General features: G+C 45.9%; 1 protein-coding gene across 1 annotated transcript; it reads left to right on the top strand.

The window, feature by feature from the left end:
• Positions 1-11,566: 11,566 nt before the first annotated feature.
• Positions 11,567-66,077, top strand: Slc35f2 (solute carrier family 35 member F2). The gene is made up of 8 exons (XM_075965885.1): positions 11,567-12,032; positions 43,062-43,237; positions 46,119-46,246; positions 49,462-49,621; positions 50,689-50,845; positions 51,852-51,904; positions 53,147-53,301; positions 64,732-66,077. The coding sequence occupies exons 1-8, from the start codon at positions 11,923-11,925 to the stop codon at positions 64,918-64,920; spliced, it is 1,128 nt and encodes a 375-aa protein (XP_075822000.1). The 5' UTR covers positions 11,567-11,922; the 3' UTR covers positions 64,921-66,077.
• The last annotated feature ends 5,532 nt before the right edge of the window (positions 66,078-71,609 follow it).

The raw sequence follows: 71,609 nt of genomic DNA, 5'->3' as shown, positions 1-71,609 counted from the left end.
AGAGGACCCATATTCAATTAATTCCCAGCATCCACATGGAGGTTCACACTCTCTGTAGTTCCAGGGCATCCAGCGCCCTCTCGTGTCCTATTCAGGCAGTGCATGAAAGCAAAACATCCATATGCGTAAAATAAAACAGAAAGAAGAAGAGGAAGGAAGGAAGGAGAAAAGGAAGGAAGGAAGAAAGAAAAAAGTGGAGCCCTATGGTTTGTCCCAAAAGGAATCTTACAGAATTTGACTTAAAGGCTATTATGTGTAGTTAGAGATTCCCACCATTTGAATTTTATTTTACTTTGAGGAAGTACTTAAGCATGGCAAGGTTTTTTTGTTTGTCTGTTTTTGTTTTTGTTTTTCAAGTCAGGGTTTCTCTGCATAGCCCCCGACTGTCCTGGAACTTGCTTTATAGACTAGGCTAGCCTAGAAATCAGAGACCCACTTGCCTCTCCCTTCTGCGCTCTGGTACTAAAGATGTGTGCCACCGTTGCCTGACTTCCTTTTTCCCCTTTGGTTTCTCTTCCCTCCCCCTTAAAGTTTAGTAAGGAGAAACCTCTGGATTCTAGCCTGGTCTTTCTCTCAAGAGCTCTCTTGGAGGCCAGCCGTCCCTTCTGGGAAGGCACCCACTTCAGTTTCATAAAAACCCTTTTGAAGTGGCCCAGCTTTCCCAATAGCTGTAGAGTCGCTGTTTTCAAGAAGGAAGGAATTAGCATCTCTCTGTCTGTTAGCGTAACTGCTTTACCTGTAAGCACGTGATTTGGTTATGGATGTCTTTTTCCATATCTATCTATCTATCTATCTATCTATCTATCTATCTATCTATCTACCTATCATCTATTTATCCATCTAGCTATTATCTATCTATCTGTCTATCTATCTATCTATCTATCCTCTCTCTCTCTCTCTCTCTCTCTCTCTCTCTCTGAAAGTTGGTTTACTCAGGCTAAAAAGGACCTTTGTGGGAAATGAGGAACATGCTGGACTACTACTCCATTTGACTGAAGTGGCCACATCTTCCTGCCCTTACAGAAATGTAGACTTTAACAAGGTATCACTTGTGGACCTCCAAGTTCTCAGGGGAGTTCCTCAGACCTTTTTAAATGTTTGTTTGTTTTTATTTTGTTTTTGTTTTAAATCTGACCCAAAAGTCAGGTACAGGTGCCCCTGGCCTTATCTTGCATTGCTGTGGTTTGGCCCAGTCAAGAATTTGTGGAGATCATTTTGATATCACACAGCAGAGGCGCCTCCCTAATTCCTGGAAGGCATCTTTATCATCAGCATCTATTTTATTAAAGTCCTGAAGGCAATTTCTCCATTCTGCCAAGTGAAACCACTCCTCGCCTTGCTTCCCAAAGCCAATAATTGAATCAGTTGGTCAGAAAACTCAGGTTCATATGTCCACAGGGTGATCTGAAATTCTTTAGCAGAACCTAGAGGGTCTTAATATGCGTCAGGGACCCCCATAACCAAAGACTTTAACTCACATTTTGTTCAGGGAGTTTAAACAGTATATGGGTCCTCCCTCCCCCTGAGTTATATCTAAAAGGAGCCATATTTTTTCTTTCAACCAATATTTGATTTATTACACACTGAAACTTAGAAATCTGAATAATATAATCAAAGTATGTAATGTATGTGAAATTATGAAAGAATAAAATATTTTTGTCTGCAAAATTTTTTTTTAGTAAAGGATTTTATTCCCCTTGGGAACAGGGAAAAAAGTCGTAAAGGGGAAGGAAGCTGGATTTCTTCAGAGAGAGGAGTCAGGAGAAGAAGGGGATGGGTGGGAACAGAAGGTTGGGGGAGAGTTAAGTTCTTCAACACCTGTCTTTAGTTTGAAAACAATTTATTAAAGCACAATTAATAAAAATCAGAGACAGAAATTGGGGTTCACCCTGAAGGTCAGAAAAGCAAAACACCCAGCCACTGTCTCTTACCTCCAACTGTCTCTTAGTCCCAAATGGCGATCCTGCCTCCAGGAATCTCAGAAGGAGCCTAAGAGCTGTCTCCTCTTATTTTATAATCCTCTCTAGTTCTGGGATTAAGGGTGTGCACTACCACCTGGTTTCTATAGCAAGCTAGTGTGCCTGGTTTGTAAGGCTGGCCAGTGTGGCTGTTTTACTTTTCTGATCCTCAGGCAAGTTTTATTTATTAAAATGAAGATGAAATGCCACTACAACTTATAACGTTTTTATTAACCTCCTGTCCTTCAGAATCTGTCTTTGATGCTGAGAGTTTCTAAAAGTCCCTTATTCATTGTCCCTACGTTGTCTACTTGGCATTGGCTCAAAACACCCAAGACCAAGTTCTCAGCACAAAGATGATTTATTTGCTCCAGAGAGACAGAGGGCAGGGAGTAAGAGACAAAAACAGGAGATAGAGGATGAGGGAGAAGGGGAAGGGAACAAGGGAGAGGGGAAGCAGTTTTTTGTTCTTGGGGAGGAGGGTCACGGCTGCCTCTAGATTGAGAGGAGACAGTCTCTACCCATAAGCAAACGACAATTTATAAAAGGAAACAGGAAACCTATGTGTTTGATTTTAACTGGGCATGCTCATTAGGGCAGCCTAAAGGGGGCTTTTGATTGTTGAACTGAAATACTTTGATAGCTGTACCTTGGTAGTCAGCCTCATGAGGCAGAAGCAGCCAAATAAGGGGACAGTGGCTAGCTTTAGGAATGTAATCCCAGGTTTTTAGCAAGGCAGAGAGAATTGAGGGAGAAGGGCAAGGCCTGCCAGAGCCGGGTTTGCCATGTTCAGGTTGGCTAGGATCCCTTCGTTCATTTTCTGTAAATTATCAATCTTATAATTTCTTCTCTTAAAATGCTTCTAAATTCCAATTAAAGTATGTTGCCCATTCATGACTTTTGCCTTATTGCCAGTTTTTTTTCAAGACAGGGTTTCTCTGTGGTTTTGGAGCCTGTCCTGGAACTAGCTCTTGTAGACCAGGCTGGTCTCGAACTCACAGAGATATGTCTGCCTCTGCCTCCCGAGTGCTGGGATTAAAGGCGTGCGCCACCACTGCCCGGCTTTATTGCCAGTTTTGTACATAAAAAATATCTATCAGTTTTGGAACAGCAAATGCTCCATGACGAAGAAACTGTAAAGCTAAGTTATCGTTGGTTAGATCTCCCCATTTTCCCAAATATTTGCAAGTTGAATGTCCATAATTATTATATCTGAAGCTGCCTGGAGCACTGATGGTCATTTATCTCCTAACAGTTCCTCCCTTTTGGAGGCCTTGTTACTCTTTTTCTTGCTCCTGAAAAGTTGTAAGCCTCCCTAGGGGACTTGTGTCTTGGAGTAGGTTTATATGCTGCTTTTGGGATGGACTTTCTTAGCTTTTACCCCTGCCCCCGACTGGGTCTCAGGTTTATCCTGAGAGTTTATGGAAATGTGTGGGTTCTCAAGACAATGGGTGATCAAACCTTTATGTCTGTCTTCTCCAGGCACGCTAATGTTCCTTCTGACCCAGGAACAGGGCATATTTGTTTGGTTTCCCTATGACGTCATTACATGTGGGGGGAGTTCTTCCGCATACCTCCTCCCTTCGTGTTGGAGGGAACAATGCCTCTTAGCTTAAGTTTTTTTTCTTTCTTTTTTTTTTTTTTTTGGTTTTTTTCGAGACAGGGTTTCTCTGTGGCTTTGGAGCCTGTCCTGGAACTAGCTCTGTAGACCAGGCTGGTCTCGAACTCACAGAGATCCGCCTGCCTCTGCCTCCCGAGTGCTGGGATTAAAGGCGTGTGCCACCACTGCCTGGCCTTAGCTTAAGTTTTTTAATGATCAAGCACTCAAAAAATTATTTTTAAGGATTTATTTATTTTTATTTTACACGTATGAATGCTTTGCTTGCATGTCTGTGTACCACATGTGTGCTTTGTGTCTGCAGAGTCTGGAAGATTTACAGATGATGGCTGGGAACCTCCATGTAGGGGCTGAGAACTGCAGCTGGGTCATCTCTCCAGCCCCACTCAGAAAATGCTTAAAAGCAGCAAGGCTGCAATATGCAGGAGGAGCCCCAGGAAAGTGTTGAACTGGGTACTGAGCGAGTATCAAGAGGCAAAGGCCAACTAGGTAATAAACCAAAGGTTCTCAAGGCAAACAACATCAGGACAAACCAGACCAGAACCCAAAATACCTTCAGAGATCTTAAGAAAACCAATCTGAAAACAAACCAATCAGAAACCAAAATACTTCTGAAGCAAATACCTTGAAAACAAAACAAAACAAAAAATACTCAAAGTATCCAAAAAAAAAAAAAAAACAAAACCGCAGGTAAGAATATAGCAAGAAGGTCTGAGCCCCAAGGAAAAGCTCACTGGTTTCCTTTTCCTTTTTGAGATGGTCTCTCCTACATAGCCCTGGCTGTCCTCTCTGTGTAGATCAGGCTGGCCTTGAAGTCACAGCAGTCTGCCTGCCTCTGCCCCCCATGTGCTGGTGAATCGGTGCTGGATGGTAGGCCACAAAGGATCCCTGTCCTGATACCTGGTGCCAAGCCAGTTGATTCCTTCAGTGAAAAGTGGATTGTTCCTGGGCTTGTTGATGAAAGAAACTGATCTCACCCCAAAGGAATGAAAAAGATGGTTTATTCTGGATCCAAATATGAGTGACCAGTGGCCTGGGAACACAGACTTAGGTCTTCCCAAACAGTGTTCCAATAGGGCAGTGACGTCACGAGCTATTCATAGTAAGAGAACAAAGAAAGCCATGCATCAAGTCATTTTCCTAACGCATTGGTGGGCACATCTGGTAGGTGGGTTACAGCAAAGCAGAGAAAACTGCTGGAGGCTTTAGATGCAGTCGGACAGCACACTTAGCTCTTTGATTGGTGGACAGTATGGGGTCTGTCCATGCATTCCAGAGGATTTCTATCTGTTCCTCACGGGATGCTAAATCTGACACAGGGATGAGCAAGGAAGGAATGGCTACGTAGGGGGCTAAAGCTAGCCCAAGATAAATCGTAATTAGGCCACAAAGCTGCAACATTCTATCCTCTCAATCAGCTCATGAGCCTTTGCAAATGCAGCTCACTCCAGGGGTGACATCACAGAACCCTCTGCACAACCTCTGGGCAGCTCACTCCAGGGGTGACATCACAGAACCATCACAGAACCCTCTGCACAACCTCTGGGCAGCTCACTCCCAGGGTGACATCACAGAACCCTCACAGAACCCTCTGCACAACCTCTGGGCAGCTCACTCCCAGGGTGACATCACAGAACCATCAGAGAACCCTCTGCACAAACCTCTGGGCAGCTCACTCCCAGGGTGACATCACAGAACCATCAGAGAACCCTCTGCACAAACCTCTGGGCAGCTCACTCCCAGGGTGACATCACAGAACCATCAGAGAACCCTCTGCACAAACCTCTGGGCAGCTCACTCCCAGGGTGACATCACAGAACCATCAGAGAACCCTCTGCACAAACCTCTGGGCAGCTCACTCCCAGGGTGACATCACAGAACCCTCTGCACAACCTCTGGGCAGCTCACTCCCGGGGGTGACATCACAGAACCCTCTGCACAAACCTCTGGGCAGCTCAAAATGTTCAGGAGATCCCGGGCAAGCTCAGTTGGTGAGCCCCCTTCCCCAGCAGGTTTTACACATTTTACAAAGCCTGGGAAGAACCTTCAGGAAAGAATCTTCTCAAATCCCCCATTCTCAGAGAGGTGACATTTTGTTTATGTCCCGAGTTCCTTTTCCCTCCTGGAGAGAACTCTTCAACTGGGTGGAAACTGCTCTGTGACCATGGTACAGTGAGATCCCGTCTTAAAGGATCTCACCATACTTTAATGCTGCCCGAGGTCCTGGCTCATTGCCCAGCACAATAAACATTATGATTTAGAGAAAGGACTTTCTGGTGGTCTTTTGTTAGGGGGCGCTGGCTATGTACCTTGCCTTCACTGATACTCGCCTGGGGCTGAGGGGAATGGCTGCCAAGCAAGCTGACCAAAGGCCTTGAAGGACAAGCAGACCAGGATGTGAGGAGATCCAGATCAATCCACAGAGGTGACATGCAGAGCCCCTAAACAAGACAGATGGCAGAGTTGCAGGGTACGTACTAGATGTTCTGTCCTTACCTCCTATTCCTCCTGCCTCCAGCTACATTCTCTCTGCGAAGGCCGGAGACAGTTCCAGCCCATACCATCCCCAAACGCCTGACCCACAGAAACCACAAGACATAAAAAATGATTGTTTGAGACCACAGGGATTTAGGCTGATTTAATACATATAGCAGATAATATTAGGTGCATGGAAGGTGTTTAGTAAGTGGTAGTGGCTTTTTTGGTTGTTATTTGAACTTCTAAAAAGTGAGGTTATTATATGAAAAAAATCCCCAACTACTATTTTTTCCCTCAGTAAATTTCCTTTGACAAAAACTTGTGGATTGGTGCCCACAGATCAGTTCAATATGTTTTCATCCTGATACCAAAATAACGCAGGCTGATCAATACCCCTCAGTCAGGGATGGGTGCGTTGTGGAGCGAGGCTTGGAAGGGCTGCTTTCTGGGGAGGACTCTGTGTATGGAGAATGTATACAGTGTAACTTTACAGCCACATGTCCAGGTCGCCTGTATTTCCTGGTGACAGCTGACCAACTGAAAATGCTTCAATGGAATGTTTTCAAATTTCAAAATTAGTCATATGCCCAGAAGAACACAAGACGAAGACAGATAGGAATCTCTCTTCTTTCATCAACTCTGCACACTCCTGGTTGCGCCCCTGACTTAACCACTCTCAGTAACCTGGCCAGGCCCTTCCACCTTAGCCCTCTCCTTCCTTTACCGCAGGGTCTAGCTCTGCAGCTCTTGCTGGCCTGGAACTCACTAGCAGGCCAGGTTATACTTAGACTCTACCTCATCTTCCAAGTGCTGGGATTACAGGCTCGCTGTACACAGAGTGGCTTCAGTTTTTGGTTTTCGTTTTTTTGCTGTTTTGTTTCCCTTTTTGAGCTGGAGGCTCACTATAGTGCACAGGCTGGACTCCAACTCCTGGTGAGAGGCAACCTCCTGCACAGTAGTCCAAGTGTTGGTTACAAAGATTCTCAAGCATCCCCAGCTGCCTTCCTCTCCTGGTCATGAAAACAGTGTAAATATGTGTATAGTGCGCATGTAGACACACAGACGTGTAGTGACTTTGCTGGTGACTGTCCTTAATGGGACCATGCTGCACAGGTGCCCGGCAGGCGTTGGTTTCACTTGACAGCAGATTTTGATCTTTATAAAGTAGCCTATGCCTTCCCTGGCTGCTGTCACAAGCTGTCATCAATTTGTGGCTTCAAGTAGGGCAAATTTATTTATTTCTTCGGTTTTCTGGAGGCCAGAGGTTCCAGATCAGTTTTCCCTTATCACAATCAAGCCTGAAGTTGTCAAGGCTGTTTCTTCAGGAGGCTCCAAGCTTGTGACAGCTACCTGTGTGTGTGACTTGTGTGTATACTTCCCTCCTTCTTTAAAGTATGTCACCCTTGGTCCCCTTATGTAATTTCTCCTGATGAGAATCTCCCTGTTTCCCTCTGTGAGGGACACATCCCCCCCCCCCCCCCCCCAGTTCCCTCTGTGAGGACACTTCCTTTATGGCCCACTAGATAATCCAGGATCGCTTCCCCATTTCAGGGCATAGACTGTAATCAGAACTATAAAGTCCCTTTTGCTGCTTCAGACCATTGTCAGTTCTACAGATCCAGTCCATCTTTGGAGGTGGGGGCATCATCCAGTCTGATGCATTAGAACTTCTTTTTAAAAGATCTTTTTTATTTATGTATGTATATGTTCTTTTTTTTTTTTTGGCATGCGTGTCTGTGTGCTCTCTGCCTTGGATCTCCTGGGACTGTAGTTACAGATGGTTGTGAACTGACTTGTGGGTGCTGGAAATCAAACTCAGGTCCTTTGAATTCAACCACTGAATTCATCTCCCCAGCCTAAAATATTTTTTTTGTTTGTTTGTTTTGTTTGTTTTTCGAGACAGGGTTTCTCTGTGTAGCCCTGGCTCTCCTGGAACTTGTTTTGTAGACCAGGCTGGCCTTGAGTTTGTAGATCCACCTGCCTCTGCCTCCTCAGTGCTGGGATTAAAGGCGTGCGCCACCACCGCCCAGCTTCTGCCTTGGTCTCTTAAATCCTGGGGTTATAGGCCTGAACCACCAAGCCTGTCTTACATTTGCTTGTTTCTAACACATTTTCCGTAGTTCAGGCTGACCTCAAACTTCCTATGTGGTAAGGATGACCTTAAACTTTCTACACGGTTTGGATGACCTTGAACTTTTGCTCCTCTGTTCTCGTCACCAAATTCTGGGGTTACAGATGTAAACTGCCATGTCCAGCTTAATTAATTCATATTCTCTCTCTCTCTGTACATTATTTGATTTTGGGGTATTTTTCTTTCTTTAAATTAAAAAAAATTTCTCCTCTGCTCACTACTCCCTCCCCTACACTGTTTTTAGGTGTTTTTTAGGGGTCAGGGGTTGGTGCTGCAGATAGACTCTAGAAATCCTAGGCACGGTCAGCTCATTTAAGTATCTGCCTCATTTTAAAGTTCTGTGTACTGATACTGCCCACACCTTTCTCTGCGGTCACACATAAAACAAAGAAGTCTAATATCTGGACAGACTTCGGGGAGGGGAGAATCTTTACAAGATCTACTTGGTGGGGAGGCAGTTCCAGGCCTCGAGGGAGCTGGCTGAGAAGGGCAGCTTGATTAACAGTGGACAGAGAAGGTTTTACCTTGAAGTGGCCTGTTCTTAGCAGGGGCTCTTTCGGGAAGGCTGACAAGCTGGCTCAAGGTGGTGAAAGTTCAGAGGCCTGGGGCTAGGAGACAAACTTGAGTTAAAGCTAGGTGTGGTGATAACTGTGTAATTACAGCACGTGGGAGGCTGAGGCAGGAGGATCAAGATTCCTAGGCCAGCCTCTGTGACATAGATACTCTATTTCTAAATAGAGTCAGCAGTCAGGCAGTAAATCCAGCACTCAGGAGGCAGAGAAAGGTTGAGATCTGAGTTCGAGGCCAGCCTGGTAGAGAGAGTTCCAGGACAGTCAGGGATACACAGAGAAACCTTGTCTCGAAAACAAAAACAACAAAAAACAAACACACACACACACACAAACAAACAAAAAAATCAAACCAGTCAGCCAACTAAACAAAAACCGTCTCATCAATTAATTAATTAAAATTTTGTTAACAAGTACCTTGCTCTGGTTACTCTTGGGCATCGGTGGTTCAGTCTGTCATTTATGAAGGAAGGATGGGAATCTGAAAGGTCATTGGATCTTATACAATCACACGGGGAAGCTACTTCTTTGTACTGCCATTTACAAAAACGTAGATGAGTACAGGGTTCAGGTGACATTCCATGTTGTAGTCGTTTTTTCTTCTTTTCTTTCAGTTTCTCTGTGTAGCTCTCTGGCTGTCTTAGAGCTTGCTGTGATAACCAGGCTAATAGCAGCTCAGAGAGATTCACCTGCCTCTGCCTCCCAGGTTCTAGGTTAAAGGCCTAGGCATTCCACATTGTCAGTGTGCAGAGTCCAGTGGGACGCTGTTCTTTAGTCCTTCCCCCACCCCACCCCACCCGAGACAGGCTCTCCTGTGTCCTGTTGAACATGACCTTCAAGTTCTTATTCTGCCTCTACTTCCCCAGTGCTGGGATTACAGGCAAGTGTCGCCACTCCTGGTTTACTTCAATACAGGAGATTGAACCCAGGCCCTCTCTGCCAACTGAGCCACATCCCAAGCCCCCACATGTGCTTCTGATGTTCTCAGAAGGCTCATCAAACTGTTTTTTTTTCAAGTGCTTATAAAGAAATTTTGATTAAGTACTTTTGACGTTGGGAAAAATAGCCACGTATGGTGGCCCACGCCTTTAGTCCCAGCGCTTGGGAGGCAGAAGCAGGTGAATTGCTGTGGGTTCGAGGGTGAGTTCCAGGACAGCTGGGATGGTTTAGAGAGACCCCGTATCAAAATAAAACAAATACACAAAACAACAAAATGAATAAAGAAAATTAGAAGCCTGGCAGTGGTGGCGCACGCCTTTAATCCCAGCACTTGGGAGGCAGAGGCAGGAGGATCTCTGTGAGTTCGAGGCCAGCCTGGTCTACAAAGGGAGTTCCAGGACAGGCTCCAAAGCTACAGAGAAACCCTGTCTCGAAAAACCAAAAAAAAAAAAAAAAAAAGAAAATTAAAAAAATATTTCAGCAATCATTTTAGCTAGGCATGATGGTACATGCCCCAGCCCTTGGGAGCACTGCCTTAAATTGGAGGCCAGCCTGGGCTACATAGTTGAGTTTCAAATCAGCTTGGTCTATGGAGTGAGATTTTGTCTTAAAAATACAAAAACAAACAAAATAATCATATTTAAACTTTGCCGCATTTGTAGTTGGTAAAGCAGAGGCTCTTTTAGCTACAGTTTTCAAAATCTATTACCTTTTGTACATCAACAATTTTTTTGCATTGATTTGTGTGTTTTTGTGTACTGCTGCCTGGATGTGGGGTTCAACTTGCCCGAGTCCATTCTCTCCACTCACCATGTCGGTTTTAGGAATGAAACACAGACTGAAGCCTGCTTTACCAGCCGAGCCACACCCCCACACTCGGCTCACCCCTCGGTGTTTATTTATTTGAGGCAAGATCTCCCTTTAGTTTAGGCTGATCCAGAACCACACTGTTCTAGGCTAGCGTCCAGCTCAAGGGATGCTCCTACTTCAACTGCCTAGGTCCTAGGAACTGCGACTGAAGACATGAGTTACCAGATGGTTTAAAACCCGGTTCTTCTTAGTGTCTCTTACAGAACTGCCTGCTCTTTTGCATCCATAGTCTTCTAGAATTTACTGTTGACTGTGTTCCTTTATTCAGGAAAGGTGGAGGCTGGGGAGGAACTGAAGAGGTGGGGATGGGTCTCAACACCTTTTCTCCCTGTCTCGAAAAAGAAAAAAAAAACAAAACACCTTTTCTTTCATCTTCTTGGTCTCTTTCAGGAAAAAAGTGCTTGATCAGCACTACAGACTTCTTTCTGTTAGCGAGAACCAGGAAATTCCCCACCCCACCTTTTATTTTATTCCCTCTTGTCCCTTCTGGGACCATTCAAGCATCAGAAGGTGAGCCCGGACCAAGGCCAGGACGGTGCTGAGTATGACAAGGCAACCCAACACACCCGCCAGACAGATAGGCTTCGCCCACGCCACAAAGACACACTTCCCAGATCTTTGTTTTGCGAGGAAAAGAACTGTAGCTTTTCTTCAGTTCTTTCAAGGAGTGGGAGGGAGAGCAGGACACAGGCGCGGGGTCAGTCGGTCCTTTCAGTTAGCAAAGTTCAGGCTGGCACCTACTCGCTGCGTGAGACACGCTAGGAGCCAGCCAAAATAACCTCTTAAGGCATCACCTAGTTTGCTGATTTCAAACAAGGAACTATAAAATCCTTAAATGTGCCGGGTGTGGTAGTGCTGGCCTGTGAATCCCAGCCCTCTGGAAGCAGGAAGAGTGTTGCGAGATCGAGATTAGCCTCAGCTACGTGAGGAGTTCCAGAATAGTCAGGGCTACAGAGTGAGGTCAAACAAACTAGCCAAATCAACTCCACCCACCCGGATTGGAGGGGGGGGGGGAGAAGCCCAACCCCCAATCTCTTAAATTTACACTGTGTCCTACCCAGCACCGACACTAGCTGAGAAAACAAACCTGCCTTTTCTCTCCCCAACTCCCCCCGCCCCCCAGCTTCCCAGCTTCCCTGAGGTGCCAGGTGATGATCTATAAAAGCATCCTCTGGCCCTAAGGGCTTGACAGTTAATGATTTGTCGCACGAGCCGGGGACGCGAGCGCGCGAGCGAGCGCAGCAGGAGAGCAAGGCAAGGCGCGAGCAGAGACCGCGCTGTCCTCACAGGCGCCGCCTCCTGTCTTCCGGGCCGGGGCACTTCTCGGGATTCCTGGCACGAGAGGCTCGTAGGGACCCCATGGAGGCCGAATCGCCAGCGAGCGCAGGGGTCACGGAGCCCCAGGCGTTGGGCTCCGTGGCCACGATCGGCAGCCACCTGAGCAGGATCCGAAGCAAACTCTTCACCTGGTGAGTGCAGCGCGGGGCGGGCCCGGGTGGCGGGACCCGCGCACACGTGTCTGTGGGGGCGGCGGCGCCCCGACTTGGGTTCGGAGCGCTCCTCACTCGCACCCGGAAGGTCTCGAGACGTTTCAACTGGGTGCTCCCATACCGTGGCACACCCTTAGAAACCGCGGCGATGGTTTTCAGAGGATGTGCAAGGGGATTCATCCAGCTGGCACTGTGAGATCGGTCCCCGCGCCCCCGCGGCAGGGTGGGTGTCCCCGTGGACGCAGTGGAGAGGGCTGCCCACCCTGTCGCGTGGCAGGTGAAGTGCTGCCCTTCCTGGCGCGGCGCCCGCATTCTTTCAGCCTCCAACCGGAGTTCACTCAAGTGAGCAAGCTGGGTTAAGTTTTGTGCTGTGGTAAACCGGACGGAGGCTGCGTCTACCCTGTTTTGGGGCCTGAGCGAGGTGACGTGACCACCTCCGGAGCGACGGTCCAGGGAAGCAGGTGGCTGATGTCACTGTGCTCCGTGGGGCCCTAGGTAGGGAGGGATGTTCTTAAAGACTTGGCAGCGACTCTGGGGAAAGCTTTCTGTGGTCGCTGGACGACTTGCGTTCTGAAGACACATAGAGGCTAACATCCAAATAATGAAATCCATTTACCGAGCATTCACTCCGTGCCAGGCACTGCGCTTAGCCATTTATGTGGACAATAGCACCGCATCTCCTTCACTTTAGGATATGGCGCTATTGTTAGACCCACTTTCTAGGTAGGGAAACACAAGGCTAAGCCGTTCGTTCACCTGGGGATTATGAGAGAGCCAGGGTTACAGGCATATGTCACTATCCACCCTGAGCAATGAATTTCGGGAAAGATTTTGAAAGCTACACCCTTGAAAAGGCATCTCACTTTCAGAGCTGGTCAATAAATGTGTATACATGCATTTTTTTTGTCACAAATAAGCATAGTTTTAAAATAGATGCGCATGTTCAAAGGAGTAGATTGGCCCCCAATCGACCATTCTCTTCCAGCTGTGTAATGTCCTGGTATTTTAGCAGTGATTTCTTAGCGGGGAGATGTTACCGTGACATAACTAAGGGAACAGACTTTGAATTCAAATCTTAGTGAGCGGGCCTTGCTTGGACAAGTCACCCAGTTCTTGTGTGCTATTTGAAGAGCGTGGCGGTATAGCAGCGCAGTGTGAGAGAGAGTTCATGCTTAGCTGGGTTCAGTTCTCAACAAGAGAAAAAAAAATGGGGGTGGGTTGGAAAGGCTCCTGCCACCAAGCCTGATTACCTGAGTTCAATACCCAGAACATACACGATGGAAGGAGCTTCAAGTTCCCCTAACTATCCTCTGATCTCTCTACACGTGTGCTGTGGCATGTAGACCACACATATAAACATACATAGGCTGTAAATAAATAAATAATGCAATAATGCAAGAAAAGATTACTAGCAGTCTTCGCCATCACTTCCCCCCGCCTGCTTAGCCTGCAGGGCTATGAGAGGATTCGCTGGTTGACCACACAGCAGTGGGAAGAGAGAGCCCTTTTCAGTGTCCTGCATGGGCTAGTTGTCACCATCAGCGCTCTCCATTCCTCGGTAATGGGAACAGGTGGTTACTGGGAAGATGCCAGTGACCCTAAGGCTGGGGTAGATAATCTAGCAGATCTCAGCTCAGCAAGAAGTACCAAGAACTAGCAAGCGTGATTTTTCTCTTCGTAGCATAGTGTTTTCAGATAGTATGTTTTATGATCAGAAGAGTCTAGGAGCCCCATGGGATTTTTTTCCTTCTCTGAGGTTTATTTTGCACCCCCCTGAGGCCTTTTACTCTCTTGTGTGATGGTGGTTTGTGGGTGTTTTACACTTCTGGTGGATGGGCCTGCATTACAGCAGGCCTTGCTCTTCTCCCTTGTGCATTTTGCACAGTCCTTAGCTCAAGGATGAATGAATGAATGAATGAATGAATGAATGAATGAATGAATAGCTGAGAGATGACAAAGTTCTTTTATTCCTACTTTTCTTTGGTCATAAACCATTTCTTCTTCTTATCCAGAATTGCATGCTAGGAAAGGAAGTTTAGCTCAGCAGTATGGTGCTGGAGTCATGGCAGAGCCCACGAACAACATTTGCTCATCTTCTGCTTTTAGCCACCCACACTCTTTTTTTCACTCGGTGTCTCTCTGTTGTCTTCAAGCTGGTCACTTACTCTTGTGTTTAAATGATCCTCTTGCCCGAACCCCTGAGTACCTGGAACTACAAGGTGTATGTATCTGGTTTCCATGACAAAGTTCATTAGGCCTCCTATTAATTAACTACACTCCAAATGCCTCCCTGTGTTGATGTTTATTCTGAGGGTCATGGCCTGCAATTTTCCTTCTTTGTTATTGCTGTTTTTTGGTGTGTCAAGTAGGCCACGCTGATTTTCAAGTTGCTGCATCATCTGTAGCTGGTCTTGAACTCCTAAAATTCTTGTCCAGGGAACTGTGGGGTGTGGAGAAAAGACAGGACACAGGGAGATAGCTTATAGTTTCATAGAGTTTTTTTTCAAGACCATAGAGTTTTTTAAATTTTGTTTTGTTTTTCCTTTTCTGTTCTTTTCACCAAGAATACCACTTTTGACATGTGGGTACTAAATACAGGAAAAAGTTAATGGCCTGAAGCGGATTGCTTTCTTTATCTGAAGCGTATATTCTAGGTGACCCCAACTCTTGACATCTCTCTCTCCCTTAGGGTACAGACATTTTTCTTTGGGGTTGATGACTAGCTGATTATGGTGGTACCTAACTGTAGTCCCCAGCACTCAGAAAGTGGGAGGGAATGTTTAAAGGCATGCTGGGAGTTCAAGGCCAACCATAGTGACCCCTTGTCTCAAAGACAGAGGAGAGGGAAACGTCTCGAATCCTTGGAGTACTCATCCCACAAGTTCAATGGCACTAATTGTCTGAAGCATTCAGGGTAACAGCCCCAGAATATCCCCCAACAGGTTCTGTCGCAGAACCTGACTTTGTTTTTCCTAAACGCGGTTTCTTTACATAGCCCTAGCTGTCCTTGAACTTGCTTTTGCCCTATGAAACAGACTGGCCTTGAGCTCAGAGGTCTACCTGCCTCTGCCTCCCAAGTGCTGGAATTAAAGGCATGCACCGCCACCACCCTCACCTTGAACCTGACTTTTGTTGTTTATGGCTCTCGAGTCAAATGAAATATTCTAACAAAAAGCTTGGATTTCCAGAAGTGCCAGAGACACTTAGTATTTTTACACTCTCAGGCAGTTTACCGTCTGACAAGGCCTTAATTTATTCATATATTTCAAAATGCATATTCTGTATGATTGTCAACTTTCTATCTCTAGCAGAAAACTTAATTATTTCATGTGCTTATCTTTTTCCTTAACCAATGAAGGGTAAAGTTTTGAGACAGAACTTTCTATTGTATTCTTTTTGTATTTTTGTAATGCCATGCCGGTCAGGTTTCTTTTTTTCATTCAATACACCTTAGCTATCTATATCCAGGTCCAGGCCCTGTTTAATTCCTGTTTCCAAGAAGGTTCATAATCAAATTATAGTAAAGGAATCATGGTAAGTGCCAGAGGAGTAAGTCCAAAGTTCAGTGGTGGTGCTGGGCTACGGTAGTGAAGAGAGCTGCCTTCCAAAGTTCAGGGTTGGCACAGAGGAGAGCAGAGAACAGGCCTGCCAGGGTGAGGGGCAGCTGAGAAGCTTGAGGTTTTCTTCCTACCAGGTGAGAGAGGTAGCAAGATTGGAAGGGCTAGAGAGGGTTTTACTTAAAGGACTGGAAGGAGCTTAGTGTGTGGAGGGCACGGACTGGAGGAGGCTGAGCCGTAGTCGCCCATCAGCCTACAAGCGAGCTCTTTATTTCTGTCCGTGTATAGGACAGTCCACAGGAGGGGAGCACGCCTTGTCCCCACCTATCAGTCCACAGGAGGGGAGCACTCCTTGTCCCCACCCATCAGTCCACAGGAGGGGAGCACTCCTTGTCCCCACCCATCAGTCCACAGGAGGGGAGCACTCCTTGTCCCCACCCATCAGTCCACAGGAGGGGAGCACTCCTTGTCCCCACCCATCAGTCCACAGGAGGGGAGCACTCCTTGTCCCCACCCATCAGTCCACAGGAGGGGAGCACTCCTTGTCCCCACCCATCAGTCCACAGGAGGGGAGCACTCCTTGTCACCATCCATCAGTCCACAGGAGGGGAGCACTCCTTGTCCCCACCCATCAGTCCACAGGAGGGGAGCACTCCTTGTCCCCACCCATCAGTCACAGGAAGGGAGCACTCCTTGTCTCCACCCATCAGTCCACAGGAGGGGAGCACTCCTTGTCCCCACCCATCAGTCACAGGAAGGGAGCACTCCTTGTCTCCACCCATCAGTCCACAGGAGGGGAGCACTCCTTGTCCCCACCCATCAGTCACAGGAAGGGAGCACTCCTTGTCTCCACCCATCAGTCCACAGGAGGGGAGCACTCCTTGTCCCCACCCATCAGTCACAGGAAGGGAGCACTCCTTGTCTCCACCCATCAGTCCACAGGAGGGGAGCACTCCTTGTCACCATCCATCAGTCCACAGGAGGGGAGCACTCCTTGTCCCCACCCATCAGTCCACAGGAGGGGAGCACTCCTTGTCCCCACCCATCAGTCACAGGAAGGGAGCACTCCTTGTCTCCACCCATCAGTCCACAGGAGGGGAGCACTCCTTGTCCCCACCCATCAGTCACAGGAAGGGAGCACTCCTTGTCTCCACCCATCAGTCCACAGGAGGGGAGCACTCCTTGTCCCCACCCATCAGTCACAGGAAGGGAGCACTCCTTGTCTCCACCCATCAGTCCACAGGAGGGGAGCACTCCTTGTCCCCACCCATCAGTCACAGGAAGGGAGCACTCCTTGTCTCCACCCATCAGTCCACAGGAGGGGAGCACTCCTTGTCACCATCAGTCCACAGGAGGGGAGCACTCCTTGTCCCCACCCACCAGTCCACAGGAAGGGAGCACTCCTTGTCACCATCAGTCCACACGAAGGGAGCACTCCTTGTCTCCACCCATCAGTCCACAGGAGGGGAGCACTCCTTGTCACCATCCATCAGTCCACAGGAGGTATCACTCCTTGATACTGTTCACCATCTATAGGAACATCAGGTGAAGGGTGTTTTGTCTAGATGTATGTCTGTGCACCACATGCCTGCTTGGTGCCTAAGGAGGTCAGATGACATTAGATCACCTTGGACTGGAGTTACAGTTGTGACCCCATGTGGGTGCTAGGGACCGAACCCCTGTCTTCTGGAAGAGCAGTCTTTTAATTGCTGATTCATCTCTCTAGCCCTACGAAGGGTGTTGTTATATAGCATTGTTTAAGGAAGTTATATGAAATGGGAGCTTTTCGTATGCTTTGTGCTGTGAGGACCTGGGAAGTCCTTTATTCTAGCAGTCTCCGTAAATTCTCCCAGCCACCTTCTATTACACAATTAATTACTGTCTGCTTCTAGACTCAGGAGGCAGGAGAAAAGCCAAGTTTTGTTCACTGTTATATACTTTATTCTAGCACACTTTGAACTGGATGATTCCTCATTGCGGGCAGCTGTGCATCCTGGCCTCTGTCCAACAGATGCCGGCACAACACACATCCAATATGACAACCAAAAATGTCTCCGGACATGGTTGCATGTTTGTTTTTAACTGCCTCAGATATGTGGGCTTCATGGCTTCCCGTTTCCACACTCAGAGCACAGCTCTGTACTGAGCGTTCATTCTCCTGCCAACCCTGGGCCACAGCACACAGTTGAGGGCTTTGCTGGGTGCTGCTCCCATCTGACCTGTGTCGTCACTTCCTGGGCACTGCACAGAGTCAGAGGACATGCAGGGATTGCCTCTGTGTGGCACAGGGGAGAGGAGAGGGTAGAACTTAAAGGTTCTCTTCCAGCAGGCCCTCCACTGGCCTCTGTCCACGCTACCCAGGATGTAGTGCCTTCCCCAGAATAGTTCTCGACAACCTCTGGGTTTGTCCTGCTTCTCTTTGCTCCTTTCCCAGACTAATTTGAAAGTAGAGAGGATGGATGGGTGGCTGCCAGAGCTTGTTCTTCATCTTCACATTGTTTCTAGACTATTCCTAGAGCCCATCTCCCCTTCAGTCCTTCAGTCCTGACTTCAGCGTCCACCTTTACCACCTCTCATCTGGACTCTTGTGGCTTCCATCCAGGGTGTCACACAGTCAGAGAGGTGTCAGATCAAACAGAAGGGCAGCAACAGCTGTCATCAAACGAGAATTCCCTGCTTGCATTTCACCAGTCCTGTGATACACCTCCACAGTTTGGTTTCTCATTTGACGGATCGGATGAGTAACTCGCTTGGGTCACATAGCTGGCGAGCCGCAGAGAGAGAGAGAGTTGTGGCTGATTCCAAAGTGAACCTGCTTTACTAGTTCGGAAGCCTCACCACGTCGTATCTTCAGCCCAGGCTGTAGGATGCCGCCCTTCACCTGCACCGACCGTGTACGAACTGAGACGTATCTTGGGGGTCCCTGGAGGTTCCCCAGAGGTTACCCTGGGGAGCGAGTGAAGAATGGGACCTGGTGAGTTTCTCAGATGGTCTCTGGCATCCATAGACACATTGCTATTGCTGTTTTGTATAACTGGGATTTTATGCAAGACGTCCAGATTATTAATAGCAGCCGTCCAGGCTGGGCGGCTTGGAGAAGGCAGGAAGTCATTTCTTGTCGCTGGAGAGTGGGGTGTCTGAGGCTGAGGCTCCTGCAGACTTGGTGTCTGGTGTAGGCATATCTACTGCCTCACAGACAGCCTTCTCACAGCGCCCTTATGTGGCAGAGGGTTAGAGAGCACTCTCTTCTGTGTGCCAATCCCGGGCATAGAGAAAAACCTTGTTCCAGTTACCTTCTCTATTGTGAAAAACACTGGGCTCCTAAGCAACCTGGGGAGGAACGGGTTTGCTTTTATCTGTTATGCAGGGAAACCAAGGAAGGAACTCAAGTCAGGGACTGAAGCAGAGATCAGGGAGGAGCATTGCTTACTGGCTTACTCCCTGTGGCTCCATTCAGCTGGTTTTCTTGTATAACTCAGGACCTCCCCAGGGATGCCACCGGCAGGGGTGGTTTGGCTTTCTCATGTCAATCATTAATCAAGAAAATGCCCCCCCCCCCAGACTTGCCTATAGGTTAGTTTGATGGAGGCAGTTCCTCAGTTGACGTTCCATGTTTCCTTCTTCTCTGGTTACTTGTTTATATCAAATTGACAAAAATAACCAGCACACATTCTCACGAGCTAAGCATCTCCCAAAGCTGTGCCTCCAAATACAGTCAGCTTGGGGATGAGATCCCAATACAAGAACTTGGGGAGGGTAACAATGTTTAGTCTATCGTCTGTGTTTGTAGAAAGCTACAGCTAACACAAGCCTGAGAGCCACTGCTCGCCCAATAGAGGTCACATGACTACATGTCTCTCTCCTGACAGCCTCCCTCCTCCCTTCTTCATTTCTCTCTTCTTCCTTTTTACCTGTTCATGATAGTTGATTTCGGTTTTAAAAATGATGCTGAAATGCCCATAGTTTGACCTTTTCCTTTTTAGCTACTTCTGTGTGTGCTTTTTGCAGACAACAGAGGCAGGTGTCATTAGACAGTGTAGCCTTCACCACTGTCCTCTTGCAGAATGCGTTCCTAATTCCAAACAAACCACAAAAACAAACAAACCAGACTATTCCCTGCCTTCTCGGCCCTGGCAGCACCCGCCCCTGTCTTCGATCTTCATACCTTCTTTTCTTTTTCCTTTCCTCCTTTCCCGCTTCCCTTCCTTGCCTTTAAAAATATCTGTGTATTCATTATATCCATCTGTGTATATGTGGGTATGCTCATGCTGCAGGAGTATAGGAGTCATTCTCTTCTTCCGCCATGCGGGCTCTGGGGATTGAACTCAGGTCATCAGGCTTGGCAGTAAGGACCTTTACCTGCTCTGCCATATGGCCAATCTCTGTCTACTTCGTCTGTGAATCTGACTTCTCTAGAAGCTGTCTGGTGATGGCCTGGACTCATACTGTATTTGTCTCTGTGGGAGTACAAAGTCTCTGTCATCTGCACACTTCCCACTCCTGGTTCACCTACCGCTTCAGCGATAGAGACATCTGTGCTTCCCTTGTGACCCCTAGCCTTTTTTTCTGGGGCTTCCTCCTTACTGCTTGCTGCCTTCTTCTTGTGGAGGCTTAAAGAATGGATGTGTGTGCCAGGCGGTGGTGGCACACGCCTTTATCCCAGCCCTCGGGAGGCAGAGGCAGGTGGATCTCCGTGAGTTCGAGGCCAGCCTGGTCTACAAGAGCTAGTGCCAGGACAGGCTCCAAAGCTACAGAAAAACCAAAAAACAAAAAAAAGAGTGGATGTGCGGCTCTTTCCAACCTGCCCCCCCCATCTCTGTTGGAGGCCCCTCTTTAACTGTATGATATGTCCCCAACCCGCACTGCGCTTACTGTTGAACTTGACAATAATTACCACTAGCCCTGGAACATGCCTTAGGGCAGAGGCTGTAGTTCATCTTGGAAGCTCCTGTAGTACTTTGGCCTTGGCACAAATCCAAAATGGTAGCAGTTCTTCCCATTCTGGAGATGGGACAGTTCTGTGGAAACACTTAAAAAAAACCCCAACAACAACCAATTTTTAAAAAATGGAATATCTTATTATCTTATACATGTAAATAATGCTGGCTGATTATATGCACCACCAACTCCCCCGAGAAAGTCCCTGCACCTCCCGTCCCCCTTGTATCCTCTCTGGTTTTGTTGTTAATGACTCTGCGCCTGATGACTGCTTGCTGAGCTTATAGATGTATTGAGTTTATGGGTGCAACAGCCATATCATGACTCAAAGAGAGAATTTCACATACTCTTCTCCATCCTCCAGTCCCTACGTTTTCCCACCTCTTTCCTGAGCCTGAAGGATGAGGAGGGGTTGCTAGAGATGTCCCATTTAGGGACAATAGACACTTATTCTTAGCACTTGGCTAGTGACGAGTCTCCATGTTAACTGCTGACCACTGCAGAGAGAAGTTTTTGTGGCCAAAGTTGAGGAAAATGCTCATCTATAAGTGTAAGCATGAATATTTAGAAAGCAGTGCTGTTTAGCAAAATGACAGGAATAGGTTCCTCTTGGGCCTTGTGACCTCCCCAGAGCTATGGGCTTTTGACCAAGCTTATATATAGTACCAGACATGAATTCCTTCCCGTGAAGCCGGTCTCAAATTCAATCTAAAAGCCATTGCTTGCCCCCATGCCATTCATGCCATTATTACATCACCGGACACGTCTTACCTTTCAGGGTGGTATTGTAGCATAGAGGGTTGGCTGTATGGGTCCCATTGGTGTTTTCAGGTCACTTACAGCTTGGTTCCTCTGTCTTGCACTTAAAGTGTATTGTCTCAGTGCTAGAGTCTTCCCACCTGGTTCTAGCAGCTAACCAAGAGCAATGGCAGTAGCCTGGGTTGTTTTGGGGGCCTGTGGGACCTCCCTGACCTCAAAGGGAGCTATCCCATACCTGGTACTGGAATTTTCATTTAATAACCCATATTCTGGGAGAATCATGGTGGTCCATGTGTGGTCCCCTCCTTTCCTTTTTCTATTTATTTATTTATTTTGGTTTTTTGAGACAGGGTTTCTCTGTAGCTTTGGAGCCTGTCCTGGCAATTGCTCTGTAGTCCAGGCTGGCCTCGAACTCCCAGAGATCCTCCTGCCTCTGCCTCCCGAGTGCTGGGATTAAAGGCGTGCACCACCACCGCCCTGCTCCCCTCTTTTTATTTGATGTGGTAAATAAGATGTCAGAGCGAGAACTGGAGTAAGAGTAGGTGCTTTCTGAAGGGCAGCTTTCAGAGATGTTTAGAAGGTGGCTACGTGGGCAGACGATGTGAGTCGCCAAGCCTGGAAACTGTTTTCATGAGTGTTTTGGTAAGCTCATTTAAAAGTTAGCTATTGAGGCCGTAGCTCAGTGTGTAAAGCCCAGCACACCAAAGGACCTGGGTTCATTTCCACAGCACTTCCTAAACTGGGATGGTGGCGCACAGCTCTTTCATCTGAGGAGAAGGATCAGGAGTTCAAGTTCAATCCAGCCTTGACCATCTCCTGGCCCATCAGGGCTACAGGCCACCCTGTCTCAAAACAACCACAACTGAACAGTTAGATCTTTATAACAAACACCCTTTATCCCCGCCCCTCACACAAAAAAGCTAGAGCGATTTCCTTCTGTTACTTACTTATTTCAAACAGACTGGTTTTGCAGAAAGCTTTAAGCCCTCTCTTCTAAACACGAACTTTCCTTAAAAATCGAACCAAATGTCACTTCTTGTGTAATGATCTCTCACTTCGGCTAATTTATCTATGCAGAATTTTTGGCAGCTATTCTCCAATAGAGTTGGCTGGTCCTGGACAACTCTCTAGGGTAGGTCAATCCATTTAATTACTTAGGAGGCCCATTTGCTGCTAATCCTAGAGATTTTGGCAAGAAGAAAAAAACTTTATTTTGAAATTCTTAATTGGGCATCATGGTACACTTTTGAAGTTCCACTAATGAGAGACTGAGGCAGGAGGATTGCTGTGAGTTCAAGGCCAGCTTGGGCTACAAATGATTTCAGGACAGTTGGAGATAGTTAGCAAGACCCTGTCTCATATCAAACCAAAAAAAAAACTTTAAAAAAAGTCCATTTACTGATTTAGTGTGTATTCGTCTATCTGTGCTTGTGTGTGCTTTCATGTACACAGAGGTCAGGAGTGTTGCGTGTCCTCCTCTGTCACTCTCTGCCCATTCCTTTGAGACAGAATCTCTCCCAAGCCCAGGACTCAAGGTTTTCTTGGATTGGTTGGAACCTAGCAAGCCCTAAAAATCCCTGTCTCCATTCCCTTTGGAGCTGGGGTTACAGGAACACTCAGGATCCCTAGCTTGCCGCATGGGTGCTAGGATTTGAACTCTGGTCCTTCCGGTTGTACAGCAAGTTCTCGTAACCACCGAGCCGTCCTTCTAGCCCCAAGAGGTACAGTTAAACTCTTCACTGCACGTTTGCAACCTGAGAACACGTTCCCTTCCATAACCCAGTGCCTTGGCCCTGGCACCGCTTCCATCCGTGTGGGCTCAGCTTATTCTGCTGAGCAACAGGAATGTGCTCTGGGGCATCTAAGTGAATTATTTGTCTTCTTTCTTCTAACTTTCACTCCCACGTGGTCACATGTGGCTTTTTTTTCTGAGTTATCAAGCAGATCTCTGGAAACCTGTGTTCCTTTAAAATTATCATGTCTACCTATTAAACCCCGCAGGAACCAAATGACTTAGTGCCTCAGAACTACTCGCAGGCAAAGTAGGAACAGGCCTGCATGAAGACTGCAGTGGTTTTGATTTTTAATAAGTTATAACAGATTATCTCTTGTAGTCCAGGCTGGCCTTGAACTCACTGTGTAGCCAAGAATGACCTTGAACTTCTGATCCTCTTGCCTCTACCTGAATGCTGAGGCTGCAAGAAAGCACAAGCCACCCTGCCTGGTGGACTTCATTCACAGGTTTGGGGATGTTTCTTTTGGTTGATTATATGAGTCTACAGTAATTAAAACAATTGGACAAGTTAGCTATTATGCAAATGCTGTGAACCAGCTTCCACGGAAGATCACAGTGAAGTCTAAAACTCCTTTTTAGTTCGTTTGTTCTCTCTCTTCATTTTTGGTTTTTGGGTTTCTCTTTCTTTTCCTGGCTGTTCTGGAGCTTACTCTGTAGGCTAGGCCGGCCTTGAACTTGAAGATTCTCCTGTCTCTACTCCCTAAGTGCTGGGATTAAAGCTGTGTGCCACCATCACTTGGCTAGTTTTTTGTTTTTGTTTTTTGAGACAAAAAAAAAGGGTTTCATTTTTTAGCTCTGGCTGTCCTGGAACTCGTTTTGTAGATCAGTCTGGCCTCGAACACAGAGATCCTCCTGCTTCTACCTCCTGCGTGCTGGGATTAAAGACGTGAATCATCACCTCCTGACTAGTTATTTCTTTAAAACCAGAATATTTAAGAGAGAATTTGACTCAGTTTCCCCAGTCAGTGCCACCACTGAGAACTTGAGGTTGGGTTCGTGCAGGGTGCAATTGATCTGCCTAGAGCACTCTGGAGACATTCCTGCTTTAGAAGAATTTATTTTTTTTATTTTTTTAAATATTTATTTATTTATGATGTATACAATATTCTGCCTGTGTGTATGTCTGCGGGCCAGAAGAGGGCGCCAGACTTCATTACAGGTGGTTGTGAGCCACCATGTGGTTGCCGGGAATTGAACTCAGGACCTTTGGAAGAGCAGGCAATGCTTTTAACCACTGAGCTATCTCTCCAGCACTTAACCACTGAGCTATCTCTCCAGCCCAAGAAGAATTTAGAATAAATTTGGAAAGAGTAATTTTTAAGTTTCTGTGGCAGGGTGGGGTGCATTGAGATGAGATGATGACCAGGCTAGCCTTGAACTTTTGGCTGTGCTGCTGCTTCTGTCTTCTGGTGGCTAGGATTAGAGGTGTGCAACATTGTTTCCAGCACTCCTGGTTTTCACATAGATTGTTGGGTGAGAGATAAACCGAAAGAGCCGAGCTTTGCTGAGCGTGGCTCCCTGTGTACTCCAGAGCGACCACAGTATTCCAGGGCTTCAGGGTTCATTAGTTAGTTCATATCATCCTTCTGCTAACTTCTTTTCCTCCGTGATGTGGGATGGCCTGGAACTCATTCGAATCAGTTGGTCTTAACCTCCCCAAACGTTGGGATTAAAGGTGTGAGCCACTACACCCACCTTAAAGAATGTCTTGTTTGTTTTTGTTTCGATATTTAGAAACAGTGTCTCACGCACTCACTTCAACTCCTCAACCTTCTGCTTCCACCTCCTGAGTTGTACCCGGAACCAACCGAGCTCCCTTCTAGTCAGGCAGTGTGGCCCAGCCTTCTGTGCTGCTAGCCTTGGGTATTTTCTTGCATCTTGTGAGATGGATGATAAAAGCAAGCAAGCAAACAACCCACTCACCCCAAACAGACCTTTGGCAACCTCCTGCTGAGCCATTTGTATCTCCAGGCACGCCTGACGGTACATAAACTTCAAGATAGATATCTTCTGGAAACATCATTTAACTTATTTCTGTAGACTCCAGTTGTACAAAGCAGATTAATCTTAATTCCTGGCTCATGATATACTCTCAGTGTGGGCACATGAATGGCTTAATTAATTTTTTAATGTAATACATTCCCATCAAACCGCTGCTATTCCTAAACTAGAATTTCTACGCACCCAGGAGTCATTCCCTTGTCTGACTACAGATAATTATAGATAGGCACCACCTGAATCTTCCCGTCACCATTCGCTTGCTTTCATATATATAAAACATATAATATATATGTGTGTGTGTGTATTTTAAATATAATTTTTATCTTTATGACTTTCTCTTCCCTCCACCCCCCCCCGCCTTTGTAAAAAAGGTTCTCACTATGTAACCTTGGCTGGCTTGTAGACCAGGCTGGCCTCCAACTCACAGAGGTCTTCCCGTCTCTGCCTCCAGAATGCTGGGATTAAAGATATGCACAGCTAGACCTGTCCTAAAAGGTATTCCTAAAAGATTATCGTCGCGAGTAATTCGGCATGGACGTGTGTGTTTTTGCGGGTCCGCGATATGAAGACTCAGACACACGAGAATGACTTAGCCTCTGCGGTGCAGGGGGCTCAGCCTTCCCTTCGCATCCCAGCATCTTTATTTTTTCCTATGTTTACACTTCAGCTAGTAGATTTACATGTTTAAATAAGCTTTCGCCTAGGAAAGGAATTGCTGGTTTGCGGGCTGTGAGATTTGAGCTTTGTAAGACAGTATCAAACTGGTTCCCAAAGTGGTACTGATTTACACCCTGCCAGGTACACTCTTACACACCGGAGAAACCTTGTGGAGCCAGGTCCTTTCTCACACTCGCTGTTGTCAGACAGCCACACCAATGTAAGCCTCTTAATTCCCAGATTTGGTTACTAGTGTGTGTGTGTCTCTGTTGTGTATTCATACGTACAAGAGTGCACCTGGAGACCAGAGGATCACCTTGGGTATCGTTCCTCTCCCAGGCCTGGAACTTAGTCAGTAGGCTAGGCTGCCTGGGCCTGTTTCCCACCTTTCCACACAAGGATTAGAAGCCTGAGCCACCACATTTGGCTTTTGGTGTTTTTTTGTTTATTTTTTGGGGGGAGGGGGGTGGTGTGGATTTTGAGGATTGAACTCATGTCCTTGTGTTTGCAAGGTAAAAACTAAATCATGCTACCAGAACCATTTCCTCAGACTAATTATTTTTATCTGAGAATAAAATAAAAAGGGTCTCATTTTTTAGCCCAGGCTACCCTAGGATTTGATATGAGGACCAAGCTAGCCTGAAGTTCTGCTCCATCTTCACAAAGATTGGGATTCCAGAAGCGAGGGACCGTGCCTGGCCCATGAAGTGGACCCTGGGTGTGGTTATTTGCTGCCTGTCTTTCTACTTCTGTAGAATGCAGTGGCTTTTTTTTTGCACAATATTATTCTTATTTAGCTTCTGATAACATCATTCTTACACTAAATGGAGCATATGCACTTAAAATTTTATTTTATTTATGCATGCTATCTGTGCGTGTATGTGCACATGTCTGTGTGGTGTGTGCCTGTTCACACGCAGAGAACCAAAGAAGGGGTAGATGCCTTGGAGCAGCAGTTACAGACACTTGCAAGATGACCAGCTTGTTATGTTGTGTGTACTGGAGTCCCAACTCTGATCTTCACGGTTGTACAGTAAACATTCTTCATGCTAAGCCATCTTTATAGCCATGACATAATACATTCTATGTGTTGTAGAGGTTTCCATGACTGAAAAGCTTGTGTGTGTGTGTGTGTGTGTGTGCGGGTGCGCGAGCTCACACCAGCTTTCCATTGATGCTGTTTCCCTCTGGTCTGGTGGTAGAAGTTCTCTTAAAAAGTTTGAGAGTAGCCGGGCAGTGGCACACGCCTTTAATCCCAGTTCTTGGGAGACAGAGGCAGGCGGATCTCTGTGAGTTTGAGCCTGGTCTACAGAGCTAGTTCCAGGACAGGCTCCAAAGCCACAGAGAAACCCTGTCTCGAAAAACAAAAAACAACAACAACAAAAGTTTGAGAGTACTGAGGGCGAGTAGACCAGCTGAAATCAACGCCAGCCCACTTAAGGGAGCCTGACTCAAGCAGGAGTGTGACAGTCTTTCTGGTTTGAAGCTGGTGGGTGTGGGAAGTCGGCAAAGGACCCAGTGACTCACAGGAAGTCTCCCCAAACACCTCCCCTCCCCAGTCTCTCACTGAGCCCTGTCTCAGGAGCTCTGAGATACGTTTCTCACTTCTGTCCTCAGACGACTGGCTGGCACTTGATGCCTGTGGTAGATGGGCTCTTAGGGAAACCCAGCTCATCACTGGTATGGGAAAGGATGTGTTGCTTTACAGAGTCGAGGAGTGCGGAACTGCCAAACCACAGCCTGGAGGCAGCTGGAGCCGGGATCCCAAACCACACCAGGGCTGCGGCTCTGCGCCCCGCCTTCACTGTGGGCTCCTTGATTCTCACTGTGGGCATTCTACAGTGTAAGCTACACCACGACCAGAGGGAAAATGACTTTTGTTTTGCTAATCTACAAACAGGTAAACCCAGATGTTTAAAAAAAAAAGTCTTTGAGAACTTTCTATGAAGTCTCTCCCGGCAGGCAGCATGAAGTGCTGTGTGTTTTATGGGCTGTTGCTTCCTGGTTTCCTGTTAAGCACAGGGTTAGTCCGCCCTCAGTTCTTCTGCCAGGTGCTGGGCAGAGCCTGCCTTTGGATTGTCTCAGGGGTGGAAACTCTTGCAGGTCAGGCTTGAAACAGCCATGTCGAGGTCACCCCAGGTCAATCCTGCGCCTCTTCATCCTCCCCTCAGCCCCTTTCAGGATAGATTTTATCCCTTCTCCCATATTTTCACCAAAACACCATGCATTAAAGTGTTTGTGAAACATGTCCTCAGTGGGCTGCTCATCAGTGCCCGTTGTTAGAGGTGTGGGTAATTCATGTCAGCTGGTCTCTGTGTGGCATCGTAATCCTCAATAATATCGTATTTTATTTATGATACTGTGCAAAGCAGGAAAAAGACAGACTTAATAATTCCCTGACATAGGCAACTTATTCCTCTGAGTGGCTGAAGCGCAGTCTCTTGCCTATGGTTCCCATAGTCCCTGTCTTGCAAGAGTTTTGCTCAGATTTTAGTGACGCAAAAGGCTGTTTAATGTGCTATCTGGCCCGCAGGTATTTTCATTACACCGCCTCACGTCTGTTAGGATATATGAAGGTTGTTATTAATCTTTTTTTTTTTAGGTCCTCAGAGACAGGGGTAGTTCTTTTTCAGCACAATTTCACATCTCTGCATCTTTGTCTATCGATAGGAAAATAGGAGCAATAATAGCGCCTCCCTCATAGGCTGCTGGGTTAAAAATGAAGTAGGCATGTGAAATCCTTAGACCAGGGCTCTGTGGTGTGCTCTCGGGCACAGTCCTTACCATTACTGTTACCACTAGATGGTTTCTGTGACTGTAGACATGGGGAAGCAGGCAGAATATCCATGATAGTGTCTGCGTTTACAGACCAGTAAAACAAATGCAATGTAGAGTGTCAATGTAGAAAATGGGATTAGGAAGATTAGAATCAAAAGGAAATGGGAATTTATAGGTTGACATTCTGGTACTGGGCCATTTTCCTGTGTGTGTGTGTGTGCATGTATGTGTGTGTGCATGTGTGTGCATGTATGTGTGTGCGTGTGTGAGTATGTATGTGTGTGCGTGTGTGTATGTATGTGTGTGTGCACGCGTGTGTGCATGTATGTGTGTGTGCGTGTGTGTGCACGCGCGTGTGTGCATGTATGTGTGTGTGCGTGTGTGTGTGCATGTATGTGTGTGTGTGCGCGTGTGTGTGCGCGTGCGCACGCATGCCATGGTGCATGTGTGAAAGCAAGGTGACAAGCCATTGCAGTCAGTTCTCCCCTCCTTCCATGCAGGTCCCAGGCATGGCACTCAGATAGTTAGGCTTAGCAGCAAACGCCTTTACCCACAGAGCCAGCTTGCCAGCCCCCATCTCTTTTCTTACTTTCTCTCTTCTCTCTTATTTCGTCTTCCAAGTCTGACAGAATGGAGAGAACACCGGCAGCCCCTAACATTGTCTTTGGACTTTAGTGTTCCTAGATTGATTTACCATTTGAACTTGGTTAGGCGACATAAACTTTGAGGAGGTAATATCTACTCTTACTGTTGTGTGGCAATCCAGCAAGATAATAGATGTGGGAACTCAGTATGGTGGCCTATGTGTCCCTAGTTCCTTTTACTGTACAGGGGAGAGAGAATATTAACACGCCCTCTATATTCTTGACTCTCCAAGGCTCACACAGAGTTTAAGATGCAAGAAGAAACCACCAGATTTACAAGTTTAATGTTTTTTCATTTGTGTAAAACTATTTTATCAGTTTCTGGCTTGAAGGTCTGGTTTTTATCCCCCGTACAAGTGGTGAGTGTTTTAATCCAAAGTGGCTCCTGATTGACTTTGCCCGCTGCTATTTAATAGACTCTCTAGTTGATGTGATTATCGTTCTCCTAAGCAAATTTACTAAGAATGTAAGTAGTTCCAACAGTGTGACTTGTACTGTTTTTAAGTAGCTCATGCATAGTTAGTTTTGTCTGTTAGTTATCTGCAGCTACCATAACAAACTACTTGCCTCTGCCTCTCAAGGGCTGGAACCAAAAGCATGCCCCACAATGCCTAGCCTATCGCCTTGGTTTTAAAATTATGGCTTATAAAGTGATCATGTCTCTGTTATTTCGTCTGCATTAAGTTTAATGGCCAAAGCAACATGACTTTGTTTTCTTTCGTGGCTCTGAAGGCCAACCATCAGAAGGCTCATTGGGCCAAAATTAGTATTGGTAGAGCTATAGCCTTTTATAGAAGCTCTAGTTGGAAATCCGGTCCTTTCTTTTCCTGCTTCTAGAATCATGTCTCGTCCCCTGGCCCTTTCTCGTCTCCCAAGCCGGCATCTCTAATCCGTCTGTAGTTGTATCTTTCTCTGATAAGCTGGGAAAAGTTCTTCCTTACTGGGCCTTCCTGGGGAATCAGTGACAGTGTCCCTAGCTCAAGGGTCTTTCCCCGTGTCCTCTTTACAAGTTTGGGGGAAGAGTGTGGCTGTTTGTGGAATGACCTTCGCTTCCCACCCACATTTACTCACAGGATCTAAAACGGTTACAACAAAACACATAGCTTTAAGGGTGGATGTGCACACCTATAATCATTTGGGGAGCTGAAGCAATGTAGGGCCAGTAGGGAGCTCTGGGACAGCGTGTGCAGTCCGCATTTGGTAACAATGTAGCAGTAACTTATGTCAGGGAATCTTCCGCAGTTCTTTTCACTTAGGTAGCTCTCCGCACCTACTCATTCTTTGCAATGTCCAGTCAATGCTGCTAAGACTGGTTTCTAGTGGTACCACAGGCCTGAGAGAGGTTTTGTAGATGCTAACTGACACCCTTGGATGAGTTACTCCTCCACATTGGTTCTGGAGCACGCTCTTGTGTCTGATGGGATAATGGTTCCCATGGACTCTTTCCATACCCATCCCTTGTATGTGTGCTTGTGTACACATATGTTCGTGTATGAGTGTTTTTGCATGTGCGTGTGTGGTGTGGAGACCAAAGAACAAGCTTGAATATTGTTCCTCAGGATGGCTGTTCTGGTGGTGAGCCACTCTAGGTGCTGGGAACCAAACCCACGTCCTCTGTAAGAACAAGTACTCATTTACTTACTTGTTTATTTGGAGACAGGTTCTTCTGTGTAACGCTGGCCTAGAACTCAATCCATTCCCTCTGCAAGAACAAATACTATTTATTTATTTATTAGTTTTTTGTTATAGGGTTTCTCTGTGTAACCCTGGCTGTCCCAGAGCTCACTCTGCAGACCAGGCTGACCTCAGACTCTGAGATCTGCCTGCCTCTGCCTCAAGTACTGGGATTAAAGGTGCGAACCACCACCACTCTGTGCAACAAGTACTCTTAAACACTGAGCCATCTCTCGCCTCTGTCCATCTTTTTCAAAAGACTGTCTCTCACTCTGGCCTGGAGCTGACTGATTTGGCTAGGCCAGCCCCAGGGATCTTCCTGCTTTTGCCTTTCTACTGCTGGGGTTAGAAGTGCGTGTCACCGTGCTCAACTTTCTACATCTTCTGGGGCTTCAGTCGTCTTGCACACAGTCTGAGATACCCCCCATCCCCCACAGCTCTTCTCTTGACATGAATAACCTCTGCTTATTCTTCAAGTCTATGAAATGCCACGACCAAAGTCTCCCATGAAACCCCATCCTAGCTGCCCATCCTTTGAGTGCGCCCACCACCCTTTCCATAATTTCTTTTCTGCTCTTCCCTGCTGTGTTGTGAATTCCCTGAGGCCAGGGGCTGTGTCTCTACTTCTCTTTGTTTTCAGAGTGACAGATTGTTAAGATCCCTTAGGTCCTAAAACTATTGCTAACTGATATCACTGAAGAGGGGGCTCAGCAGTTAAATCGCTTGCTGTGCAAGCAGGAGGACGAGAGTTCAGAAGCCCTGCAGATGCTGGATGAGCATGGTAGCTAGCCTGCAACACCATTGCGAGGAAGAAAAGAGCCGGAGTTTCTTGGTGAATCCAGTTATGGAGCTCTACTTCAGGGACCTTTTCCTTCTTCTCTTGCAGTTCAGAGGCCTTGGGGCAAAACACCACCCAGCTGAAGCAGCCCCTGAAGGTTTCTTATCTTTTAAGGACTTGGGCTCTTATGGTGGAACAGAATTTTAGGATGAGCCAGTAAGACGCTGAGTAAGAGTTTAGGGAAAGGTGATTTTTTTTTTTTTGGCTTTTCGAGACAGTGTTTGCTGTAGTTTTGGAGCCTGTCCTGGAACTAGCTCTTGTAGACCAGGCTGACCTCTAACTCACAGAGATCCTCCTGCTTCTGCCTCCTGAGCGCTGGGATTAAAGGCGTGCGCCACCACTGCCCCAGCTGGGAAAAGCGCAAGAGTTGAGAGAAAGACAGGTGCATGGGAAGGAAGGAAGGAAGGAAGGAAGGAAGAAAGGAAGGAAGGAGGGAGGAGACACATCGGTGTGGGGGCATATCAAAGGGGCACTGATGAAGTCTTTACTTCTTGGGTAGCTTCTTGAAGTTGCATCTCAGGAATTTAAATGATGTCCTAGGGTCCTAGGGTGGTTCCTATGCTTTGGGCAGGACTGCAGTCAATAAGGTAAAAGTCTTGTTCACAAGAGTTGTAGGGAGAATATTAAGAATATTTTTGTTTTTGACTATAAACAAAGCTTTAGTCTTGTTTTTGAGATTCCCAGTAAGAAGGAGTAAGACTGTACTTGAAGGTCATGTAGGCTTGGGACCTAAGCAAGCCTCCTTGTTATTTTAACATTTGATGTAATGTTTCTGTGTTGGCAACCTTCAAGACAAATGTCATTAACTGTAGTGGAGTTTTTGGTTCTCAGCCTGAGAGGCTCTGACCCAGACTCCATGGTGAGGGATTCTCTTTTCTTTTGGTACCCCCATACTTTTCTCCATCCTTCTATCCTGTCCCCTTGGGCTCTGTCTTCCATTCAGGTAGAGAAGTCTTGCTAATGGACCAAGAGACTCCCCAGTTGCCAAGTTTCCTTTTCCTGGAATTCATGCTGCCCAGCAGAACCGATTACTGCGCTCTGTTCATTTCACTGTGCATTGTAACTTATTTTGTATTTTTATTTTTGCCATGCCTGGGATCAGTCCTAGGGCCTTGTGTCCACCATTGAATTACACCGCAGCCCCACATTATTACTGTTTATAATAATAATAACAATTATTATTATTATCATCAGATTTACTTATTTGTTTAATTTTATGTGTACATATATGTATCTGTCAAGAAGGCCAGAAGGGAGCATTGGATCCCCTGGAGCTGGAGTTGGTGACTGAGCTGACAAGGGTGCTGGGAATTGAACTTGATCCTCTGCAAGAGCTTTCAAGAAATGTCTATGCTCTTAGCTACCAAGCCACTGTCTCTTTTGGTCCTGGGTTTTGAGACAGAGTCCAGCCCAGACTGACCTTGTACCACGCTGTTCTCGCAGATGGCCTTGAACTCCTTAGCCTCCTGCCTCTCCTCCCAAGTTCTGGATTATAAACACTTGCTTCCGTGCCTGACACCACCATATTTAAATACATGCTTGCTGGCATTTATCTGTGGTTCTACACTATTAGGAACCTTTCCCCTCCCCCCACATCAGAGATATTTAGCCTCGTAAGGGCTCTTATTTCTAGAACCTTCTCATTTGTACAGATTAACCAACTGCCTTCAGATTGTGAAGTTGAGCTCCCACCAATGAGATAAAATGCAGTCACCGCCTACAACAGGGATTAAAGAAAGAAGCCCTCTTGGCCAAGTGTGCTTGCTCGTCCAGTTTGGGTTCCGGCACACACACTTGCTTTGCTAAGTTACTTACATTTTTGCTGTGTGTTCCTTTGTGCAAGACTAAGATCACTCTGTTCCTAACATGTTTCTGAGTTGCACTCTAGAGTGGTTTTGTCTCAAGATGTGCTGTGGATGGGCCGCTGCAGTCCTCGGAAAGCCTGGCTTTCCCTGCGGTGTTACCCTTGCTGTGGTTCAGTCAGTTCTTACTGACACATACCCAGCCAGAGATGAGGGTGAAGCTGCCTTTTAGGGCCTGAGCCTTGCACAGGGATCCGGACAGAAACAGATACTCTGTTTAACTTTAGGTCTTCCTCCATGGAAATTCTTTTTGACTTTCCTTCTTATTTTGGTTAGAAATGTAGGCATTCTGTGTTCTGAAAGATTACTACACGTTGTTCCTGTCCTTGCATTTGTGAATAGCGAAATTATTTTTGCTATCTTTTAACTAATCACATGCTAGAACTCCTGATTAGCAAGAGCAAATGAGTGTGACCACACTCAGTATAATTATAACTGAGAGCACACATATGTGATGTTTCAGTGTGTGTGAAAAAATCTTGTCACTGGGCATGGTGATGCATGACTCTGATGCCGGCACTCTGGAGGTGGAAGCGGGAGGATTATTCATAATGAATTTGAGGTCAGTTTGGGGTATATGAGACCCTATTTCCAAAAAATTATATGTATACATATATATGTATATACATACATATATACAGAGTTGTGTGTGTGTGTATGTGTGTATTTGAGGTCAGCCTGGGGTATATGAGACCATACACACACACACACACACACACATACAGAGTTGCGTGTGTGTGTGTGTGTGTGTGTGTGTGTATTTGAAGATAGAGTCCCCCCATGTAGTCTCTGCTGGCCTGGAGCTCTCTCTGTAGACCAGAGTACATTCAGACTCATAGAGATCCACCTTGCTTTGCTTCTCAAGTCTTGGGGTTAAAGGTGTGTCCCACAATGCCTAACTTATAGCTGTTTTTTTTTAAAATTATGGCTTATAAAGTGATCACGTCTCTCTTATTTCATCATCATTAATTTTCCAGAGTTCTGCAAACTCTCCTCCTTCACCTCATGGTACATAATTTGGACAGACAAGGCAGAGGAGGGGCTGGAGAGATGGCTCAGCAGTTTAAGAACATTGGTTGTTCTTCCAGAGGACCTGGGTTCAGTTCCCAGCACACACATGGCTGCTCACAACTGTCTGTAACTCAAGTTCCATGGGATCCGATACCCTCACACAGACATGCAGACAAAACACCAATACACATAAGATAAATGAATAAACCGCCTTTAATCCCAGCACTCGGGAGGCAGAGGCAGGCGAATCTCTGTGAGTTCGAGGCCAGCCTAGAAAAAAAAAAAGAATAAACCTTAAAAAAAAAACAAGAAAAAGCAGGGTAATGTTTATGCTTCCTCTCATTTATTCGTTCTTTTTTTTTTTTTTTTTTGGTTTTTCGAGACAGGGTTTCTCTGTAGCTTTGGTGCCCGTCCCAGAACTAACTCTTGTAGACCAGGCTGGCCTCGAACTCCCAGAGATCCGCCTGCCTCTGCCTCCCGAGTGCTGGGATTAAAGGCGAGCGCCACCAACGCCCGGCACTCATTTATTCGTTCTTAAGTAATGAGTCTTTCTAAGGCCAGGGAGTGTCCCTTCTCAAGTTGGTGCTGCTGTTAAGTCCCAGGAACAAACATTTTATGTTTCTGTCCACTACACCATCCTTACCGTACCTGTATGCATTTTAGTCCACTGCACCATCATTACTGTATTTGTATGCATTTTGGCCCACTGCAGCATCCTTACTGTACCTGCATGCATTTCAGCCCACTGCACCATCCTTATGGTACTTGCATGCATCTCAGCCAACTTCAGCATTCTTACCGTACCTGCATGCACCTCAGTCCACTGCAGCATCTTTACTATACCTGCATGCATTTTGGCCCACTGCACCATCCTTACTGTTCCAAGAACGCCTGTTCTATCTGCTGCCACTCACTGTGTGCATTAGTCACCAGGCTGTGACAAATGCCTGGCAAAAGCCCCTGAAGGAAGTTCATCTGGCTCCCAGGTTGAGGATGTCGTGTCAGGGAAGGCATGGTGGCAAGAGCAGGAGGCTGCTCACATGGCATCTAGGGTCAGGGAGCAGAGCCATGAATAGCGGCTTCATGCCCACTTTCTCCCTTTTATTTGGTCCTTGAGATGGTGCTGTGTGCATTCAAAGTGGGTCTTCCTTCTTCCATTAAACCTTTTTGGAAAAACCTTCATGAACATACCTGTCTTAGTTATGGTTTTTATTGCTGTGAAGAGACACCATGACCTTGCAACTTTTATAAAGAAAAACCTTGAATGGGGCTGGCTCACAGTTCAGAGGTTTAGTCCATTGTCATCATGGTGGGAAGCATAGTGGCACACAGGCATGCATGGTGCCGGAGAGGTAGCTGAGAGTTCTACATCCAGATCTGAGGGCAGCAGGAAGAGACTGTGTGAGCCACTGGCCTGGTTTGAGCATCTGAGACCTCAAAGCCCACCCCCACAGTGACACACTTCCTCTAGCGAAGCCACACCTACTCCAATAAGGCCACACCTTCTAATAGCATCACTCCCTATGGGCTAATGGGGGTCATTTTCTTCGAAACCACCACAACACCCAAAGGTATGCTTTCACAATGAATCTAAATTCATTCTTGTTGGCAGTGAAGATCAACCATCACGCTGCGTAGAGAAAGCCTACCTGAATTAATTGAGTTTGTATGCATGTAACTAAAATGCTCTAGAAACAGAGCTGGGTAGCTTATGTGTTAAGTGTGAGGACTTAGCCTCAATGAGTATTTCTCTTCAGGTTTTTTTTTAATAAATGTGTGGAAAATTATTATTCTCCATGAGGTGGTAGACAAGATGGAGTTTTGAATCTGCCCAAAGTAGATACACCTCATAGATGTCTTTCAGATTTAATCCTAAAATTGTCTTCAACTGACAACGTGGAACCTGGCTGCACAGATTTATTGAGACATTCAGTAGAGGGGAGCTAGGGATCAGTCAAGTGACCTGCTTTATCAGTCGTTTGGACCTCTTCAAAAAAACCAAATGAAAAGGAGAGAATAATTGAGTAGTTACCTTTCTAATCATGTCTTACACTTCTTAGGAGATGCTTAAGTAAACCCGCTGATGTTTAGACTCTACTTCTCAAGAATCTGATCAAGTTGGTCTAAGCAGAGGTTTTGGTTATTACTCTTATTTGTTTTTTAGCCTCTGATGATTTTGAAATATATATTTAAGTAAAGGACATCTGGCCCAACTTGAAGCTGCATTAAAGAAGTGCTAGAGACAGAACTGATGGCCGTTGTGAAAAAGATTTGGGGACAGGGATCAAAGATGGTCATTTTGAATACATGTGCCAGGAATAGGGGTGATGGTCATTGTGAGAAGTGCCGGAGACAGGGCTAAGGGTCATTGCGTCTGTCTCTTATGTATACTGTGTAAAGTTTGCGTTTGAATTAGGCACAAAACCAAATGGTAACCTTCCTTCAATTTCCCTTGAAGTTTTTCAGGGAGTATCCCATTCTCTCTTCCTTTGGGAACCTCCTGCAGGAAGTCCTGGCCCTTGGCTGCCAGCACAGCTCTTGTTCTCGCCTTCCCATTGTATCCTCTCTGCATGGTTTGGGTCTAGATCCTCATGGAGACATCACAAGTAAACATGCCTTAGGCCCTTTCCATGTAGACATTGTGTTGATCACAAAGGCTGCAGTGCCCTGCTCTTGGAACCTAGGGTTTTGGAGTGTGAGCCATAGGAGTCTGTGGGGCTTGTGGAAAGAGTCTGGACTGGGAAATAGGTACAATGAAAAAAATTCTAGATTCCTTGGGTTTGGTGCATACTGACATCCAGAGTTCACTGACAAATTTACTGAGTGAGGCAGAAAGAATGTTAAAAACTGGAGGAGGGGGATAAGTGTTGTGGAATGCTGTCTTTCAGGTGTGATGTGGCCCTTGTACTCTTGATTGACTGCACAAGCCCCGAACATGATTGGGCCTATCAACATTCCATCACGGAAGTGGGAAGGGACTCCCAAGGCCCCCTGCTCCTCTCTGGGATCTGTAGGCAGTTAATGGTTGCTTGGGAAGGGAGAAATATTTTCATCAGTGGTGTAGCCACTGGCAAGTTGCCCATACTCCTGTAATTAACCCTAATTAAGCTATTTCATACAGACCCACACATACACCCAGCCCACATGAGCGTGAAAGAAGGAGGTGACCAGTCAAGAGGAGGAAGGGCTAAAGAGAGGGAAGTGGGGATAGATATGATCAAAATACGTTATGAAACCCAGTGTCATGTGTGATTGGTACATATTAATAAAACACTTTAAAAGAATTTACCACATTAATAAAAAAAGTATAACTTTACTTAAAAGCAGTGCACAGCTGTGTTTTGGTGTTTTGAAGTGACAGAGATATTAAGCTATGTACTTTAGACTTTCCTGGAAGAAAGAAGAGGGGTAATAAAATGCCCTTCTTTCATTTTTATAGGTTCTCAAATTCATAGGCTTTGTGCAAACAGAAAATGTAGCAGAGAGTACTCAGCCCGTTTTCTGCCTTTGCACTCTGGGTGGGGCAGTGCCTGGGTTCCTGGAGACCCTGCTCCCACAGCGAGCAGGCAGAAACTGGGAAGTGCGTCTCGCAGGCAGAGCACATCCGGCCCTTTGAGGTTCACTTCAGTGGAGGTTCTATTTGGCAAGACTGTGCCAGGATATGGTCCACAGTGGGCTGCGTGTTGTTTCCTGAAGCCTCCTTTAGCCAGCGAGTGCTTTCTACGGTGTGGAGTCTGCTCAGAATCCATCCTCACTATCCCCCTTCTGGTAACATGCAGGCGTGCATGTGGGGCCTGAGGTTGTTCTGAGGTCTTCTGTGATTTCCCTTCTTTCTTAAACCTTTACCCACTCCAACTTCTCTCTGTCTCTCCCTCCCTCCCTCCCTGCTCCCCGCTCCCATTATAGATGAGGTCATCAGGATTTGGAGCCAGGAGAAGTACATTTCTGTCACTTTAAATCTCCACATTCAGTTTGGAACACACACGCATCCCCTCCCCGCGTTGAGGAGGCAGTTATACTTAACTCTTGGACGACAGTGGGCTTAGTTGGGTTCTTGCAGGCTACAAAAATGAGCCGGCCGGAGGGCTCAGTGCCTCCACATTTCGTATTCTCACTCATTTCACACTTATTGTTGCTTTCAAGTCCATGATGGGCCGTGAGCCACAGTCTGGGTTTGATCGGTTTCTCAGGGATTGCTTTCTCCTGTGAATACCCAACTTGCTGGTTTTGCTTGAGGAAGGGGTGTGATGGGAGAGGCCGGGGTGGGGTTTCTTTTTAATGGCAGGGTGAGGGTGGGGCTTTGAAGAAGAGGTCTTCCAGTAGAAGCTATGTTGTAGAACCCTGGTGGACAGAAGGATCGTGCACAGTGGTAGGGAGGGGCCAGCAAGAGTGAGGAGAAGATGCAAATCTGGGATGGCCTCACTTGTTGGGGTTACCATAGGAGAGACAGTAAGACCCGAGGGGATTTGAGTTTCACCTGTTGCTGCCATAGTTGCTGTTGTCTGGGTAGGGCCTCCTCAGCCGCACCCAGTGCAAACCATGCCCCTTCAGTGAGGCGAGCTCCAGGTGGGGAGGTAGCCTCCCTCAGGTCTTGCTCAGGCCTTGGTCCATAGAAGTGAAATGTCTGGAAAACAATCATACCTGTTGGGTGCCAGTTTTGAGTCTGTGTTCTTCTTGGTGAAAATACCTTTCAAGGGTCTGCTGGGGATTGGCTAGTCTGTGAGGTCATTCTTCTCAATGGGTGCAGATCCTTTCCGTGCCTTCTTTGGGGTTGTAACAGACTGAGCCACAGGGAAGAATAGTTTTTTGAAGAGGGATCAAGCAAACCAGTGAAGTGGGGTGTTCTTCCATCCTAACACCAGTCTCTCCTTCACTGTAACTGCTTTAAACTATGACACAAGCGGTAAGTCACCCTGGGACACTGGAGCTGCAGCAAAAGCTGGCCTCTTTCAAGAAGCCTCCGGTGGCTCTCACCAGATACCCCAGAGCGCCAGGAGGGCTCTCTTCACATGTTTGTGGCCCATTTGTACAAAAACAGATAGGTGATTAGGGAACCTATGCAAGAATGTTTGTAGGGGCATTGTTTATAAAAACAACAAAAAGCTGCAATCTAACCGAAATATCAATCAGCAAAGGAATAAAGTGTGATAGAGTCGCACAGCACAATACTGTCCAGAGGCGAGAGGGAAACAGCTTCTCAGAGGTGAAGGGTTAGGAGGGAGGATTTTCCCAAACAGTGTGCATTGCAGAAAGGTAGAAAATGAACATTTACAACTAGTAATCCTTGCATGAATGTTGGTTGAAATGTATGCAAATAATAAATAGCAAGTTTTCAAAAAGTATTCAGCCCTAAGGAAAGTCCAAAAATAACTGGGGAGAACCAAGAGTGTTGGTGTTGCTGGTATTTTTCTCCAGGCCCCCGGTAGGCAGTCCATATCAGTTAGACAGTAGAAACTTGGTTCTCCGTAGCTGTACGTTTTACCCTATGGAGCCAACCAATTTCGTTTAAAAGTATTGAGAAACAACATGGCACTTGCACTGAACATGTGCAGATCTGGCATCAGACCCTGAGAAGCACATACCAGCGGCTACTCACACGGTGCCGACATTGTACAAGGCATTATAGACCCGGATGTGATGTAGCACATGAGAGGGTGTGCACACGTATCAAAACATGACACTATTTTACGGAGGGTGCTCAGCCTTCATTGAACTTGACTTCTGCGGCAGGTCCTGGAACTGAGGCCCTGGGGACAACTTTGTTATACACTAGATGTCCTGTAAGAAATTTTAGTAGTTGCGTCTGGGAGGTGCATGTGGCTCAGTTGCTAGAGGGCTTGCTTAGCATTCACGAAGCCCTGAGTTCTATCCACAGGACTGCTTAAAATGCTGCTTGCACATAATCCCCATGCTGGAAGAGTAGAGGCAGGAGGATCGGAAGCTCAAGGGCATCCTGTAGTATAGTAAGTTTGAGGTCAGCCTGGGCTGCATCAGCCCTTTCTCAGAGCAAAAAAAAAAAAAAAAATTAAAGAGATGGAAAACAAAGAAGAAAATTTGATAATTAAATAAGCCACAAGGAAGAACATTTCCAGATTTAACTGGAGCCAGGCACAGAGGTCAGACACTGGGCGACCTTATCAGCCATTTTAAAGTTGTGCGCTCAAGTGAGGGCAGAGAGGAGCCACTTACGGCTTTAGACAGGAACGATCCATTAGCTCAGACTTTAGAACGGGACTCCAGCTTTGTGGAGACTGGGTTTGGGGAGAGAGGGTGCCTCAGAGGAGCAGTTAGGAAAGGCTACCGCTTCCCAAACCACAGAGCCTCTGCAGGAACACCACACAACTGGGCCGTGTCCTCAGAACCCCACAGTCAGTAGTAGAAGAGAACAGAGGATGCTGGTGAGGGCTCAGTGGTGAAGCTGCCGCTAAAGCAGGCAAATTGAATTCCGTCTCTAGAACCCACAGGGTAGGAGAATGGTTCTCTGGCCGCCACAGGCGTTTAAGTGAGCATGCCCAACACAATAAAGAAATGTAATAAAATATTTAAAAATTCTTCCGTATTTTTATAGAATGTCTGTGGCTGCATTTTTTTTTTTACATTTGAGTCTTTAATCTTAGTGTGATATTGATTGTTTATTTCTGAGGTACTATGGGTTACACCCAGGATTTGTTGTTAGGTAAGCATTCTATCATTGGGCTACTCACCCCCCCCCACAATGTGTGTGTGTGTGTGCGCGCGCGCGCGTGTGTGCACGCATGTGTGTAGATCACAGGATGTAGTAATATGGGCGGCGGGGCTGCGTCCCCAACACCCCAGCTGCCTGGCTAGCTTATGCCCGAAATAACAACACACAAACTGTATTCATTTAAACACTGCTTGGCCCTTTAGCTTTTGCCCTTACTGGCTAATTCTGATATACCGATCAACCCATCTCTAATAATCTGTGAACACCGGTCTTACCGGGAAGATTCTAGGTCGGAGCTTCATCGCATGTGTCTGCCCAGGAGCGGGGCATGGCATCTCTCTGAGTCGTCTGCTCCGGAGAGGAGAGCTGTGGAGTCTGAGCTCACTTCCTCTTCCTCCTGGCATTCTGTTCTGTTTACTCCACCTACCTATGTCCTAACCAATAAAATGGGCCAAGGCAGTTCCTTTATTAGCCAATGACCTTCCTCCATCAACAGGACAGCTTGCAGGGGTTGTTCTCTCCTCCCAGCACATGGGTCCTGGGACTTGAACTCAGGTCATCACTTGGTAGCAAGTACATTTACATGTTGAGTCACTTTCCTGTCGCCTCCTCTCTTTTACTTCTTATTTATTTAGTGTGTGTGTATAGGAGCACATGCATGATACACCCCACCCAGCACCAGTGGGACGTGAAGAGCTAAATGAACAAAATGACCTTTAAATGGATGGCCAGTGAGTGGAAGAGTAGCTCTCCGTGGAAATGGGGGGTGGAGTATGAGAAAAATAAAAGAGAATAAAAAATACAATCTTTCAAACTCTATTAATTGAGCTTTTGTGCCCATGAAGTAATCAATGAGATGAGTTTGAGAGGCTTGGGATATGTTTCGGTTGGTAGAATGCTTACCCACCATGGACGCAGCTCTGGGTTCCATTTCTAGTATGTCGTAAACTGGGTATGGTAGGACATGACTGTAACCCTAGGAAGGTGGCGGCGAGAAGGTCATGAGTCCAAAGTCATTCTCCACTCCATTGCAAGTGCGAGCCCAGCCTCGGCCACCGGAGACTGTGTCTCTAAATTAAGTGAGTAAATGGGCTTTGTGGGCCAAGTGCTGGCTATGCAAATGTAAAGACTTGAACCCTGTAAAGTTGGGCTCAGTAGTAGACCTGTGTAACCCCAGTGATTCTGCAGGGAGATGGGAGCTGGAGACAGGAGGATCTTTGAAGCTTGGAGGCCAGTTCACTGGGACACACAGTGGTGAAGCGAAAAGACAACCCCGTCTCACAAAGTTGAAACAGGAAGGTGCATACCCAAGGCTGTCCTCTGACTGCTACACACGAGACTGCAGATACATAAATACATACAGACACACACACATACACACTGTACACATATGGACAAATAGATAAATACTAATTACACATTATACACACATATGCATATAGACACATCATAATACACATAGTGTACACATAGCACAAAGAAATAAAGAATAATTACACATTGTACACATATATACATACATATATGTTACACATACACATTGTGCACATATGGACAAATAAAGACTAATTACTCATTATACACACATATACATATAGATACATCACACATACACATTGTGCACATATGCACAAAGAAAGAATGATTACGCATTGTACACATGTGCACAAAGATATAAAGAATAACTATTTAGAACAGTTATGAGAATAAAATTTAGAATAATTCATATTGTGTTTATAGCAAAAAGTGTGCGTATGTGTGAACTCCCGGTTCTTGCAAGTCGACCTGAGTTATCCCTCTATTTTCCAGGGATATTCTGAAGACCATAGCTCTGGGCCAGATGCTGTCCTTATGTATATGTGGCACAGCCATCACCAGCCAGTATTTGGCGGAAAAGTACCGGGTGAACACGCCCATGCTTCAGAGCTTCATCAACTACTGCCTGCTGTTCCTGGTCTACACGGTGGTGCTGGCATTTCGATCTGGTACGTCAAATGTGGGGGCCATCTGCTCCACAAATGTTCGTGATTTTCCTTAAGCCTTTGTTGCATGTGTATGTGTGGTGCGTGTGTGTATACATATTTGCGTGTGATGTGTTTAAGTGTGTGCATGACCTAAACTGACCTGGAGGGTGTGGGACTTCTATTTCCTTTATTTAAAGCCACTACTATCTTGTTACTCCCTAAGGGAATCAGTGTTGTTTCTGTGCTGCCGATTAATAACTTTGTTTTGTGGTACTAGGGGGTTGAACCTATGGTATTGTCCCCAATCCTCTCTTTGCATATTTTACATTTTATTTATTTATTTATTACACGTGCGTATGTGTCCATGTGAGTCTATGTGTGTTGGGGTATGCATAGAGGCAGGGTCTCCCGAAACTTAGAGCTATGTTTTCTTCAGCTGGGTTGGAAGTCAGCAAGCCCCAGAGATCCCCACTCACTTTGCTGGGGTTAGAGGTGTGTGCCGGATGCCAGTTTCTTCCTCGGATTCTGAGATCTGAACTCTGCTCCTCATGATTGTGCAGCAAGTGCTTTAACCACTAGGCCATCTCTCTAGCCCTTTGTAAATCTTAATCTCGAGGCAGGATCTTGCCAGGTTGTTCTTTTGAGCCCCCGAGGAGCTGGGATTATGGCCACCAGACCTGCCTATGAACCTCATTACTGCTAATTATCATCACTACTGCAGGAGGTAGAAGCCAGTTGTGAGATTAGAGGAACTTGTTAAGGTATCACAGTGGGCAAGATCTCTAGGGACTAGCAAGCGAGTGGTAACTCTGGGCTCTGCTTTCTGGGAGGCCCTTGCCTTCAGGAAGTCAGTGTCATTCACAAATGCATCAGTGTGGTCCCTCGGAGCCCTGGCTGTCACTTTTTTCTGTCACGTGTTGAGAATACCAGCTCCGAGTTTTCAGAACGTTCTTGGTAACTGGGTTTCGGTGGTAGTTATGTTGTGGGAATCTTTCTGGAATAAACACTCAGGAGGAGAGGAGATGCTCCCAGCGGACCGAAGCCAGGACGGTTCCTGGAAGGCTTCAGTGCTGGGTCCGGTTTGTATTCTCATTTTATAATGGTGTCTCTAAAACACCAAGGTGGGCCAGGGAAGCAAGCATACAGAAACGTATGTGGCCCGTCAGCAGGTTGTTAAGGGCAACGACCTTTGTTTAGCGATTTGTCCTGATTATTCTGTTCCAGGTACCAAGTGAAACCATGCTTGACAACAGGCAATATAAAGCACTTTAAGTGAATCACCAAATAAATAAAAACACCAATATCTAATAATTGGCCTTTTTAAAAACCTTATTATTCTTAAATTAATTATTATACTTGATCTTAGCCAAGATGCCAAGAAGCCATAGCTATTCGGCTATGGTATGGATTTCATGTCTGTGACTACATGTCTGCCAAATGCAGCCTAAGGGAGAAAGGGTTTATTCTGGCTCACAGTTCAAGGGGACAGCCTATCACGGTGGGTAGGCGTGGAGCCTGGAGGTCTGTCTCTTAGGTGATTCTAGTTCTTGTCAGGCTGACAGTATTAACTACCATAATTGTGATTCTCAGTGCTTTCCTCCCTCCCTCCCTCCCTCCCTCCCTCCCTCCCTCCCTCCCTCCCTCCCTCCCTTTCTTTCCTTTCTTTCCTCCCTTCTTTCTCTCTCTCCCTTCCTTCCCTCCTTTCCTTCCTCCTTCCCTCCCTCTCCTCTTTCTTTCTTTTTTCTTTCTTTCTTTCTTTCTTTCTTTCTTTCTTTCTTTCTTTCCTCCCCTCCTTTCCTTCCCTTCTTCCCTACCTCCCTCTCTTTCTTTCCTCCCTCTCTCCCTCTTTCTTTCCTCCCTCCTTCGCTCCCTTCTTTCTTCCCTCCCTCCCTCCCTCCCTCCCGCTCTCCCTCCCTCCCTCTCTCTCCTCTCTTTCTGTTGCTGGTTTTTTGTTTTTGGTTTTTTTTTGAGATAGGGTCTCAACTATACAGCCTTGGCTGATTTGGAGCTCCCTCACATGGACCAAGTTGGCTTTAAACTCACCCTCCTCTACCTACCAAGTGCTGGGATTAAAGGCTTTTACCACCACACCCAGTATTTCTTTATAGATGATCTTACCACAAAGCCTCCCCAACATATGTGTGAATTCTTTGCCTCCTGTTTATCCAGAGAAGAGTAAATTCTAGTTCATTTAAAGTGGTAGAATTGTGCTGTGTGGGAGTGGTTAGAAAGCATTTGTCAATGGTGCCCCTAAAAATGTTCCCTAAGCTTATCACCAGCTTCTGCTGCACTTGAAAGGTACATCTCTTTCCAAAGAATGACCTTGCTGTGTTTCCTTCAAAGAAACCCATGCTAGGGGGTTCAGTAACCAATTAGTTTGTCAAAACATGACACTTTTCCAGAACACTCTGTGGCTTGTCAGAATGGCCTCAGGCATGCTCATAAATAGATGTTATTTGTTATTATTGTCTGAGGCAGGGCCTTATGTCTCCCATGTTGGCCTTAAATTCCCTGTGTAGCCAAGAATGACCTAGATCTGCTGGTCCTCTCTTTTCCACCTCCTGATTACATATGTGTACCATGCTGGGTTCACGTGGTGCTGGGGATGTATACATGCTAGGCAAGCGCTCTACCAGCTGAGCTACACCCCCAGCCCTGAATATCATACGCACGTTTCTGTTTGTCTCCAGCTCTCTTCCTACTGTTCTCCTCACATAGCTGCATAGTTTCCAGCTTCATACGAGACAAACCTGATGGTGACGGTTCCAATGTCTGGCTCTGGGTGGTTAGGACAAGCCACACTTGAAAAACACCGCAGCCCCTTGCTTTGATTTTCTGCTCTGCAGACTGAAATGTGTCGCGTCGTGTGTACCGTGTCCTCACCCAGCTTTCTTTCAACCAGGCAATGATAACCTTTTAGAGATTCTGAGAAGAAAATGGTGGAAATACATTCTCCTGGGGCTCGCCGACGTGGAAGCCAACTATCTGATTGTCAGAGCGTACCAGTACACGACACTGACCAGCGTCCAGGTAAGAGGGAGTTTGGACGTCTCGGGTTTTATGCTTCCTAGAGGAGAACGTGTGCTCCTATATGTTCATCTGGTTTTCTTGGAAGCCTGCGCATATCAAACACAGGTGGATGATAGGTGTTTTCCAGCACAGCGTATGCGCTGCTGAGCCACGTTTCCTGAAACTGCTGACAGTGTACACACGCTAATCACTTCCCAGGCTGCTCACACTATAGCAGATTAGAACAGTGCCGAGCAAAGATGAGGGTAAATATTTAGCTGGCACTTGTTGTCGTGATGCTGACAGTTCTGTTGTGTGTTTGGCTCAAACACAGAAGTAAGTGTGGTTCCATACTGCAAAGCTGGAGGTTTGGAAGCCAATCAGGACGTAGGAGCCGCTGAAGGAGCCTCTACTGGTCACACCAGGGAGAGGCGGCAACAACGGTGAAGCGCTTGTCCCTATTTCTCCATAGATTTAATTTAAAAATTAGACGTTATTATTAGTGTGTGTGGAGGTCAGTTGACCACTCTGTGGACTCAGTCCTTCCCATCCACCTTTCCATGGGTTCTGGGGATTGAACTTGGGCCTCCAAGCTTGCTCAGCAAACACCTCCACCCACTGGGCCATCTCGCCAGCCCATTGTTGGGTTTAGTCTTGCTGGGTCGAAAGGAAATGGTCCTTTGTAGCGGTACTTCTCAACTTTGTAGGGTTGAGAAAACCGAGTCCAGCTGTCTTAGTGTTAGCAAGGGATGGGACATGGCACTGTCCTGCCTTGACAGCCAAATGTCCTATAAATGAAGGTGAAAGTGAGATATATCACTGCCAGAGTTAGACTTCAGAGTTCAGCGATTCTGCATCTCTTTTGTTTGTCCGTGTAGCCCTGGGTACTCACCATATACCAAGTGCACACTCCCGTGTCAGCCACTTGCCACCAAGTGCTAGGATTACAGGGGGGAGTTACTGTTTCTATAGCTTCAAAAAAATCTTTTTAAGACAGGGTCTTGTGTATTGCAGGTTGGTCTCTGTTGTAGCTAAGGATGATCCAGAACTTCTGGTCTTCTTGCCTCCACCTCCCAAGTGCTGTGATTACAGGTATACACTGCCACATTCCTTTTCTGCAGCACTAGCTAGGGACTGAAGCCAAGGCTGTGTGCATGCTAGGCAAGGGTCTGTAGATACATGGCCCAAGGTGACAGGTGTCAGACAAGACGCAGTGGCATTTCAGAATGAGTGGAACCTGAGATCATAGGATCTGCTCCCGGGATTTTGTATTTTGGCTCAGGGTCTGGCTGGCTGGAGATCACTCAGTGACAGGGTTGAGGCTGAAGCCTCTGTGGTTCTTCCCATGACATAAGCAAACCCCTCATAGTCATGTCCCACCAAGGATTCTCAGAGATAGATTAAATTTAGGTGTGATATGAAGATACACTTTGTGGGTAGGAAGTCTCCCGTGATAGTTTTTAGAGTGGGCTTTCTCTCTCTCTCTCTCTCTCTCTCTCTCTCTCTCTCTCTCTCTGTAAGAAATATAACTTAGATCATGTTAAGCCATCCTGGCTGGATTCCACTGGTGTCTTCCAGCACATTGCTTGGTGGTTTGTTCAGTCAGGCCCACAAAAGCATGGCCAGGGCCCATCATGGAGGTATGCCGGCGTCCAGTGCCTCCAATTGCTGTGAAAACAGGCAATAAACTGCTTTAGTCAGGAACCCACGGACTTCTTGAGGTTTAAGGCGCTGACTGACCTGTCCATGACTTGACGAGTGAGAAGAGAACCGGGGACAAACTTCAAACCCCGCGGAGTGAGCAATGAAGTAGCAGTTTCAGGACTATAATTAGTGTATGGCAAACATTTACGCTTTATTCCTGAAAATACTTTAAGACATCAAGAATTATCCTTCAGGAGTTGGAGAGATGGCTCAGTGGCTAGGAGCGCTCACTGCCCCTGCAACTAACTGTCATTGTTTCCATTGTGCACATTAGGTGTCTCACAATCACCTGCAACTCAGCTCCAGGAGACTCAACATCCTCTTTTTTTTTTTTAACCTACCCACTCTCCCAAATTAAAAAAAAATTTCAGTATATTTTATCTTTGAATTCATTATCTTTTAATGTCAAATTAAGAACTAAGTAAAGTCTCTATTCTTTCTTATCTTACCATTGATTTTGGATTTGCTATAGTTAAATACCCTTAGTCCCCATTTGATCAAATGGGCAGTATGAGGGGCATAGCAAGTATCTTATGGACCCAGATGATGGAGGAACATGTGCTAAAGATGCTGGGAGCAAGCATTCATCTCACACGGGAGAACTGAACTCTATTAGGGAGATGTGTCTGTTTGTTTCCTCATAGTAGCCTGCACTTGGTAGCACTTTGCTCAGTTACAATTAAATATTGGACTTTGTGATTTTTAATTTTATGTCTGTCCAGTTTATTTTGCGCTCCTCACAATGGGACTTAACATCTGTCTTATTCAATGCCGTATTCCCAGCTCCTTTTATGATGTAGACACACATACACAGACATAGACACACACATTCTCTCTCTCTCTCTCTCTCTCTCTCTCTCTCTCTCACACACACACACACACACACACACACACACACACACAGAGCCCCGTGCCTGCCACCAAGTGCTCTATCACTGAGCGGAATACACAAACCCTCAGAGAGTCTAGGACACTGAACATGCTTAGTAAATGCCTGTTGACTGTGTAAATGGAGGTACTGGAAGGAGACCCTGTCTCCTGAATTTAGGAATCAACACAGACGGTAATGTAGAGGCTCCTAGACAAAATGAATAGACAGCCCTTGAGTCTCTCTTTGTTTTGAGACAGGTATCACATATCCCAGGCGGGTCTAGAATTCACTACCTAGCCAACAATAACCTTGAACTCCTAATCCCCCTGCCTCTACCTCCAAAGTACCGGTTCTAGGTGATACTAGAGATCAAAAGCACCCTCCCAACTGAGCTACATCCCCAGCCTGACTTTTAACTGTATGATTTGGGACAAGTAATCTCTCTTTAGCCTTTGGAGTTTTGTGTGTGTATCTAACATGGGTTTCCAATTCCAATCTGAGAGTTACTCTGAGGATCACGAGTTAGCTCAGGTAAAGCACTTGTATGTAGGGCCGGCCATAATCCGTGTTCCATAAGTACGTCCTCCTGAAACTACTCAGTTATGCCTCTTTGTTTCAAGCTGCCGAGGTGTTTGAAGCTGCTTGCTTTCCTTCCCTGCAGCTCTTGGATTGCTTTGGGATTCCTGTGTTGATGGCTCTCTCCTGGTTTATTCTCCGTGCAAGATACAAAGTGATCCACTTCGTGGCCGTGTTTGTCTGTCTGCTGGGTGTAGGGACCATGGTTGGCGCAGATATATTAGCAGGGAGAGAAGATAATTCAGGTGAGACTGTGTTCACGGAGTGCATCCGTTCATGTTTTCAGTCTGGCAAAGTTACACTGACAGAAAGTGGGTGGTGGGGGAACTCTCCTGAAGGCGAGCAAGGGTCCAAGCTGTGGGCAAGCGTGCTCCCACGTGCCGGGCTGGCTTCTTGTCAGTGGGGTTTGCTGACATGCTTCCTCAGAGCACGCTGCTCTCCCTGGAGCGCGCTGCTCACTTGCTGCAGAATATTTTGTTTGGTGATTATTTTTTCCCATTTAATTGCGTTTTCCCATTTAAGCATTAACTAAAATGTCATTTTAAATATATTGTAGAAATCATCTTTTGCTTCAGACATTTTGGATTAGTTACTCCAAAACCCTGTATTCTTGAGCCAGCTCTTTTCCTCTCCTTTTTATGTCATTCTTTCTGTTTTTCTTCCTTTTTTCTTTGTTTCTTCTCTCTTTATCTTTTCCTTCCCTTCCCCTTCTTTCTTTTCCATCCTTTCCTTCCTCCCATGCCCTCTTTCTCATCCTTCCTCCTTTCCTTGGACACAGATTCTTCTTCAACCCCCCAATCGCTGTGGGACAACACACCTGCACCACCACACTCAGTGGCGCTTCGTTTTTATAAAAAAGAGACTTGGCTGCAAACTTTTTAAAATGACTCTGCTGTTCTAAATGCTTTGGTATATTTCAATAGAAAACACTGACGCTAAACCAGGTCTGAAGTTATCCAGTCTCCGAGGCAACTTCAGTGTGTGTCTACTTAAATCAAGATAAAGTCACTCCCCTTACCAACCATTCTTTCCTAGAGTTAAAAAAAAATCCTTTCAATACAGTCTATGAATTTATCATGTTTTTGAATGGCTTTCTTTCATGATGGTATACTGCACCATCTTCCAGTCTGTTGGTTTCCCAGGTAGTCAGAATGTGAAAATCATAGCAGTTTTCTGCCAGACAGGAAGGACAAGAGCCTTTAAACTTATAGAAAGTAGGATTAAATAAAGTTTTATTTAAATGGAGAGAGTTTGGCAACTCCTGGCTTACCCGTTGACAACACCTTTCTTTTTGTGTCTCACGGCCCTGTAGGGAATGATGTTCTGATCGGTGACATCTTGGTCCTGCTTGGGGCTTCCTTGTACGCTGTGTCTAACGCCTGTGAAGAGTACATTGTGAAGAAGCTGAGCAGACAGGAGTTTTTAGGAATGGTGGGCCTGTTTGGAACAGTTATCAGTGGCATACAGCTGTGAGAATCTGAAGTTTTTCATTAAAACAAAATGGACGAGTATTGGGGTAGGGGCCGGACAGTTGGGGGTATGAAAATCAGCAAAGTATAATAATATATGTGAAATATGTCAAAATAAAGAGCCAGCAAAATGTCTTGGTAAATAAGGTTGCTTGTTGCCAAGTCTGATGACCTGAGTTCAATCCCTGGGACACACACGGTAGAGAGAAAAAACTCCTGCAAGTTGTCCTCGCACCTCCACTGCACACTGTAACATGTGTGTGCGCGCGCACACACATACACACACACACACACACACACAAAAGAAATAAAATATAATAAAAATTAGAAAAATGGAGCCCATTACTTAATGTGCAAACTTGGATTTTTTTTAAAATTAGAAAATAGGGCCTAGAGAAATGGCTCAGCAGTTAAGAGCTCTTGCTGTTTTGCCAGAGGCCCCCAGAGGATCAGTTCCCAGCACCCACGTCATGGCTCACAACTCCAGTCCCAGGGGACATGACTCCCTCTTCTGGCACTAGCAAACACATGGTGTACAGACATACATGTAGTCAAAGCACTCATACACATATAATGAATCTAAAAATGAGTTTTTTATAAAAATGATTTTTAATGAGAAAATATTTGATAGATGATTACTTTCTCTAACTACTAATATTTGTTTAACCCAAGAGCACATTTGAAATCAGTCACTTGAGAAAAGTCTAATAGAGGATTCTGTTATTTATTTTTATTACTACATTTGTTTGGTTATTGAGACAAGATCTTACAGTGTAGCTCAGGCTAGTCACTATGTTGCCCAGCTTCATGGCAATCCTTCTGCCCCAGCCTCCTGAGTTCTGGGATTACAAGTATGAGCCACATGCCTGTCTAGATAATTTTATATTCTGAGGAAAAAGTAAAACAACATAACTCTTTACCTTAGCTGAATTACAACAGCCAACTTCCTATAAAATAAGAAAAATTAACATGTGGATCTTTACATAGCCTTTTGTTTTGATCTTAGGTTGATTGTGGAATATAAGGACATTGCCAGGATTCCCTGGGACTGGAAAATCGGTATGTATGATGACTTTTAAAGTCCAATCAGTATTCTGTCCTTTAGCTGACAAAAATGCACACCAACACACGAACACTTCATTTTAATCATATTTTCGTAACTCTGGGGACGGACACCAGTGATGGTGGCTTGCTCCGAGAGTTGGTAGCTAAGCCTCTAGAATTCGTGCTTAATCGGTGTAAGAAACAGCTCTTCTTTCCTAGGAATTCTGAAGAGAACCAAGGCTGACCTTTGTCACACTAGCTATCAAGGAGATACGTCTACATCCTAGGCCCTTGAACTTGTCAAGTTTGTCATGGGCTTCACGCAATGTGTGGAGCGTAAACCTCAAGCGATGGATGGATGTAATCATGGGCTACCTCCTGCTGCTCCACTCTTCTGATATCTTTGGACATTTGTGAGAATAAAGCAGGAAGGGTTAGGAGAGCAAGATAAGAACCGTAATGATGTAAGGAAGTAGTTAAATAGTCCACAAACATTGCTGAAGATTGTATGCCACGCTTAGACAATGCAGGGAAATTAAATATCCTAGATGTCCCAAAAGTGCATGTGTGTGTGTGTGTGTGTGTGTGTGTGTGTGTGTGTGTGTGACTGTGTGTGTTTGTGAGTGGATGTATGTGTATGCATCTGTGTTGAGTACAGGATGTGGTTAAAGTTTCTTACAAGACATACGGCTCCTGCAGTCATCTGCATGGCCAGCACTGTCCTAAAGTGGAGAATAATATTGTTCTGTCTTGGAACATGTAATTCAATGGGTTGAATAAAATATAGTGGATCTAATGTCTATCTTTGATGTCCTAAAAATACTATATTGTGAATTCAGTCATACATATCACATCCAACCAACCAACCGACCAAGTAAAAGCAAACAAGGCCAGAGAGGGATTTCTTTTTTTGATATGTGATACTGACCTGACTTTTGTTGAGCTTTTATGTCACAGCCAACTTTTTGTCTTGGGAGGGTGGGTGCTGCAGGGTGATACAGGCTATTGACTCTGTCACACCAGAAGGAAGATTTGATGGCCTTGATCATCTGACTCCCTGTTGGATCCTCACAGCTTGTTGTTTTATGACTATTATTTTTAAGGAAAGCTTTGCAGTCTTTTTAGAATGCTGGCTGTTAACGGGAAGCGTTGTGGAGAGCTTGGCAAAGGCTCAGGGAGTTTTGGGCCGCGTTCAGACTCTAAGCACATTGCCTTCTGCTGTCTCTTCCTAACCTGAGTTATTCCATTTCTTCCCAGCCCTGCTGTTTGTGGCGTTTGCCCTCTGCATGTTTTGCCTGTACAGCTTCATGCCGCTGGTGATTAAGGTGACCAGCGCCACTTCGGTCAACCTGGGCATCCTGACAGCTGACCTCTACAGCCTTTTCTTTGGCCTTTTTCTGTTTGGGTATAAGGTAAGAAAATAGAGTATGTTCAGATAAGAAAACATTTTGGACTTAAAACAAGTTTACTTATTTATTTGAGATAGAGTCTCAGGTATCTTAGGTTGGCCCGAGGTTCACTATGTAGCTGAGGATGGACGACCTTCAGCTTCTGTTCCATCACACACGCTGGGGATGAGACGTAGGGCTTCATGGGTACTGAGCAAGCACTCTCTCAACTGAGATGCATCCCCAGCTGTAAAACAAGTTTCTTGAAGATTCTGGATTTCAAAGTAGAACTTTCTTTTTCTCTTAACAATAATCTCATTGGATAGACTTCACTCATTTGGTTACTGTGCACATTTTAGGACTTGGTCGGAAGAAGAATTGCCCTTCTGAGGCTTATCAAAGTGGTGAAGTAATACAGCAGGGTCCATCTTTGACATGTGGTTGAGAACCCCAGCTGTAAGAAATGCTAATGCACATCCCAGGGGCTGCTGTTGACCTTGAAAAACAATCCAATTTAGGCTGCAGGCTCAGAGTTTCTGTTCACTCTTTTCACCAACAAAAGGTCTGGAGTAACTGGTGGAAGGGCAGGAGAGATGGGCATATTGCCATGCATGTGTGCTTGGAATGGTTCCATCTTTGGCGGTGATGTTTTTCTTTGTTTTCTGAGATAAGGTTCCACATAGCCTAGGCTAGCTTCAAGCTCACTGTGTAGAAGAGGGTGACCTTGAATTCAGGATCCCCTTGTTTCCACATTCTGTGTGGTAGAATTACAGACCTGTGTTACCCCACCTGCTTTCCTTCCAGATATCCAAACAGGAATCCTTGGAGCTGATTTATTCTGTCCCCAGGAGCTAGCAGCCAGGAGCTCATAATGCTTGTCTGAATTATTGATACATAAAGCTCACTGGGTTCTCAGAAACATCAAGTATAAACCTTTAACCCTGCATCGTGACCTGGGACAGAAGCCAGCTGTTGTCTCTGAACACTTGCTGGTGAAGGAATTTTTCAGTTAACACTGGTGAAGTGTTTATAGATTATTGATAGCATCACACAAAATTGTTAAAGTGAATAAGTGAATCAGAGAAGTGGGTTTTTTTGTTTGTTTTTCGAGTCACGGTTTCTCTGTAGCTTTGGAGCCTGACCTGGAATTCACTCTAATAGACCAGGTTGGCCTCAGATTCACAAAGATCCTCCTGCCTCTGCCTCCCAAGTGCTGGGCTTAAAGACATGCGCCACCACTGTCTGCCCAGAGAAGCGGCTTTTACAATAGGCCCAGTTTGGGATTATATTTTTTGAGATTATAATTTCCTCCCCTCAAGCCCTCCCATATACCTCTTCCCACTCTCCCTCAAATCCATGGCCTCTTCTTTCATGAATTGTTTTTGTATGCATGTATGTATGTCTATGTCTATGGGAATTGTTAAAGGCAGCCACCTTTCTCCTAAGGGAGGGCGTTGCTCTCTGGAGCTGAGGCTGCACATGGCCCTCTCGGAACAAGGATGCTCTGCAAGGGGACTCCAGCCTAGGGGAGTGGCTGTCTGTGACCTTCCTCACCTGTTCATTTTTTCTCTATATTTAAAAAACATTATTACAGCTGGGCGGTGGTGGCGCACGCCTTTAATCCCGGCACTTGGGAGGCAGAAGCAGGCGGATCTCTGTGAGTTTGAGGACAGCCTGGGCTACAGAGCAAGTGCCAGGACAGGCTCCAAAGCTACAGAGAAACCCTGTCTCAAAAAACAAAACAAAGCAAAAAGAAACAAAACAAACAAACAAAAAACATTATTGCAAAAACACCATTATTACATTTCATTTATTTATTGTGTGTACGCACTCTTGTGACGTGCATACCTGAAGATGTCAGGAAACAGCTTTTGGGAGTCAGTTCTCTCTCTCCATCATGTGGGTCTCAGCAGTTGGACTCAGCTTTCTAGGACCTGGGGTTGCAGGTACCTTTATCTGCTGAACCTTTTTCCTGGCCCCACTTTTTCTATTTTTGTTTTTTGTTTTGTTTTTTTGTTTTTCGAGACAGGGTTTCTCTGTGGCTTTGGAGCCTGTCCTGGAACTAGCTCTGTAGACCAGGCTGGTCTCGAACTCACAGAGATCCGCCTGCCTCTGCCTCCCGAGTGCTAGGATTAAAGGCGTGCGCCACCATCGCCCGGCTCTATTTTTTTTTTTAACCAACCGTATTATCATTAGTAATTTAGCCTTTTATTTTATGTTCAGGAGGAGATAAAGGTAGAACAATAAAACCTTCCAGTTCAAGGTACACTTGTCACAACCTATTATATTTTGAATCATAACAAATACTTTGTTTCATAAAACGTGAATATTTCAGCCTAAGATCTTAAATGCTTTCTTGTTAATTGCTCCTGACATTAAAACGAAGATGTGTTTTTATGTGTCCTGTTGTTGGGCATATGACAGCAAACGTGAAGAGTGCCGCTGGGTGACCGCCCTGTCCCTTCTTGTCTAGCAGCTCACGTTGATATCAGGCTTTATTGGTTTTGGTCAAAGGCCGTTTGAAGACTCAGAGAGCAAAGGGCAGCTCTTCCATGATCTTCAGAGCTCTAGGTGCAGTGTGTGCGCGCACGTGTGTGCATGCACATGTGTATGCAGAGGCCAGAGGAGGACACACGCTATGTGCCTTATTTTCTTGAGACACGGTCTCTCACAGAACATGGGGCCCCTGGGATCTTCACCGTTCCCACAGTGCAGGGATGACAGACTTCTGGGTCACACCTAGATTTTTATTTTTTATTTTTTTTTGGTTTTTTGAGACAGGGTTTCTCTGTGTAGTAGTTCGGGCTGTCCTGGAACTTGCTCTGTAGACCAGGCTGGCTGCGAACTCACAGAGATCTGCCTGCCTCTGCCTCCCAACTGCCAGGATTAAAGATGTGAGCCACCACTGCCTGTTCACACCTAGTTTTTTGTTTTTTTTTTTCATGTACTGGGAATCTGAATTTAAGCCCCATGTTTAAACAGCCAGCCCTCTCACCCCTGAGCCATCCTCCCTGTCCCCTAAGTGTAGTTTCTTGTAAGATGTAACACCCGATTTGGTGTTACACCCTCGGTACAGTTCGCGCGCCACTGTACCGAACGCGAGTCGGGCAAGGGCCTGGAGATTGAAAAGAAGACACAGAGAGACCAGGGTCATTCGGAAGGAGATCAGCCGAATGCCACTTTATTCAGCGTTGGGGGAGTTTTTATCTACCTGACTGCAGCACAAGGATCTCCACCCAGGCAGGTGGGAAATTACCATATTATCAATGGAATGAATGCCCTGCAGCTAACCACCAGGCGGGGCAGGCATAGCACAGATACACACAGGAAGCTTAGTAAGTTGATTATAAACTGTCCTCATGAATGCACCACAGGAATAAGGGAGACCAGGGCCCTACAGGTCCCCCTTTTGTATAAATTATGACTAGGCCTGTCTTGGGTGGCATTGGACGTCAGGCAATACCCCTTACCCGTCATGGGAAAGCATCCAGGTCAAAACACATTTCCTGTCTTAGGTTGAGGCAGCCCCCCAAAAGCCTTTCCCGTCTTTGGCTCACTAGTCATCCATCACGAAGTTCAGCCAGATTTGTGCTGAAAGATTCTCTGGGGCAATAGCTAAGAGGACTTGCCACATGGCAACATTGACCTGAGCTTGCCTTTGGCTCTGGCATCATAACCATGAAGATGATGCTCCAGCATATGTAAGCATCCCTTAAGGAGACTGTGCTTGCTCAATCCTTAATAATTCTGCCCAAATTGGAGTCCTTTAAGTAAGGTCTCAGCGCTGGTGAAAATAACCCTGGTATAGCTAACTAGAATAATTTTAAGAGCCAATTTGTAAATTATACACCTCAGGGTCCGTAAACAACAGCAATAAGCTTATTACTGTAACATCTAGCAGTGGTCTTTAACCACAACCAAGAGCAAAATTAACTGCAATATTCATTTGTAAATTTAGCTCAATTTGAATGGCTACGGCATTTGCAACCTGCCCTGAGAAGGTATCCTTTGTGCTAGCAGGAAGCAACTGACTGACTAATGAAAAATCCAGCAGCTTTAGCTGCTGTGGCAGCAACAGCTGTGGCTGCCGATATTATGGGATGGGTAGATAGGTAGACGGGCGAGGAACAATCCTTGGCACTCGGACCACCGCAGCCAGCTCCTCAGGAAACCCGCAACTCTTCAGTTGACAAGCCAGAATCTCTTTGATCTCTCGGCTCTGTCCTGTCTTCAGGCTTCTGGACAGGAAAATCCACAGCACGCACCAGCCGCTCAGGTACCCATATTGGATTGTCAGCATCCTGCGGGAAAACACAAACAGCCCCTCTTCCCCACACCAGTACAGGATCTGGACCATGCCAGGTGCCATCTGATAGATTCTTCCATTTGACATGAGGCATCCCGGAAGAATCTGGCCGCCAATGCCTGTCAGCGGCAGTATGAGATTGAGCATCAACAGTCAAAAAATTTAAAATGTATAAAATAAAAGATAAATGATCTCTGGGGGTGGAACCATATTCCCCCTTTTTTGTTTTATGCAAATAGGCTTTGAGAGTACGATGCGCTCGCTCCACTATAGCTTGTCCTTGGGGATTATAAGGTATACCCGTTTTGTGAGAAATTGAAAACTCAGAACAAAATTTGGCAAAGCCAGTGCTAGTATAGGCTGGTCCATTATCAGTTTTAACAGTTTTAGGAACTCCCATGTAGGCAAAAGCCTGGAGACAATGACTTTTTACATCTCGTAATCTTTCTCCTGTGTGAGCTGAGGCAAAAATGAGATGAGAATATGTATCCACGGTTACGTGAACATATTGCATGCGCCCAAAAGAAGGAACATGGGTAATATCCATTTGCCATAAATGATTAGGGGCAAGCCCATGAGGATAAACTCCCAAATGGGGAACAGTTAAAAGTTCTGTACACAGAGAGCACTTTTTAACAATATTAGTGGCTTGCTCTCGAGATATCTTAAAATGAAATCTTAAAGATCCAGCATTGAGATGAAAACGATTATGAGCTTTTTCTGCAGCTTCATAAGATTCCTGACTAACTACATAAATCTGACGAGTAAGCTGATCAGCCAAAGCGTTTCCCTCACTCAAAGGACCAGGGAGGTCAGTATGAGCTCGCAAATGCCCTACGTAAATGGGTACAGATCGGGCCCAAAGCAAAGTTTGAATAGCCAATAACTGCATCTGGACTCGAGATACAGAGGCAATATAAGCTGCAGTTTCCAACGGTGCAAGAATTTTGCTTATATACTGACTGTCAGTAAAAAGGTTAAATGGAATATCAGCATATTTCTCTAGGGCCATCTGGACAGCAACCAATTCCGCCACCTGAGCAGAGTTGGTATTAACAGACTGAATATCAAAATCAGGAGGGGAGGCTACTACAGCTCTCCCGGTGGAAGATCCATCAGTAAACACATTTCGTGCCCCTGCCAGAGGCTGCAAAGAAATAATTTTAGGGAAACATACCGGATGATTTTTAAAGAAGGTGACTAGCTTATCAGAAGGATAATGGTTGTCTAACTTGCAGGGATTAGTGCACAAAAATAAAGTCCAATCTTCAGCAAAATTTTGTAACCAAGTTATTTCTGCCTGGGTATAAGGTGTAATAACCTTATCAGGTAACATTCCAAAAGTTTGCAAACTAAGCTTATATCCTTTCTGAATAACACGTAGCACAGCTGATGGATAAGAGATAACAATTTTTACAGGCGACACATGTTCATGTACCCACAGGATGGGTCCTTGCTGCCAAAAAACTCCAGTAGGACTATGCTTGGAGGGGAAAATTATCAACAGCAGTGGCTGACTATAGTCAATATAATTAATATGAGCAGAGGCAAGCTTTTCTTCAATTAGAGTAATACATTGCCTTGCTTGAGGTGTTAACTCACGAAAGGAGGTTGGGTCTGGATTCCCCTGCAGAATGTCAAAAAGTGGTTTTAAGTCTCCAGTAGGAATTCCCAGACTGGGCCGGACCCAATTTAGGTCTCCAAGCAACTTTTGAAAATCATTCAAAGTTCGTAGTCTATCTAGGCGAAGAGTAACCTTCTGCGGTTTTACTCCTGTCTGCAACAGCTGATGCCCCAAGTATTGATATGGAAACTGTTGTTGTACTTTTTCAGAAGCAATAACTAACCCAGCACGTGCTAGGCATTCTCGCAAGTCAGCAAAAGCCTCAAGGACTACTTTTGGGTCCTGTCCAGCTAATAGGATGTCATCCAAATAATGACTTATATACAGTTGAGAATATTTATACCTAATAGGGGCAATAACCCGTGCCACAAACATTTGGCAAATTACAGAACTATTGGCCATACCCTGGGGCAATGTTACCCATTGGTAGCGCTTGTAAGGTTCTTTGAAATTTATAGAAGGTACACTGAAAGCAAATTTATCAGAGTCTTTTGGATGCAAGGGAATGGTGAAAAAACAATCCTTCAGGTCAATAACTAAAAGATAATATCCTGCAGGAATACCCACAGGCTGAGGCAACCCAGGTTGAGTTGCCCCCATAATTTCCATGCAATCATTTACTGCTCTAAGATCTTGCAATAACCTCCATTTACCAGACTTTTTCTTAATAACAAAGATAGGGGTATTCCAGGGAGAAGTGGATGGCACTATGTGTCCTGCTTCTAGCTGTTCCTGGACTAGAGTACGAGCAGCCTGTAATTTTTCTTTACTCAGGGGCCATTGCGCTATCCAAACAGGTTTTTCAGTTTTCCATTTTATAGGAATGCTTTCTGGCTGCTCTGCAATGGCCCCTAGGAAAAATTTCCTAACCCTGCACGCTGTCCAGGTGACTGTTGTATTATTTTCTTGTCTGCTAAAATCTGCACATCCCCCTGCAGATTTTTGCCCAAACCCTGACCAGGGACAAAGCCCTGCTTCAATAGCATACGCTGCACAGGTTCAGTGGTCAGAACTGCTCCCATAGCTTGCAAAACATCTCTTCCCCACAAATTAAGAGGAAGGTGTTCCAGGACGAATGGTTTAAAAATGCCCTTATGGCCTTCTTCGTCCTCCCAATCTAAATATTGAGTACTGCACTCTGGAGAACTGGCCGTTCCTACTCCCTGCAAGGTAGTAGAGGCTGGCTGTAGAGGCCAGGATGCAGGCCAGTGCCTTTTAGCAATCACTGAAGAATCAGCCCCTGTATCAGGAAGGCCTTGGAACCTTTTCCCATTGACTATTAAAGTAAGAGTGGGGCGATTTTCTAAACTAGAAACCCAATAAGCTCCAGGGGATCCTGTGGAGCCAAATCCCTTGTCCCCTCGTTCTTGTTTAAAGAAAGGATTAGTAGAGCGAAACATGGGCAAAAGCACTAATTGAGCTATTCTCGCTCCTTGAGGGATGACAAGGACTCCCATACCAGCTTCAATCATAATTTTAATTTCTCCAGTAAAATCACAGTCTATAATTCCTGGTAAAATTTTGATTCCTTTGAGCGCAGAACTACTTCTACCCAAAACTATACCTACTGAACCCTCTGGGATAGGTCCAAATACTCCAGTCCCCAAGGCTTGCACACCCATTTGTGGGGTCAACACTACTCGGGCGGAGGTACAGAGATCTAGTCCTGCACTTCCTGAGGTGCCTCGTACAAGGTCGCTGACAGTGAGGCATTTCTCTGAGGAATGAATCTGATGGGAGCCGCTGCTCCGCTCATGGCCCCGTACACTTGTGTATTGGGGGCCCGGGGCAGGCCCCTCCCCCCGTTTTTTGACCTGGGGATAAGATTTCCTTGACTGTCCGTCTTAGAGTGACAGGTGTTGGCCCAGTGAACTCCTTTTTGGCATTTTGGGCAAACACCTGGATTCCTTCTAGGCTGATTAATTGCTCCTTTACCGGCAGGGCAGTTCCTTTTGAGATGTCCTGACCTTCCGCATTGAAAACAATTCCTAGGCCTAGCTCCACCCTGGCCTTCCTTGAGGGCAGAAACAATGACCTGGCCCATCACGTGGGTGCCATCAATGTCTCTGCATAATCGGATAAAGTCATTCAAATCTCCATCTCTATGGGGGCGTAAGACTTGCTGACAGAACTTGTTAGCATTTTCGAAAGCCAAATGTTTAACGACTGGCATAGCTGAATCCACATCCCCAAAAATGCGGCTTCCCACCTGTAGAAGGCGGTCAATGAATTCAGAATAAGGTTCTGAAGATCCTTGAAGGATCTTTGAAAGCTGTTCTCGTGATCCTTTGTTAGGTAAAGTTTTCCAAGCTTTAACGGCCGCTGCAGCTATCTGAGCATAAATTGCAGGATCATAAGCAATCTGTGCTTCTAAGCTAGCATATTGTCCTTCACCAGTTAACATGTCAAGGTTATTCTGGGGGAAACCTGCTTCAGCGTTTTTGCCTGCAGTCTTTTTGCAATTTTCCTGCATTTCACCTCTCCATAACAAATAATCTCCCCCTGAAAGACAAGCCCTGCAAAGCTGCATCCAGTCATTTGGTATAAGGTTGAGGTCTGCAAAGGATTCCAATAAAGCTACAGTGAAAGGAGCATGAGCTCCATAGTCTACAACTGCTTCTTTTAACTGCTTAATATCCTTAAAAGCCAGAGGGTTATGTTGCCTGGTCCTCTGTCCCTGTTGATCAATCTTTTCCACAACAGGATAAATCTGCTTCTCTCCACTTAGATAATTTAACCTGTCCCGGATCTCTCGGATTTCTGCCTCTAAGTCCATAGGGGCAGAAGCAGTAGTGCAAGGATTATGCGGAGGAGGTCTCATGGAGACATCTCCGTTTGCTTCCTTCCTTTCCTCTTTTTCTAACTTCTTTTTTATCAGTGCGATCTCCTTTTCTAAAATTTCTTCTTCTTCTTCTATATCCTTTCTAATACTTCCTGTTCCTGTAACTTCCTGTTCCTCAAAACTCTTAATAGAACTCACAGACTCTACTTCCTGAATCTCCTCAAGGGTTTTGTTTAAATTCTCTAATTGCTCTTTCACTTTAACATCATCACTGAGAAGAGCATCTCTGACCAAGCGCCATAGTGAAAATATCGCCACGGGGAATTCTTGTGGCCCTCGCTCTTTCAGTGCATTTTGAAGATCAGCCTTTACCTGCTCCCAATCAGTAATATTAAAACCCCCTGCATGTAGGAACCAGGGACTAAACTCTAAAACTGTCTTAATGATCTCTTGTGCTGTCTCAACTTTAATACCGGTGCCTTTATTTTCCAAAAGACCTAACAACTGGCCTGTTAACCGGCCCTTTAACACAGGAACAGAATAACTTGCACCCATAACCAATACACCCTCGCCGCACAATTTCTTACCTGCTGGCCAGCCTTCCCGAGGGCGACCTCTCAGGGATCCCTACTTCCCGATCTCGCAGATGGGTCTAGTTGCCGATGATCATCCCAGCGGTGCCTCCAATTGTAACACCCGATTTGGTGTTACACCCTCGGTACAGTTCGCGCGCCACTGTACCGAACGCGAGTCGGGCAAGGGCCTGGAGATTGAAAAGAAGACACAGAGAGACCAGGGTCATTCGGAAGGAGATCAGCCGAATGCCACTTTATTCAGCGTTGGGGGAGTTTTTATCTACCTGACTGCAGCACAAGGATCTCCACCCAGGCAGGTGGGAAATTACCATATTATCAATGGAATGAATGCCCTGCAGCTAACCACCAGGCGGGGCAGGCATAGCACAGATACACACAGGAAGCTTAGTAAGTTGATTATAAACTGTCCTCATGAATGCACCACAGGAATAAGGGAGACCAGGGCCCTACAGTAAGACACTGGTTTAAAAAAATTATAATCCCGAAAATAACTTTGACTCATATTTTTCTCCAAGCAAATATTTAAAAGAGGCTTAAATTCTCCTTAAAACTTAACCTGTTTCAGCTCTTACACACTTGGCATCTCTAGTCTTGGTCCTGATGGAGTGCCTGTTGAATAGAATTGTCTCTAGAAACTTCTCATGCAGATCCCGATGGAAAGGATCAAATTAAAAGTGGGGAAAGACTTCAGGAGACCAACCTCCTTCACTCAGTCTGTTTCAAAGAAGTGACAGCCTCTCAGGACACTGGAAAAATCGCTAAAGCAAGCAGGACATACTCTGAGCAAGCTCTATAGGTTTTCCCACTGGTTACATGCACACTTCCTAGAAAGCAGGAATAATTTTCATAACTCGGATTTTAAAAGTTTACTAAGCTGGGTGCAATAGCACCATGGCCTAAGCGTGCAGTCTCAGCTACTTGGGAGACTGAGGCAGGAGGATTCCCTGAGTCCAAGAAGTTCAGACCAACTTGAGTAACATAATGAGATTCAGTCTCAAAGGGAGAAAAAGTTGAGGGTACATTAAATAACTTTAACTTCCTCTAATGGTCTCTGAGTCATCCCTCTCCACAAACAGTAAACACCACTGATGTGTTGGGCAGCATGCTAAATACTAGATGTAAAAATGAAGGGAAAAGAGAGAACAGGTTAGGGACCCAAAATTCTCTCCATCCTGTGGTGCCCATCAGCATGGGTTCCTTTTGTTCTGGTCTTTGTGGAGACAGGAAGCAGATGCTACTCGGGGGAACCATTCCCTGAGCTGTCCTTGCCCTGGTCACTCCACTGAACTTCAGACTTGCCTAAGAAATAATGTCCTGCTGGGTGGTGGTGGCACACACCTTTAATCCCAGCACTCGGGAGGCAGAGGCAGGTGGATCTCTGTGAGTTCGAAGCCAGCTTGGTCTACAAGAGCTAGTTCCAGGACAGGTTTCAAAACTACATAGAAACCCTAACTTGGAAAACCAAAAAGGAAGGAAGGAAGGAAGGAAGGAAGGAAGGATGGAAGGAAGGAAGGAAGGAAGGAAGGAAGGAAGACTTGATTCTCTTTAGTTCTGGATGTCTGAATTTGCTCAGATGGAGTTCACTGGACTGGTGTAGCCTAAGGACATGGTCCTGTACTGGCTAACAGTACCATAAGCTGGATTTTCTTGTGGTGTGCATGCTGGTCAAGAATTATCCCATTTTGAGGGTGCTTTTCAGATGGGATCCAATCCATCGATCACCATGGAGAAAGGGAAAGAGGCTCCTCCCAAAGCCCAGGGATCTGGTTAGGGATGTTGCTCACTTGGTAGTGTATTGACCTAGCCTGTATGAAGCTTTAGATCAAATTCCCAGCACTGTATAAACCATATGGGAGGATCAGACATTCATGGTCAGCCCTGGCCACCCTGTGAGTTTGAGATCTGCCTGGGCTACACGAGACCTGTCACAAACCAACGGAAAAGACCCAAGGATCCAGCTAACTGTCGAGCCAGGTGCTGTTGTCCCAGCCCAGTATCCACCAGCATACGGGGGAGGAGTGGGGGTGGTGGCATCTCCTTTGACAACATTCAGAAAGAGACCGTGGAGGTGGATCTCATAGAACAGTGGGCAACAGGCCACAGTACCGGGCTGTGTGAGGGAATGTAACCGGCTGTCTTCTCCCAGTTTTCAGGGCTCTACATCCTGTCCTTCACAGTCATCATGGTGGGCTTCGTCTTGTACTGTTCCACCCCAACACGCACGGCAGAGCCAGCAGAAAGCAGTGTGCCTCCTGTCACTAGCATCGGGATCGACAACTTGGGACTGAAGCTCGAGGAGAACGGTCTCTCAGAGACCCACTCGGCAGTCTTGTAGCCCGAAAAGCCACAGACTCCCGGGTGTCACCAGGAGAGAGCAGAGCCTGCCACTGGCAAGGATATATCTGAGGAGACATCAGCCCCAGAGTGAACCCCCTCTGCCCCGGATTGCATCGGGGTTAGATTTTAGAAAGGAGCATTGACCAGTGGTTCCAAAACTAGAAATACCAAAATAGAGCAGAGCCCAAGGGTAGTGTTTCTGTGTAGTGAGTACCAGTACTTGTCAGAGTCAGAGAGACATGTGCAGGCCCCTTGCTGGGGTCTCAGGGACACATGTAGGAAGGGAAAGAAGGATGGGGGACCTAGCCTAGGGCTGTTCAGGTAGTTAGGCGTTGAGACAGTCTGGGACGGTTGCGCAATAAGATTCCTCTGGTGGAAGCGTCAGGTTTTTTTTGTTCTTTGGGAGCTGTCCCAGTCCATAGGAATTTAGACACCCGCAATGCCTGGTTCCTTACGGCACATGGTAGGGAGGATGGGAGGGGCAGCATTTGAGAACTCCCAAGATAACATGGTCTACTTTGAGAGCTGCTAATGAGTGCAAGAATCCAGGAGTCCTCTACCAACTGGTTTTTATCTTTTATAACAAATCCCTCTCCTCCATCATCTCTTGCTCCTCTCGCCAGCCACAGTTGCTGCTGTGTTCCAAGTTCCAGAGCAAACTGCCCCCAAAGCCTTTTACACTTGGCATCCCTCATTTCAGCCCCACACCATGCTCTGAGAGTTCACCAAGTAAATCCACCCATGTCTAAAGCCCAGATATGTTAGAAATGTCTCAGATGCCCAGAAATATCCCCATTGACCTCACCTCATTGAGCCGCAGTTTAGAAAATTAACCTGTGTTGCAAGTTCACACGGCAAGATGAGAACTTGGTGACTGTCCCTGATTGAAAAATGTAAAATCATCACAACAAAAATACCATGCTAATCATCCTCCAGGAGGAGCACGTGCTGGAGTCCTGGAACCCCGACTGTCAGGAGACGAGTGCCCTCCTCCTTCCCACAGGGTCACAACGCGCCCAGGTTTCTGACAATTCCTCAGCATCATGTCAGCCCCCGGAATGCCACCTTCTGAAAACTATGTAAATCTTTTTGTATAAGTATAATAAAGAAATTTGGGGCAAGTGTTCATATTATTAAAAGACTTTAAACTCATGGAAACAGACTCACACTGTGTATTTTTGTTTGCCATTAACCTATTTCAGAACTTTTTTTTTGTATTTGCTATTTATTTATTTAAGATTTCTGTCTCTTCCCCGCCACCGCCTCCCATTTCCCTCCCCAATCCTATTTCAGAACTTTGATCTGTGTGTATGTATCTTATTTTTAGCTTTGTGTGCATCTGTGTGTGTGAGTATGATATGTGTATGTATGCACTCACATATGTGTGGGTGTGAGCATGCACGTGCCACAGCTCTCAGATGGAGGTCAGAGGTCAGTCTCAGGTGTCAGTTCTTGCCGTCTCCCTTGTCTGAGGCATCTCTTGGCTGTTCCCTGTGACACACAAGCTGTTGGAGGGTCTTTAGTCTCCTTCCTCCCACTTCACCATAGGAACATCGGGAATACAGCATCTCATCGCAATGCCTGACTTTCCATGGGTTCTGGGGATTCGAACTCAGCTCCTCATACCCATGTAGCAAGTGCTGTACCAATTGAGCTATCTTCTCAGGTCTTGTTCTTGTGAGACTGTCTTACTGTGTGGTCCAGGCTAGCTTTGAACTCCCAGTCCTCCTGCCTCAGCCTCCTGAGATCCTCGCAGGATCACACTGACTGTCCCTTGTAGATATTAAATAGCTTGGTACAGATAGAATTTTCAGAACCAGATGCTCTGTGAGGCAAGGCAGACATACTTGCTTGCGGGCTGCACTGGGACTGAGTGGCCACAAGTTCTTTGTAGCATCAATAGTTTGTAGGTTTTTTTTTTTTTGAGACAAGGTTTCTCTGTGTAGTCTGGCCATCCTGGACAAGACTGGTCTCAAACTCTGCCTGACTTCTTTATCTTATTTATTTATTTATTTGCCACCACTGCCTGACTTCAGTTTTTTTTTCTTGATTTTATTTGAGCACTACATTTTTCTCTGCTCCCCTCCCTAACTTTCCCCTCCCCTCCAACCCTCTCCCAAGGTCCCCATGCTCCCAGTTTACTCAGGAGATCTTCTGACCTCGGTTTTATACTTTTGAATGATCACAGTAAGTGTTAATTGTTCTGAATGAAAGTCTCTCATTCTCCACAGTCTCTTTAAAATGTGTTTTCAATGGCTGTTCTTCTTTTTATCCCCATCAATGCCAGCTATGTAGACTCTAGAATCTGGAGCTTTCCAAAAGATCACCACCAGCTATGGGCTCATTCCAACCCCAACACCCAATGGACAGTATGGAGTTGCTCGCTGGCTCCCCCGTGTGGATGAGATACGCAGCTAGATTGTGGTGCCACTATAGAGAAGGGACTTTGCTGATGCCATTGTATTTAGGTGGGCAGGTACCATTTCTCCCCTGATAACTAGGATGTCTGACATCCAATTAATATCTATTTAATCGGGGGGTTCCAGCCAGTGGCACTTTAACAATTGTAGTAGCCCCAGGACTACTTGTAACAGCAATCTCATTTTATATTGCTTCAGTGTTGTTTGTTAAAGGATTTTTAAAATAAAGTATTTGGGGAGGGAGGGAGGAGGGAGGCAGGAGGAGGGAGAGAGGGGAGTGGAGAAAGAGAGAATATGAAGGTGTGCATGCATCTGTGTGCAGAGCTGTTTGCCTGTGTGTGCCCCCTTGTGTGCCATCTATTGCTGTCCACCTTGTCTTTGGAAACGGGGTCTCTCTGAACCTGGAACTCACCATCTCAGCTGCATTCTCCGGCCACTCAAGCCCCGGGATCTGCCTTTCTCTGCCTCCCAGACTGGAGATTGCAGACGATTGTGACCACACCGAGCTTTTTTGAACACGGGTCCTCATGCTTATACTTTATCCGCCGAGCCATCTCACTAGCCTGGTGGGTTTTGTTTTTGTTTTAGACAGGGTCTCACTGTGTAGTCACGACTGACTTTTTACTCCCAGAGATCCAGTAGCTTCTGCATCCCCATGTGCTGGGATTAAAGATGTACACCGCCTTGACTGTGGTGTATTGTCAGGACTGCCCTCAGCAGGGAATGCCCCCAGTGTACAGTTGTGAACACACATTTTACTCACCATTGATGAAGTGAGTGAACTCACCATTGATGGCTAAGGAGCAGATGGAATCCAGTTTTGTAACCTGTGGTCAGCATCAAGGCCCCAGGCCGTGAGCATTGAGGGAGAAGATCTTGTCCTGAGGAGATGCTGAGCCAGCCATACGAGAGCTGCTGGGAAGGCCTCTGTGGAAAAGCTCGTTTTGGGAGTGACATTTGCTCTGCACCCTGGCGCCTGCCATTTAAGAAAGCTTTTAATGTAAACATTTGTCTCCGCGAGTCCTTCTGTATGCCTGGGCACGACTCTCTTTTCCATCATGATTATGATGATGTGCCATCTCATCCACGTCGAATTACTTAGCTTCTGGGCATAGCATCAGCCCTCACAATATATCAATAAATGAGAGAAATTCAGCAGAGAGCCACTTAGCTGATTAAAAACCAAGAGGTTTGAGGAAATTAGGTAATGCTGAGCACACAGCCCTCCAGAAGTCACATGGAGGGAGCATTCCCAAGTCTGCCAGCACACATAAACGGTGCTTTAGAGGATGAAGCTCATCAGAGCGGCCGACCATCACCTGCCCTCCGGCGTCTTGACCTGTGTGCTTTAATAGCATAAGGTTTTATCTCCCAACGTGAAAATCTTCACCGGGCAATTTATTCCTTGTTTTAAACAGTGCTGTCTTCTAACAATCAATTGAAAGCACAGATAATTACGGGGATGGAAATTTAGATGAAAAGGGTAGTGAGAACGGAGCTAATATAAAAGGCTGTTTGACCGTTTATTGCCTCCAAGTGACCGTCAACACACGTGTGGATGTTTCAAGCGCTCATCAGTTTGTCACCTGACGCTGCTCAGGATTTGCCAGGTGAAAAGGTCAGAGTTCATACAGGACAGGACTTCTAGATGTGAAGAGCTGGTGTGGCGAGTTTCCTTGTGGAGTCCCACCTTCTCTGATCTTGGGTGTTAATTTTGCTTGCTGGGTGTGTTTTTCCATAGCTACTCCGCATACATGTATATTGTAATATACACACATTTAAACTGTTTTCAGCAATGAGGGTTGAACCTGGAGCAATTAAATAGAAGCACTATTTTAGTATGGCTCCCCAGTGCTTTCAAAAGCGTGATACATTTATTTTTTTTAAAGATTTATTTATTTATTATGTATACAACATTCTGCTTCCATGTATGCCCACATGCCAGAAGAAGGCGCCAGATCTCATTATAGATGGTTGTGAGCCACCATGTGGTAGCTGGGAATTGAACTCACGACCTCTGGAAGAGCAGCCAGTGCTCTTAACCACTGAGCCATCTCTCCAGCCCCACAGATGCGTTTATTATAGATGAGGAAAATGGACACGCGAGTGAAAAAACGAACTGGAGGTCTACCTTCTGCCTTGCATTGTCAATTCCCCTAATTAGCAATTCAGGTGAATTTGTTAGCCTCTTAATTACAAGACCTTGCAGGCAGAGATGGAATGTTTGAAAGCCAATCCCCGATGTGATGGTGTTTGGAGGTGTTTACAAGTCTTGGGAGGCCTGTAGGTCTCCATGGCAGAGTCCTGAGTGGGATTGGTACCTTTATAAAAGAGATTTCAGGGAGTTACCTTCCTCCTTATGCCTGTTGGGAAACAGTGAGAAACTGGCCATTTAAACACCAGGAAGCTGACTCTCATTAGATACCCAATCTAAAGACGCCCAGTCTCTGCAACTGTGAACAATCAACTTCTGTTGTTTTTAAACCATCTGCTCCTGGATATTTCTGTTAGGACAGCCAGGATGGGCTGAGACATGCCTTGGGCTACACCCAGTGTGGTGAGGACACTTAGAACAAACTCTTTTAATACTCAACCTAACAGCAAACTAATAAACAGACAACAATGAACACTGTATCTATTGGTTCGGTGTCTTTCCTCTGTTCTGGCGGGTCCTCTACTGGTGAGAGACCAGTTTTCATTTGGCTACATAGTAATGGTGCTATGGCTTAGAAAACCAAAGGGTGATTCATTATTCAGGACAATGTCTGATGATTAAGCACACATTAATCTCTCCCAAGAAGGCTCAGCCTCAGTTAATAGGGCAGAATAAAGTATTCTGGTAGCTACTCAGGAAACACTTGCTACTGTTGGGAAAAAGCAAAGCCCGGATTAGTAGGTCTATTTCTTATGATTGGAATGAACATATGCTTTTGAGAGATGATAAATCAAATAGAAGGGAAATTATGGCCCCTGGTGTTGACATACATTGGTGAAAATGACTGTATTTGGATGTGAGAACCTGTAGATCTAATTGGAGGAAAACCATTTTCCCAGCTGCTTGAGGGGTGGGAAGTTTGTTCTTTCATTACAGACCCAAGGGAAGCTGGGGATGGTGGTGCATGCATGTGCTAGGCAGGCTGAGATACAAGGAATGTGAGTTTGGGGACAGCCTGGGCAGGATGGATAGTAAAATCTTGTCTTCTTTTTATTGCTGTGAAAATACTCTGACGAAAGCGACTTCCAGGAGAAAGGGCCTGTTCTCACTCCTGGCTCCTGGGTACAGCCCATCATGGCGGAGCAGTCAAGGTGGCCAGAGCGTGAAACAGCTGTCCCGTCACATCTGGTCAAGAAGCAGAGGGGGATGGATGCCTGCTGCCCCTCAGCCCTGTTTCCAGCTCTACAGTCCAAGGTCCCACCACAGTGGGTGGACTTTCCCATCTCAATTAATGCAGTTAAGCTAATCCCCACAGACATGCCCAGAGGCTCCCAGACAATCCTAGATTCTGTTGAGTTGATATCACAGATCTTATCTTAAAAAAAAAAGTCAAAGCCAGGCAGTGGTGGCACACGCCTTTAATCCCAGCACTCGGGAGGCAGAGGCAGGTGGATCCCTGTGAGTTCGAGGCCAGCCTGGTCTACAAGAGCTAGTTCCAGGACAGGAACCAAAAGCTACAGAGAAACCCTGTCTCGAAAATCAAAAAAAAAAAAAAAAAGTCGGGCTGGAGAGATGGCTCAGTGGTCAAGAGCACTGCCTGTTCTTCCAGAGGTCCTGAGTTCAATTCCCAGCAACCGCATGGTGGCTCACAACCATCTGTAATGAGATCTGGTGCCCTCTTCTGGCCTGCAGGCATATATGCAGACAGAATACCAAGAATACTGTATACATAATAAATACATAAATCTTGGAAAAAAATAAAAAAAGTTGGATGAGCTGAGAAATGTTTTTTTTCAAATTAAAAAATGTAATAAGGTGTCGTGCATCTCAGGCTGACCATGGACTTGCTGCATTCCTGAAAATCACCTTGATTCTTCTCTCTCCACTTCCCAGGGGCTAGGATTATCACTATGAGTGCTGTGGGCCACCATACCTGATTTTATGGAGTACTGGGAATTTTACCCTGGCACTCTACTGACCAGCGCCCCAACCCTCTTGCAATTTTCATTATTGTAGAAGACAGATGTGCTGGTAGTGGTGGACTGTGTCTTTTCAAGCATGTCTTATTTAAGCTTTACAACATCTTAAGAATATTAAATTGCATTCCCACTA

Source organism: Microtus pennsylvanicus, chromosome 3 (genome assembly GCF_037038515.1).
Source record: "Microtus pennsylvanicus isolate mMicPen1 chromosome 3, mMicPen1.hap1, whole genome shotgun sequence".
Taxonomy (NCBI): Eukaryota; Metazoa; Chordata; class Mammalia; order Rodentia; family Cricetidae; genus Microtus; species Microtus pennsylvanicus.
The sequence above is the reverse complement of the archived record's forward strand: the minus strand, read 5'-3'. Positions and strand labels throughout refer to the sequence as shown.

Coding starts and splice junctions, on each gene's coding strand:
- Slc35f2 (XM_075965885.1), top strand. CDS start 11,923: ATGGAGGCCGAATCGCCAGCGAGCGCAGGGGTCACGGAGCCCCAGGCG. Junction 46,247..49,461: donor CGACACTGACCAGCGTCCAG/GTAAGAGGGAGT, acceptor CCTTCCCTGCAG/CTCTTGGATTGCTTTGGGAT. Junction 50,846..51,851: donor GTTATCAGTGGCATACAGCT/GTGAGAATCTGA, acceptor TTTTGATCTTAG/GTTGATTGTGGAATATAAGG.